The 60,948-nt window shown below is 53.9% G+C and overlaps 3 protein-coding genes across 22 annotated transcripts; 1 reads left to right on the plus strand and 2 right to left on the minus strand.

Annotated features, from left to right (window-relative positions):
* Positions 1-11,007: 11,007 nt before the first annotated feature.
* On the minus strand, positions 11,008-28,306 carry ARRDC2 (arrestin domain containing 2). Of its 9 annotated transcripts, none has more exons than XM_043536027.1 (9): positions 27,837-28,291; positions 27,212-27,376; positions 15,728-15,794; positions 15,365-15,584; positions 14,500-14,602; positions 13,868-14,124; positions 13,226-13,388; positions 12,809-12,960; positions 11,008-12,709 (listed from the first exon to the last, which is right to left on the minus strand). In XM_043536027.1, the coding sequence occupies exons 1-9, from the start codon at positions 28,099-28,101 to the stop codon at positions 12,656-12,658; spliced, it is 1,446 nt and encodes a 481-aa protein (XP_043391962.1). In that variant the 5' UTR covers positions 28,102-28,291; the 3' UTR covers positions 11,008-12,655. The 9 variants fall into 9 exon arrangements, with proteins under 9 accessions (XP_043391962.1, XP_037741664.1, XP_043391965.1 ...); XM_037885736.2 differs by having other exon boundaries at positions 15,365-15,512; positions 27,837-28,289; XM_043536030.1 differs by lacking the exons at positions 27,212-27,376; positions 27,837-28,291 and adding exons at positions 16,706-16,784; positions 16,893-16,997.
* A 3,643-nt stretch (positions 28,307-31,949) lies between these two features.
* On the minus strand, positions 31,950-43,189 carry TEX45 (testis expressed 45). 9 transcript variants are annotated; one of them, XM_043536026.1, is made up of 10 exons: positions 43,068-43,189; positions 41,965-42,070; positions 39,777-40,326; positions 38,520-38,623; positions 37,334-37,428; positions 37,085-37,200; positions 35,145-35,263; positions 34,426-34,627; positions 32,783-32,868; positions 31,950-32,218 (listed from the first exon to the last, which is right to left on the minus strand). In XM_043536026.1, the coding sequence occupies exons 3-10, from the start codon at positions 40,318-40,320 to the stop codon at positions 32,030-32,032; spliced, it is 1,455 nt and encodes a 484-aa protein (XP_043391961.1). In that variant the 5' UTR covers positions 40,321-40,326; positions 41,965-42,070; positions 43,068-43,189; the 3' UTR covers positions 31,950-32,029. The 9 variants fall into 9 exon arrangements, with proteins under 9 accessions (XP_043391961.1, XP_043391959.1, XP_043391960.1 ...); XM_043536024.1 differs by having other exon boundaries at positions 32,783-32,871; positions 42,414-43,090; XM_043536025.1 differs by having other exon boundaries at positions 42,414-43,087.
* A 75-nt stretch (positions 43,190-43,264) lies between these two features.
* Positions 43,265-60,004, plus strand: PEX11G (peroxisomal biogenesis factor 11 gamma). Of its 4 annotated transcripts, XM_027834291.3 has the most exons (5): positions 43,333-43,472; positions 43,612-43,800; positions 45,373-45,551; positions 48,413-48,463; positions 49,274-50,569. In XM_027834291.3, the coding sequence occupies exons 1-5, from the start codon at positions 43,401-43,403 to the stop codon at positions 49,497-49,499; spliced, it is 717 nt and encodes a 238-aa protein (XP_027690092.2). In that variant the 5' UTR covers positions 43,333-43,400; the 3' UTR covers positions 49,500-50,569. The 4 variants fall into 4 exon arrangements, with proteins under 4 accessions (XP_007072095.2, XP_027690092.2, XP_037741659.1 ...); XM_007072033.4 differs by lacking the exons at positions 45,373-45,551; positions 48,413-48,463; positions 49,274-50,569 and adding exons at positions 55,577-57,383; positions 59,231-60,004 and having other exon boundaries at positions 43,265-43,472; XM_037885731.2 differs by lacking the exons at positions 43,333-43,472; positions 43,612-43,800; positions 45,373-45,551; positions 48,413-48,463; positions 49,274-50,569 and adding exons at positions 53,071-53,227; positions 55,577-57,383; positions 59,231-60,004.
* Positions 60,005-60,948: the final 944 nt, after the last annotated feature.

Genomic DNA, 60,948 nt, shown 5'->3' on the forward strand with positions numbered 1-60,948 from the left:
CTGAATGCCAGCTCCATCACGTGAAGTGTCAGAGCACCCGACCGAGACCCACTGCGATGGGTGCCAGGTTTTCAGCCATATTCCGCTTCCATCGAGACAACAGGAGAGAGGGTATTTCACTGCAGCTCTCTGAAATCCTTATCGTTATTTACAGCTACACTACAGATCTTCTCCCTCTCAGCTCCCCGACTTTTCTCCAGAAATGCTATTTCTGGTTCTCCTGCAGGCCAGATTGGTTATTTCTGTGAGTAGAAAGACTTTCTACACAATAAAGTTCTGGGCAGTGTCAGGTTATATTAGCAGCTTGGTTCACAGATTGAAACACATCATGTTGTCTTGGCCTTTCCTAACACTTTGCAAACTTGAGCTAATTTAGCTCACAAGGACCTTGCAGTGTGGGAAGAGCAGAGGGAGGGGAAAGGGATTGAGGAGGGAAGAGAAGCAGAGGAGATGGGGAAGCAGGAGTTCCCCATGTGAAAATCTGCTGGCCAGCAATATGGAGATAAAGTCCCTTGGGGCCCACAGTCGCCCGCACCGAGCTTGCTGCAGACAGCCAAGCTTTGCCCTCACCCATCCTGGTGATCAGCACCTGCGCTCGTGGGCCCAGGCTGTGGTTTCCAAACCAATTGCTTGGATTCCTACAGCTTTGCCTCCTTGTTCAACCCAAGCACCATCATACTCGTGCCAGACGCCCTGGCTTTCTGCAGCAGCCGATTGAATGGGACCAGTGAGCCGAGAAAACTTGCACAAGGCAAATGGAGCCTTCCTTAGTGCCAAGGCCCTCAGGGCTCCCGCAGACACCACGGAGCAGGGCACAGGGACCCAGCAAGCAAGGAGACCGCAGGCGCTTTGGTGAGACTCATTCCCCGCAGCAGACAGAGTGCAGCGTGGCTGAGCCCTTTGCTGTCTCTCTCTGCGGGAGCCTTCACTCTCTCTGAATCCTGCCTCTCCACAGCCCAGCAATGGGAATGGGCGACTGGTGCACATGGATCCCCAGAACTGGGGCAGCTCTGCCAGGAGCATCACCGGGGGATCCTGTAGGGCGAGTGCAAACAGCTTCCAGGGTTATTTGTCCCTGGCCATCCCAGGGTCCAGTTGTACCCTCCTGTGACCCAAGCTCAGATGTCCTGCACACGACGCCCACTGGCAGTTCATTGACCTCAGGCTGGCTCAGTCACCTGTTAATATTTACAGGGCGAGGCACCGCACAAACACAACACGGGTCCCTGCCCCAAACGGCAGAGGGGAGAAGTTCCTTTTCCCATCCCCAGTCCCAGAGCTGCCCAATGTCCAGACATAAAAACACTCGGTGCACTCTGGTTTCCTCCCCGGGAGGATCCGCCCCGCTCTGACATTGTGTGGGGACAGGAGAGATTTATACATCCTCCACTGAGACCGTGTCTATGGCTCTCGCCGGGCCTGGCGGACCTGACTCCAACTGAGCGAAGAGACGCTGGCTCCGTTTGTAGCTGGAGTCGGTGTATTTAGGGGTGGCCTCTGCTAAGGACAAACTGTGGCCCCAAATGGAGGGAACGGTAGCAGCATGCCTGCCCCAGCAAGCGCCAGGGCCTGCACGGTTTGTTATTCTCGAAGCAGCCGCCTTGCTGAGCCCTTGTGTTTATACATAGACATGCTTGTGAGCTGGGCTCAGCCTCACAAACAACTTCTGCTTCAGAAACAACTGGGGCAAGAGTAAGAAGTAGTAAAAATTTTCCATTGTCAGAGGAAGTGACCAATAAACAAGAGCCAGCAGCCTGGGGCAGCCCTGCCATGCAGGCAGCCTGGGGCAGCCCCAGCGAGTCTCTTGAGCAAGTGATGCCAACAACATGTTAGGAACAAGAGGAACCAGAGCAGACAAACAAGGGGCTGTTTTTAACAAAGTGAATAACAAGGCAACGTGCAGGTGGGGTGGGGAGGCAGTGGGCAGAGCGGGGCCTGGGGCATCAACAGGCTGTGTGGCAAACGGCTGTGTGGAAAAGCCCCACGGCTTCTGGGAAAGAGCCTAGAGCCTCCCACGCTTTGTGGCCTTCAGAATCAGAGCCGCAGGACAGAAGGTCTCTCCCTCCAGGGGTGCAACCAGAGGCCCCAGCCCACTGTGCCAGGCTCTGCACAAACGTGACAGGACAGTCTTTGCTCCAAAGCACTTACTGTCCTGGTACAAGACTGAAAACAACAGGTGGTTACAAACAGCCAAGGAGAACGCAAGGAAACAATGGAACGGCGCTGGCCAGGTCAGCACCAGTCACTGCTCACCAGCTGGCCGGCCACTGTCCTGTGATCTGCAGGCATCAGGGCAGAGGAGTGTTTGAGGGATGACAGTGACTTCGCGGATGGTCCAGGGGAGCCCCTCTCTACTCAAGGGGTGACATGACAGAAAGCAACAAGGCACTTGCTGGGAAGTGTTTTAAACACCCAGAGCCTGTTTCTGGTACAGTGCTGCTTTGCACAGATGTAGCTGCTCTGTGCCAAGAGCCTCCCGGCAGCATGCCTCGGTATCACCCCCACCTTACAGAGGGGAGCGGAGACACACAGGTGACAAGTCACAGGCGGAATAGCTGACTGCACCACATTACTTGCCTTCCCCTGCTCTATTTAGACATGGGGTGGCCTGGGAGCGTGCTCCATGCCTGGAGTCTCACCACGCTCCTGCTGCCGAGCCTGTGTGATTAGAATCTATGTTTGAACTGCGAGTCTGGTAACCTGCTGTGGGATTTGCCTTGTGTCCTGGGCAGGCCTGTGCTCCGTGGTCCGGACAGAGTCCTTAATGCATAGGAGATTTGCTCTGGGAAGCACAAGCAGGAGTTTCCCTGGGATGTTAAGCGGGGTTGGGAATAGAAGTTGTTGCTTCAGACCAAACTGCTCCATGCAAGAACGAGGGGGTTCGTGGTGACACGAGGGAGATCCTCATGCCCTGCGGGGCAATCAGTGACACAGCAGTGCACAGGGGACTGCGCCCACACCCATAGATCCAGCAGGGTCCAAATCCAACAACTCAGAAGGAGCAGGGCAGCCTAATCCGCAGGTAAAGAGCCGGGGGGGCTTTCCTTGCTCCTCTGCTCCCTATCACTAGATCTGGTGAATGCAGAGGCCTCTCTCCTTATACTGCGCAGCACTCGCCTGATGGCAGAGGAAAAGCTGATGTTCTTCAAAGGGGAGGAAGCAGGAGGACTAGCCAAGCAGACTTTTACAGCTCCACAGAGCAGCTTGCACAGATGCTGCAGGGAATCGTCCCTCCCTGTGCTGTGCCCATTCACTGAGAGGATCTCAGAGCAGTTTACAGACCCCCCCCCCGTCACCCCCGCCTTCATTACTTACCCCCCAGATGGTTTCCCTGCTCCTCCCACGCTCAGCCAGCATGCCAGGGTGCTGTCACCTTAAGGGAAGCAGGCTACACACACCCATCAGGGCAGGTGCATGGTGGTTCAGCTCCAAGCAGGCCTGGGGGATCAGACAGGGGAGTGTCCAAGCAGGCCCCATGTGGCACGGAACCCGAGTTCCCTTTTGGGAATGGATGAAGTTAAGATTTTGAATGTCACCTTGACAGGGCCACCACCCTCCTCCAGCTCTAAGGAACATGCCCAGGGCTTTCATGCTCTCCACCTGGGGTCACTGTACTTCCCTAGTGGCCTCCCCAGCTGTGCCCCATGGAAGCACAGACAATGTCAATGCAACAAGTCTGCACTGCGGGCAGCTCCCCAGGGCTACCGGACCCCCAAGCCCCATCTCAGCATGCCCCAGGCCCAGGGTAACACTGTGGGTGGGCTCTTCGACAGCTGCCTCTTCTGGGTCAGTCCGGAGTCCTGGTGAGGAATCTCCAGGAGGCTGACCAGACCTACCAGCCCCTCCTTGGCCGTCTGGCAGACACGGGGTGTCACAGCTGTGGTTTGGATACAGATTCCCTGACTCCAGCTTCCTTCGCGTCTCTGGCTCTCTGCCAGTTGGGGTCAGGGGAGCTGCCTCCATCTGCTGCAGCCCCATGGCCACCGCGAGGCGCAGGCACTCCCTGTCACTGGCTGCAGACTTCCCAAGGGCTCACTCCCCACAGGCTCCTGCTTCCTGTTTGTGAAGGCAGTGGCCAGGCCCGAGTGCAGAGGAGAGCCCAGAAATGCTGACCTGGTACTTCCCAGGTTTAGCAGAATCGAAAACACACGTCCCCATGCACACAGCCTCGGCCAGGGAGAAACCACACTGGAGACACCCGGCCCAGCTCAGGGGAAGGGGAGGCCAGGTTATTTCAGCTCAGAGAGCCCCGTGGCCTGCAGGGCTCTCTCCAGCCCCTCCTCTCTGGTAACCCACCCAGCCCATGGCACAGGAAAAGCCTGTCCTGCCTCAGTGCTAGGGTGCCGAATGCCAGCGTGTATTGTGGCGTCCTGCACCTAAGCCCAAGACGGGTGGGTGCGCTCAGTGCTAGGAGGGCAGGGCAGGCACCCACATTGCAAGAGTCACGGCTTGCAGCTGGCACGGCTTATTTCCTTGAGGCCAAGCAGCGAGTAGCTCTGGAGACTGAACTTGCCTCTCCTCCCTCGACAGGGCATGGCCGAGGCCCGCTGGCAGGGCAGACAGCGATCTCCAGCTGCCCACCCCACTTGGCTGTGCAGGGTCAGAGCTCTTTGCTTCTGGCTCCCAGACTGTCCACATGGCTCTGTGCACCAGCAAATGGGCGGGGCCCTGACAGGTCAGTGCAGGGTACCACGGGACATAGGCGATGTATTAATGGTTTCAATCCAAGCTTAGAGATGGCCCAGGCGTCACCTACACCCACTTCTATACATGCAGGGTCTGAACTAACCGTGGCGATGCTGGCTCTGGAAGAGCAGCACAGTTGTGGGTGTGCAGGAAATGTACGCAGGTATGTTTATCTGCAAACAGACCTGTTAAACGTGTCATGTCCCATGAAGTATGCCGTGTAGTCCCCCACTAACCTAGTTAACTTGGCCTAGAAGCCAAATACAGCTGGAGACAGTGTCACATTCTGATCTCAGTTACACTGGCCTAAGTCTGGAGTAATGCCATGGACTTTTGCGGCATCACGCTGGCTTCACAGCGATGCATGTGAGCTCAGGATCCAGCCCAAAGCGAGTTTAGCCCCCGTCAGAAATAGAAGTGAGCGGGGAGCAGCAGCAGCAGCAGCAGCTTTGGCTGCCGGTGCTGGGTGCTGCAGCCTATTTGTAAAAAAGTCACGTGGCATCAAGACTCCTCTGTTGAGCAGCAGTACACGAAACCGCAAAGCCAAGAGGAAACGTCTGAGTACGTGTCCCTGTGAGTGGGAGCCGCGTGCCGAGGAGTTCTGATCTTGCAGAAGGACAAACAGAAAGGGGCAGAGGGGGCTTGGTGGTGGTTTCTCTTAGTCCCCCAACAGTGAACAGTCCTAGCAAGCGTAGCCAAGGAATGGATGTGCGGATGCTGATGTATATTGCCAGGAATGCCAGGCACAAGTCAGAGCAGCATCATTACCGCTCTGACAGCACCGGGCGCAGAGGCTGCCTGGCCTCAGAGAGCCCCCAGTCCCGGTGTCAGGCAAGACACAGCAGGGGGATCAAACCGACAGGGACAGCATGGGTGGGAAGGACAAGAGAACACAACAAACAGAACTATGCATTGGGCTAGGGCCTGGCTGAGCTAGTCCTGGGAGACACGACAGCAGGGCTTGCTCACAAGCCCTCTGCCGGGCAGCAAGGAGCGTCATCCCCTTTAAGACGTCAGGGAAACGAGGACTAGAGGCCATGTGACCCCCCTGGCGTCAGAGGAGGAAGGAGTTGGTGGCAGAGCCCAGCTCTCCTGACTCCCAGCCCCAGGCCTGAGCCACACACTAGTGCGCCCCACAGCAGGGCCGCCAGGCGGAGGTGCCGTGTTGCTGCTCTCTGGCTGAGGCCCTCAAAGGAGGACTCAAGTCACCAGGGAGCAGTTCCCTGGGCCCGGCTGCACCCCTGAAGTCAGACACAGCACCCCATCAGATGCTACCGAGAGCTCCCTGAGCCTGAGGTGAAACAGCCTGTCAGTGCTACTGGCACCAAGAGCACAGCAGCGGGACCAGTCCCACTCGACAAAGCGTCTCTTTCAACCTTGCTCCCCAATGGGGGGTGCCTGAGAACCCTCATTCAGCTGCATGTGACAATGTCTCCAGCCCTCCCGACTGGCCAGCAGTTTGGGGAAGCCCCTCACTTTAGGCCACATTCATTTGGGATCCCTTCAGTTTTAAGGGTGAAGATTATTCACATCAGAAATAGGGAAGCCTGCAAAGGAGGCTGGGGAGAGCGCGATGCGCACCAGACACAGGAACCGCTCCACATTGTAAGTTCCCTGCATGGAGAACGTGCCCGTGTCCCTTGTTTGGGCCCAGGACACTGCACCCTGCTAGCAGGATCAGCAGCACGAGCATCTCCCACCAGCACAGCGCCCGTGTCAGTGTGGACGGGACCCCGGGAGCTAGTGAGGCACCTGCTCTCCTGGCATCCCCACTGGCCCGTTTGCTCAGGAGAAGGGAAAATTGCAAACAAGCCAGAGCAGTGAAGAGGCCACAGTTTAAGAGTCAATCTAATCCCAGGGTTTGGCTGCCCCTTCCTGAGTTCCTTGTGCTGGCACTTCCTGCAGAGGGCGGGGGAGCTGGACCAGCACAGGAGGTACCTGCCGGTTTCAGAGGGTGGATTCTGCGCCAGGTAAAGCTCTGCACAGGTCAAGCCCCAGCTACAGGAGGGTGGTTAGCAAGGCCCCAGTGCTGTCCCTGGGGGCAGGGAGAAACACAGGCAGAGCTTTTTACAGAACAAAGTCAGGACCCCCATATGCCAGCCAGGAACAGCAGCACCTACGTCAAGGGGGGAGGCGCGATCCCTGGGAGAGGGAAGGAGAAACCGGAGTCACGTGCAGGAGTGTTCACACTTAAGTGAAATAAGTGCTACTCAGAAGCACTGCCACCCCCTGCCAACAAGAACCTAAGAATGGCCACACTGGGCCAGACCAGTGGTCCATCTAGCCCCGTATCCAGTCCTCCTACAGCAGCCAATGCCAGGCACTTCAGAGGGAGCAAACACACTGAGTGATCGGTCCTCTGCTCTCCAGTTCCAGGTTCCGGCAGTCAGAGGTTTAGGGTTGTGTCCCTGACCATGCCGGCTAATAGCCATTGCTGGGCCTATCCTCCATTAACTCATCTAATTCTTTTGGAACCCAGTTATACTTTTTGCCTTCACAACGTCCCCTGGCAACGAGTCCCACAGGGTGACTGTGCGTTGTGTGAAGAAATACTGCCTTGTGTCTCTTCTAAACACGCTGCCTGTACATTTTATATTAATAGAAACTCCGAGTGCAGAAGCAGAACCGTACGCAAGAGGCCAGGCGGCTCCCAGCCCGTGCATAGCAGTGTCCTGGCACTCCCAGCACAGGGTGGGGGGAGCTGACGTTAATGGGCTGTTTGTGACAAGCAGTTGCAATGAATGGGCCACCCTCGGGGACACATTCCCCAAACTTTCCACTAGAGGCTCGAGTTGTGTTTGTTTGCAGGAGTTTGTGTTTCACAAGAGGGCGGGAGAGGCTGTTGCTGATTCTTACTCATCACAACACGCCTTTGCTGCCCTATTTTGCACCATCCATGCAAGTTGCACAAGGGGGTCACTCAGGTGCCCCCTGCCAAGGTCCAGGTCCATGGGACGGGCACATAAGGAGAAGGGGAATCACAGGCAGGTTTTGAGGCCTGTGAAGTAGCGAGATGATGTTTATGGGGCTATTTTCAAACAGCCCCAAGGAGCTTCCAGTGTGACCGAAACAGACCAACATGGTGCACTGGGGGGACAGGGTCTGCGTGAGAGCAGAGAGCTTGGAGGAAGCTGTTCTAGGCCCACGGGCAGCGTGAGAGGGCGAAGAGGACAAAAGCAGCAGTGAAGAGCGTAAAGCCAGTCACTACCAGTTCCGCTGGGGCTCCAGGCTCTCTCAACCGCGAGGTCAGCCACAGAGGCATTGGGGACGTAGGAAACACATGCCTAGAACCGCTGTAAGCACATCCATGGCTGCAGCTGTTGGGACAGTCGATAGCGGGTTCCTGTAGGGGACAGTGGTTTTTGTCAGCTGGACACCTGTCCATGGGGCACTAGCCTGAGCCCATGTCACAATGGTAAATCCCTGAGGCCACCAGCCAGCCCACGCAGCCCAGCACTGGCTGCATTTTGCAAGGACTCATTTGTTCGCTCACTGTCAGGTGCTTGAGAGCTCCTTGTGTCCTGGCTGTGACTAAGCAGCCAGCAGCAGCGCACTCCAGCCCTGCCACGCTGCAGCATCTGTCACTAGCAAACAAAGCCAAGCAGCAGGGGCTTGCGCTGGGGGCCTGGGAGCCCTACACCCAGCCAGGGCTCCACAGGGAGCTGGAGAGGGAATGCATGCTGGAGAGACAACTCCTGCTTTTCTATGGGCAGCTGTAAAATACATTTGTGAGCAACACTGAGACATAAAGGCCTGGTCCAATGCCCACTGCCCAATCCAAGGAAGCAGGGGCAAGAGCAACAGGACAATGCCCCGCAACCCCTCAATGACAAATGTTCCGGTTTGTGGTAACTCTTAGCGCCCAGGGTGCGATGTGCTGCATGGCCTCACGGCAAGACAAACAGACACGCTGGGCAAAGGGAAGAGTTATAACTATTATTACAGTGCTGTACTGGTCACTGCACCCGCACCTGGACTCTGATGGTAAATAGCATCACACACAAAACCCCGCTGAATTTATAAACAAAGGAATCGTAAATACACAGGCAGGCCGAGGCACGAGACATTGGAACCTGCGGAGCTAAGCAATTTGTGAGTAAAAAGTTCAAAGCACCTACCACACACGCGAGGTATTCCGATTCTGAAACCTGTTCGCGTGATGTCAGCCTGTCTCCGCTGCATGCAAACACACAATACGTAGGCGTCCTGGGTTTAGACACAGCCCATCTATGTGTAATGCACTATGTACATGGTGAAAGACATTTTCCAGTCCTCCTCTGCTTAGAAACAGACATAGCATGTCTTCCTAATGCACCATCTGGTTTAGCCAAGCGTACGACAGCTTTACAACAACCCCTGGGAGAATTCCTGGAAGAATCTCCGCTCAAAAAAAGTCTTAGTCGCAGGCTGTAGCTTGACATGGTGCCTAGTTGTGTTGGATTCCCTAAGGCGCCAGGCCAGTGCCCAGCTCACACTATTCTCTCCCCCTGCCAGGGGTCATGGGGGGAGAGCGGGGCTGTGGGAGTACTGACATCACACTGGGACATGTTTCCCCATAAACAGCGGGCTGTTTTTTGCACTCACTAGGAAAAAACATGAAAAAGAGCAAGGGCACAGGTGCCAAGTGTAAACACGGGCGCTGGCCCAGGTGCAGCCCCAGCTCACCCCAGAGCAATACACCTCTTTACAGAGGCCTAACACTGTTTGCCAACAGCAGCACGAACGCTGCGAGGTATCTGAGCACAGCCTGCAGCCACCCATGGTGATGGGGCCTGGCCATCAGGTGACATTTTTTAGGGGTCCGCAAATTAAAAATAAGTTTGCAACCCCGCGTTATGGCACAAAGTGCTATAGCTTAAGCCAAGAGTGCAGTCCGTAGCGCTGACAGGGCCCAGCATACGGTGCTCCAATTTGACCCAAGTGGCTCCCTGCTGGGGCCCACCAGGTCCTCGGTATCAGGGCGGCTGCATTTGGCTTCTGGACGACACTCTGGCTGCTGCAGAGACACAGAACCCAAGGGTGGAAAAATACAATACCAAAACCAGGAAATTAATTAAGCGAACCTAGGCCAAGGCAGTGCCCCAGGGCACCACGCAGAGACAGGTAAGAGGAGCATCTGCTGTGGGACCTGATTAACCTGGGCTGGGGGGAGAAGAGGACATGTGCCACAGCCTCTAACGAGCAGCTGACGTGCCTCCTTCTGCACAGGAGCCTGGCCCCTCCTCTGGCCCCAGCCGCACCATCACAGAGCAGGCTGGGCTCTGCTGCACCTGTGTTCAAAGCTGTAAGAGTCCCTGTGCCTGGCCTGGCATGCCACCCTGTGCCCCTCATTGGGGGTGTGGGATTGGGGGCCCTGCTGCCCCTCCCTTACCCAGCACCTCCACGATCATTGCCCCCAAGGCGCTGCCCCCAGCAGGGGGCTCAGTGCTAATGAACTGCGCTGGTCTCTTGGTGCCAGGCGGGGTAACCTACCCCACTCCCCACCAGCCTGAGGCACCCCCCCACAGGGGCTGCTTCCAGGCTTTGGAGGGGCGATCAGGCCCTAGGGACCAGTCCGTCCTGGGCCAGCCAAGTGCAATGCATAGCCATTATGTGCTTACAAGAGCTGTGCACTGCCCAGTCCACAGGTCCTGAAGGAAGCACTGGGGGATAGTTACCTGCCATTGAAGAGGCCTGGGCACCACTAGTGCGCCTGTCACTTCTACCTCGCCTCCTCCCCCAGCTACTGCTGCACAAACAACCCCGACCACCCCACAATGAACCCAGCACGTGCCATTGCTCCAGGGGCCAGCTGGCCTGTTCTCCCTGCAGCAGTGCCCGGATGGGACTGGCAACTTCCACTGCTGAGTAGCCTGGGGTCAGGACTCCAGTTCCATTTCCACCTCCCATGTTGTGTGGCCTTCTGTGCACTTCAGCATCCCTCTGCAGCAGGGGTAGGTGACACCCTCCCCCCCACCTCCCATGGGCTGGGATGAGGCAGCTGAATTCAGGCGAGATCAGGAACCACTTTTGGATCCCCTGGACAGCTGTGCAGAGCAGTCCTGAGCTTCTCAGAAGCCAGGGGGCTGACTCACAGTGACGGGAGAGGGCTGGGTTAGTGTGTCAGGATCTGGGCCCCAAACATAGAAGGGAATGGACAGGTCTCAGCCATCCCTAGCCGGGGACTATGGAAGTCAGTAGTGGGTAGGAACGGACCAGGCAGCCTGCCTGAGAGCTCCCCTAAATACACATCAGCAGTCCTGCAACACCCTCATGCCAACAGGTGGGCCCTGCAGAAGAGGACAGGAGGTAGAGTTTCCAGGACACTATTCAGACACTAACTTCAGTATAACAAGAGTTTATTTCAAAACCTGGAGTTGTACAAAAGCAGAACTAGTCAAAAAACACACCAGTTACAGGTATATTAAAAATTTTTTTAGAAAAGCTTGCGTTTCCAGTCCTTAGTGGAGGAAGCTGACTGCACAGCTAAAGTAAACTGGTTAGGGACCTTTTGCTTTGGCTCTGAGCTGGAATACTGTGGCTGTCAGTGGTTTTAACCACCAAGCTGGGGGTGGCCACTTCAGGTAGTTTTAGCCTCAGATCATGGAATGCATCGTTTACTAATGAACGATCAATGGCCAAGATCTCTTGTCAAGTCTGCACAGGGAGCAGTAAGACCAGCCTGAAGCCAAAGGCAGATGCACCCAAGCAGTCTTCATTACAACCTCTTCTTCCCCTGCTAACAGGATTTACCAGCTTTCAGTGCATACCATCAGCAGCATCTTCCTCACTCTGCTAATGGCAGGCAGACCTGTGGCTCTTCCCACTAGGTGCTGGTGAAGTGTTAACAAGGCAGCAAGTCCAGAGGCAACTCCACATACAGCAGGATTGGATTTAAGGCTCTTACCTACTCAGCCTATAGTGTCTACAGGCCTCATCGCACATACTCTCCAGTGCTGGGCTACGGGACACTGACCATGTCAGCAACTGTACGGCCCTGCGCCTGGCAGCTTTCCCCATTCACCTTTTACTTGGGCAAATATACAGAGAGGGCAATCAAATACTACTGGGACCATTCTAGCAGCCCCAAAGTCACAAGCCCTTTAAAGATTAAGGCACAGCTTTCTGCATCAGTGGAAGGTTCAATAGGTTTTGCAAGTTTGTCTGGTGCCTGGTAGGGACCAAACTAGACGTGGTGACCAAGACAGCACCATAGGTCTTGCTGCGGTTTATAGAACAGGAGTTCTTCCCTGAGCTCACAGCTCTTGCCCCCCTGGCACCTATACAATCCTTGACTCAAGGGAAGAGTCTTCACACATTTAATGTCTCAGAGTGCGTTAGACCAGATGCAATGCACAGCCCCAGCAGCAGGCACCTCGGGGGACAACTTAAGGCTCATGGGTGCTGGACAGCAAGGGCTGGGCCTCAGTCTGGGGAGAACAACCCCATTTAATTCAGAAACTGAAGTCCTGGTGACTTTATAAGAATGCAGTAGCTGGAGGGTGCCCTCAGATTACCATGGTGTTTAAACCCTTACCCAGAGCAAGATTAAAATGCTTTCCAGTAACCCCGAGAAGCACTTCCCAGTCCTGTTTTCTATTGGCAGGAGTTAGGTGGAGCATGACCATGGTAGCTGCAAGATGAAGGAGCTTGGCTTGTTTGAACCCTATACTCCCGCAGAAGAGTTCTTAACCCTACACCCTCCTCTGCCACCCTTGCTCATGTGCTCAGGAGCTGCTCCGACCCCACATGGCAAGTCCAACCCCCTCGTTTCAGCTCTGGGGCAAGAGGAGTCAGTCCATGAGATGCAGCCGCATCAGGTGGTTTCAAGCGGCAGTGAGCAAACAGGTTCTCAGCTCCACACGAGCGCCAGCCCCACAATAGCCTCTCGGACGCCGATCGGATGCCCAGGGCTGACGTCCTGCATGTCTGCAAGCGACTCAGCCCCACCAGATTGGTATTCTAATAACTGCACCCAGTGGTGCTTCCTTCAACAGGTCATGCAGCGTGGCCGGATGCTGTCTGATGTGGGGTTTGGATCCACCTGAAAAGCCAAGTTAAGAGGAGTTTTACCAGACGCCAAAGGGAGAGTTATCCCAGCAAGTGTCCCCAAGCCCGACCCCCCGGGGGATGCTGTACTTACCTCTGAGTACAGTGGAGGAGGACGGTAGCGGAACTCTTGGATGTAAGCAAAGAAAGGGCCTTCCAAGCCATTGCCGAGTTCACCCTGGCAGGGTGGGGAGAGGTTCTGCGCAGACTCTTCACTGGACACAACAGATGAATATTCAGGGGGAGCTGGAAGGAGAACAGAGGCATTGTGTGGTTAGGCAAGAATCTGCTAGCCAGAGACATGCAGGTAGTTATGTCTGCATTCAGCCACATCCCCTCCCATGGATACCTGGTCCCTGCAGCACCAGGGCGCACAAAGCCACATGCTAGGCAGAGTTTGGGGCAGAGGACAAGGCTACCAGTTTGCCCAGACACTCCCTCCAGACCAGCTCTCACTTGGAGCTGCCACCCCATGCGGCTGGATCCCAAAGCACCAAGAACAGATGCTTACCCTCAGGCTCCTCCGGGATCACCATTCTGAGCCAGTCCAGGTTGACGCTGTACTGGCTGCTGATGCTGGACGTGCGGCTCCCGAATGGATGCAGTGGGATCGTCCCAATCACAAGTGGTAATTCCAGGAGCAGCTTGGAGGTCCCAGGAATATCGACACAAACCTTTGAGGGGGAGGACACAGGGGTCACTCCTTAGCATTCCCTCAGCCCATGAGGACAGGCAGCACCCCACTCTCCCAATGGGGGTGGGGTGCAGGCACGGCCTGGCCAGCAACAGGTTCCCTTGATAGGTGGCTAAGCCAGGTGCAGGAGGAAGCTGGCAGACAGCCTCTCCAGCAGGAATACAAGGTTTTACCTGCACAGTAAAATACTTAAGTTTGATGGAGTGGGGAAGGAGGGACTGATATTAGCATAGGGTAAGAACCTAGGAATTCCCCCTGCCACTGGAGATGTGGCATGGCTCTGTGGGGACAGCTCCCACCCACGGGCATGAGAGGCCCCAGCACAGAAAGGGCACTTCAGCAGAGCGACCAAGCCCCACTCAGTCACAGCTATGTATCAGCTAGGCAGCTGCCAGAGAAGCCCATCAGCCTGTTTATTCAAGGCCTTCTGCTGCAGGTCAGATTTGTTCCACTTCCTACCTTTAGGGCGTATTCCACACGGATAATGCGGCACTGCAGGATTGAGGGGCCCACAGGGGGGATCTTCAGCGCTCGGCCATGCCACACTTCCCTCTTCCCAGCTGCAATGGAGTCGCCTGCTATGCTGGCCACCACAGACTTCTTCTGCTTCTTGGCTCCCCGGGCAATGAACGTCTGAGTCTGGATGATGGCAGCTTTCGGCACGACTGTGCGGGTGCTGCAGTTGTCAATTTCAGCAAAGATGGGGATGACCTCACCTGGCAGGAGAGAGACAGGCTTGATTAAAAAACACACTGGCCCAGCCACGTGGTGTGCACTGCACAAGAGAAACCAGGCACGGCTTAGATGCAGAACAGCCTGGGACCGCATTTGTTAAGCTACATCTCGTTCCTGCAATTCCAGCCATCCAGTTATTTGTTTCTGAGAAGCTGCACAGAACAAGGGCATGTCTGAGCAGGGTTCAGGGGCCAGGGCCTCTCTGGAGCGTCACACCAGTATGAAGAGCCCCATCACAACATAGCGCTAGGAGCCTCATTGCCATAAACCCTTCAGCTCCTTTCAAGCCCCACTCTGCATTCCCCAGGGCAGTTACGTTCAGCACCCTTTGAACAGCGCGTGGCCTGTTGAGTTACCTGGCGTGTAGCCTTTTCGGTCGATCTTGGCGGATACAGAGACCTGGCCACGGTTGCAGTACCAGGCGCGGGCGAGCTTCTCCTTCACACCTGCCTGAGGAGCCTAGAGGAAGGGACAGAAGTGAGACAAGTTTCAGCTATTTCTAGGCAAGAGCCACCACCCACCTCTACCTCCCAGGATCACCACACAGCCAGTCCTCTCCCGTTCAAGCAGGTTTTATTGCTCGTCTCCAGCCAGAGTTGTGATCAGAGATTAGGCACCCACTGAGCAGAGGGCAAAAGTCTCAGGGACTGTTCCTTCTGCATCTTTAGGTCACATCTACCCAGCAAGAACAAACCCTGGCAGTGAGTCTCAGGGCCGAGGTCAACCGACCCAAGCTTGCACACAGGGCTAAGAATAGCAGTGTAGACTTGCCAGCTCCAAGATCACTCCCCAGCCTCACTGGGGGCCAGAGCCAGGCTCCAGCCCAAGCCCGGATGTCTAAATGGATATTTTTCACCCTGCAGCACAAGTCCTGTGAGCCCAGGTCAGTTGGCCCGGGCTCAGACTCTCTGCCACTGATCTCTTGTTTTGCTGTGCAGAGCCCCCTGCCAGGACAACAGGTAGGGCGGATGCCGATCTGGCTCCCCATGTTTTCAAGCCAAGGTTTTCACGCAGGATTGAGAGAAGCTCCATTTGGAGCACCTCTGTTTTGGGGAGCCCAGCGGCAGACGTGCTTTGAGAGGGCAGGTGTTTGCCATGTTCTGAACATCCGGATCTTTAAAGGCAGCCCTGCTGTGTCACTAGTCACTCCTGATCAATCTTAGTCCGAGCTAAGGTCAGCTTGAGCACCCTGGCTCAGGTCTTGGCATGTCGCTCACTTACCAGCAAGGCCGGGGTGTTGATGTCAATGGGCTCGATCACTGTGAATTCTTTCTTCGCTTTCTTGACAACTGACCAGGGTCTGTGGAGCCTGGCTTTCACCCAGTAGCGCACATTCCCATGCCGGCCTTCAAAGGAGGTGGCCAGAGTCCTGCCCGGGGAGAAGCGACAATGGTTAGGGGTGGGTTCCTCCACGGGATTCACAGTGAGACACTTTATCCACCTACAGAGCAAACACCCAGAGCCTGTATATTTAAACTGGGCTTCCTCTGGGGAGCTGCTGATGTCCTTAACCAGTTGTACTACCCCCACCCCGTCCTGCAGACTCTTGCAATGGTGCGAACACAACAAACAAACTGAACTTACTCTGGGAGCTGAAACGTGAAGGGGAATTCGTGTTTTCCTGCCTGCAGAACTGTGACTTCACCATTGTCTGGGGGGAAGACAAGAAAAATTTAAGATGAGTATGATCATATCTTTCTTGCAAGACTTCCTTATCGGAAGAGTGCTGTTTGGCTGTCACTTTACAGGAAGTACAATACAGCCAGCCATTAGACGTACTTTCGTTCTGACTCAGTCGTCGCTGAAGCATTTGACACAGAAAAGCAAAATAAAAACCTGAATTCACAACAGTTGTCACATGGTCAGGATGAGGCTTTGCAGGGTGCCGTTTAGACTGAACACAGAAGAGTCCTCATTTGATAGAGCAATATCAGATTTATTTAAGTGAATATATATTGACTATTAAGAACCCAGAGGACATTCCGGTGAGCTCCAGGGTTACCAACAGCTACCAAAACCCACACATGCCAAGATCTTCCTGGCCTGCACTGCAGCTGGCAAAAATCCTGCCACGCAATTTCTGCTCACCAAAGTAGCTGATGTGCAAACAAACTACTGCCCTGCCGCTCGACACACACCCGCAATCCCTCTTCAAACACTGCCCAGGAGAGGCGGGACCAGAGAAGGGAAATGTAAGAAAATTAAAGTCACACCCTGCGGGACGCGCTGCTGCGTTTCGGCGGAGACCCACCAGCCCTCTCCCGCAGGCCTCCCGCGCCTTCCCCGCTCACGCCAGGCGGTGGGGCCGAGACCCGCTCCGGCTGCCGCGCGTCCCCCCTGCCGAGGGCCCGGCCGACGGCTCGCCGAAGCGGGGCAGCCGGCAGCGGAGCCGCGCTCCCGGCCTGTCCCGGCGCCTTCCCGGGGAGGGCCCGAGAGCGCCAGCGGGGAGACGCCTCCCGACACAGCCCAGCGCCGGCCGCCTCCCCGGCCAGCCCCGGGCGAAGCGACCCGGCGCAGGGGCGACAGCCCGTGCCCGGCCCGAGCATCCCGCCCCGGCCCTACCTGGCGGGGCCAGCAGCGTGTCGCGGTGGCTCAGGAACGGCACCTGGTCGCTGTAGCTCTGGGTGTAGGCGGTGCTGGAGCCGGCGCTGCGGGACTCGGTCCAGTGCACCTGGGCGCAGCCCTGGGCGTGCAGCCGCAGGGCGCCGAGACGCGCCTCCCCGGCCAGCTCCAGCACCACGCGGCCGGACACGGCCTCGCCCGAGCTGAAGACGGGCGGCGAGTCCAGCTCGGGGCAGTCGAGCAGGACGCAGAAGCGCCGGAGCCGGTCGAAGAGCATCGCGGGGCGGGCGGAACCGGGCGGGGCAGGGCGAGCAGCGGCCGGGCGGAGCAGCCTGTGGGAAGCCGCGGCCCCGGGGCCCTTTAAATGCCATGTGGCTGGGCCGGGCCGGGCCGCCCCTCGCCCGCCGCCCAATGAGCCGCCGGCCCGGGCCGCCGCCGGCCTATCCCGGGCGGGGGCGGGCGGGGGGCTGCCCCGCTGCCGGGGAGATTGACGGGCCGAGCCGTGCGCACCCAAGCGCTGAGCTGGGTGGGGGGCGGCCCGGGGAGAGCAGCCCCCCAGCCCGGCCCCGGCCCCCTTGTTGGGGCTTTGCCGGCAGAGCCCGGGGGTGCAGCAACCCCCCCCCCCCGGAGATCAACTTTCCCCCACTGGGCAAAGCCGCCGCGATCTCCAGCGCTCCGCTGCCCTGGCGGTCCCCAGCTCCCGGCCTGCCCGGCCCTGCCCTGGGCTTGCTGGGAAGCGGGGCTCTGGCTGCAGGCTGGGCAGGCTCCAGCGGGAATTGCTGTCCGAGGAGAAGGGCAGATTCCCGCAGACACCCAGTACAACCCGCTCTTTCTTTTTAAACGTGACAAGAGAACCACTAGGAAACAGCCCCTTGCATGGCCGGTTATGGCCCCAGCGCTGTGCCCTGATGCTGGGAGCAGAAGCCCATAACAGTGATCCCCCCAGGCGAGGTTGACCCTCCGCTGATCATTTCCTGGGCCCCTAGGTCTAGACAAAGGATGGCCAGAAACCAAACAGGGGGATTCTGAAACCATCTCAATTCTGGACATGCCACATCCTGTCCATGTGTCCCCTGTCCCCAGGCCCAGCTTCAGCCACCTCCTCTGACCCCTCCATCCACTCAGTGCTAGCAAATGCCCCCTGCTCCTCCACCTCCAAATTCCCAACTGTCCGTCCTACGGTCCAGTAACGCACAAGCTACAGTACAGGCCACGCTGAGAAACCCTCCTGCCGCTCTGCATTTGCTCTTCTGCTGCATCCCCACCTGACTTCACAGAGTCAAGTGCAGCTGTCCCACCTGCATTTGATGCCACAGTTTAAATGCACAAATGCTCAAAAGCGAAAAGCACTGGGCCAAGCCCAGAACACTGCAGATCGGCAGCCCGATTGCAGGCAAGAAGTCAGCCCAGTCAGCACTCGCTCTGGTGCGACTGGGCACACAGGAGTGTGTTTGCGGGGCACAAAGAGGAGTTTCAGGATGTAAGTGTTTGATGCTTTCAAAAGAAATAACCCAGCAGCTCCCCATTCCCACTTCAATTTAGCTGAGCCCAGCGTCCCGACAACTTGCACTCGGTACAGTATTGACCAAAATCCATTTTCCCAGAAGCCTAGTTGACAAGATTGGTGCTATGGGGCTTCTCACTAGGGAACTGAGTGGAACAGCTCAGCTTAGCTGCTCCTCATTTTGCTCCTTGGCCCATGTGCTTGTACAGCAGAAGGAGACACCCACTCTTCTCCTAAGAGCAGGGTGCTGATGGTACAACCTTAGGCACTGAACTCAGTACCTACCACAGCCTGATTTACCAAACTGGAGCTGCAGAGAGAACCACTCTGGGAGAAAACCACGTTATACGCTTCCAGGGCTGTAAGGTGGTATGTTTTACCCATAACTCTTGCAATTAATTACTGAGCAATTTGTCTTGCTTGTGTTTTTAACCAGGCCAAGTCCAGTGCTGTACAAGGTTTGTAAGTGGCCTATCACTGTCCTGCGCTTCAAGTCTACAATGCCCAGGAACAATTAAACAATCTCGCGTGTAAATGGAGTGCCCCACTACCCAGGACAAACACGCACCAGTTGTTTATGGTGTTCAGCAAAAGGTAGAACAGTGGGGTGCTGGAGGCTCTGTGCATACCAAGTTGATCCTTGGTGCAGGTACCTCTGTTATTAATCATGCAAAGACACGTGCCTGGCTGTAAAAAGTGACCGAAGGCAGGAAAATGGCCCAGGACTTCTAAGGGATTAAAGCAGCTCCAGCAGCTTTCACTTTAATGATTACTTTTAATTTGTTAAGCATCAAGTGTGCTCTGCCCCCAGGCCTGGAGGTGGTGGTGGGCCAACGAAGACAAGTTCCTCATCATTGGCTGGAGAAAGCATGACTATAATATAGCATCACTTCAGGCCATGCTGTCCAGGACCTGCCCCTCCAGAACTCCTGCTTTGAGTGCGTTATTCTCTCAGCCATTGCAGATCATGTTGGGCTGAAGCCATGTAAGGCTTGGTCAGCTCGGAAAGCTCGATGTTGAATTCCTTCGAAGGTTTCTGCCTGATCCAGCAACAGGGAAAGGGCCTGTTGCTTTGTTACATGTATGTGCAGTGCCCAGCACAGGGGTCTACCCGCAGGCAGGGGTCTACCCACCACCAACATGCAAACAGCAATACAGATTGCACATGGTTCAGCTCCTGCAATGGGAGTTTGCATGTGAATTCCACTAGGAATGGGGTGTGTGCCACAGCATGGGAAGGGTTAATTTGCGACAGCCAGCTCTGGGAGGCTCCTTGTCATCCCTATGGGTACCTCAGGATACAATCATTCCTCACTCCCACAGAGACATACTTGCTGTCCTGTTTTAAGGCCGGAGACACCTCCCAGTGCAGTCAATGCAAAGACTTGCACTGACTTCGGTGGAAGTTCGATTGGGCCCTTGTAAAAGATTGAGAATTTCCCCACTCTGTCTATGGCCCCCATGCCCCTCCATCTGATCCAGACAGTCTTTGAGGGGAGTACTGTCTGCATGTTAGAGATGGGGAACTGAGTCACAGAGAGACTCTAGGTTTGTCTGCAATGCAATCGGGGGCCGGGGGCGTGATCGTAGCACATATGAGGCAGGCCGGAGCTACCTAGTGTGGGTACCAATAGCAGTGAACCCACTTCCCTAAACTCTGAACCATCCTTCCTGTCTGTAGCTCCTTGTATGCTGTCTCTCCAGAGAGCATTCTCTGTCCCATGCATTTCACTGGCCCCTCACAGTGTCTGTGCCTGGGTTCGCAATGGGGGTAGGCACAGATGCATTGAGAGGCAGGGAATTTTCCAAGCTGCATCGCGTCTCAGGGTGGGACTGAGCTCCGCAGCTGAGCCTGTTGTCACTGCCTGTCTGCTGAGGTGAGCATGATGCTGCCAGGGAAGGTGGAGGAACAGTTTTCCCTGCGATGTTATTTCACTAGGCAACGGTCCCATTGACATGAATGGAATGTCGCACATCTGATTTCAGAAGACTTTGCCAATGGGAAAAGCAACATTGTCTTGGTGTGACTCACCACTCTTGCATCCTATGGCAGCCTGGGGCAGCAGTGTTATGACACATCAACTTTGCTAATCGGTCCACTCTGGTTCACCTATAGGACTACAATTCTAGCAGGCTGGGCAATGTGCTCTGCACCTGACTCCTCTGTGAGCCCCCTCAATTTCAAGGGGCTGTGAGAAAGCCACTGTTCTGTGCAGTGCACTGTGGAGTAGGGATCCAAATCTAACTGCAGGAGTTTTGGAGGCCTTTCCTCTTACTGCCCTGATAAGTGTAAAGCAATGCACGTTGGAAAAAATAATCCCAACTATACAAACAAAACACTGGTTCTCAATTACCACCCAAAAAAAGAGATCTTGGAGTCACTGTGGATAGTTCTCTGAAACCTTCTGCTCAATGCACACCAGTGGTCAAAAAGTCTAACAGTAAGTTAGGAACAATTAAGAGATGGATAGAAAATATCATATTGCCACTATATAAATCATAGTGTTGTGTCCAGTTCTGGTCACCCCACCTCAAAAAGGATATTGTGGAACTGCAAAGGGTTCAGAGAAGGGCAACAAAGATGATCAAGGGGATGGAACAGCTTCCATACAAGAAGAGATTAAAAAGATTAAGCTTAGAAAACAGACAACTAAGGGGGGATATGATGGAGGTCCATAAGATCATGAATGGTGTGGAAAAAGTGACTAGAGAAGTGTTATTTACCCTTTCCCACAATATAAAACTGGGGGTCACTCCATGAAATTAATAGGCAGCAGGTTTAATACAAAAAAGAGGAAGTACTTTTTCATACAATGCACAACTAACCTGTGGAACATGTTGTCAGGGGATGTTGTGAAACCAAAAGTATAACTGGGTTCAAAAAATAATTAGATCAGTTCATGGAGGATAGGTCCATCCATGGCTCTTAGCCAAGATGATCAAGGACACACAACCTCATCCTCTGGGTGATCCTAAACTTCTGACTGCCAGAAGCCAGGAGCAGAAGACAGGGATGGATCGCTCCATAATTACCCTGTTGTGTACACCTCCTCCGAAGGTCTGGTGCAGGACACTGTCAGACAGGATACTGGAGAAGATGGACCATGGTTGGAATCAGTCTGGCTATTCTCATGTTCTTATGCCCTTCTGGCCACCACAGATAGCCCATTTCAACCTCTAGGGCATGTAAATCATGTCAGAGATAACCCGTCTGCTTATTAATTAGCATTTGTAAAGCACTTTGAAGAGGAGAGCGTGATATATGTGTTCAGCATTGTGATCTAATGGGCATATTACCTAATTAGGAGCAGTAAATTTGGTGCAGCAGCATCATGTGTAAAAGATTCTTTTAGAAAATCGTTGGAATCTGTATGAGTTGAGGAAAAGGCAGAGACCTTTTAAAGAAAAAATAAGAAAATTTATGACAAAACTAGTTCAGTTAAGGTCCCCACGGAGTTCTCCACCGGGGCTACACCCACCCAAATCTGTGTTGGTCCGTCCGTTAATTCCCTAACACACACACGTTAAATGGGAGTTAAGTGTGTATCAGTAATTTCACGGTACATGGCAGTGCCCCTGTACTTATCCTAAAGACAGGTGCTGACGCAGTCAATTCCTTGAGAAAGTCAAACATAAAAGAAATCGCAACACGTGAAGGATCCAAATGCACAGTGGAGGCCCCCAAAGAGCCCTAGCTGCCCCTCAGAGTGACACAGGCGATTACCATGGGATAAATAGCATTTGCACTCCCATGGTAAAGGAAGCTGGTTTTTGATCTTCTCCCTTTCCTCCCAGTGTCGCAGGTTTCCCCACTCACTGATCACACCTTGTGCAGAGGAAAGAGATTGGCTTTTCTCCCTGTGCTCAGACAGGATCCCAGAGTTCCCTGAGCCTGAGTCCCGTTGGTGGTGACGGTGCCACTGACAGTGAATGTGCTCTCCCCATGTACAAAAGGGAAAAACGTCACTAGCAGGCAGCGCCTCGGCAGTGCCAGGCTTTGCGATTAGTCCCACTGCTCCCACCAGGGCTTCACACAGACCAGGCACTGCCAAAGCACAGGGATTTTCTGTCTAGTGCACAGCGTTAGCATATGCCGCAGCCTGCACCACCGCCCAGCGGGAGCCGCGGGGCAAAGCAAGCCCAGCTTCCCTCTGCTAGCAACACTCGGAGGGAGGAACCAAAAGGTGACTTTGCCTTGGTGTTTCAGGGCAGGGAACCAGAGGCACCTAGTGGCCAAACAGCAGAGTCACACGATTAGAGCAGTGAGCTATCGGCCTCCAGACACAGGTTGGCCCATCGGGGGCCTTGACCAAAGTTTTGTTGACATAACTATAGCAATCAGGGGCGTGAAAAAGCCACACACCACTAGCCAACGCAGCTGTGCCAGCAAAACTCCCAGCGTAGACGCAGCTACGCTGACAGAAGAGGGCTTCTTTCGGCATCACTAATGTCATCTGGGGCAGAGCACCCAGGCCCATCTTTCCTGTGCCCAGGTGCTACCCTGCCCCCTAACCAGGACACACCTGTGCAGGCCGAGGAGGACTGAGACCCTGTGACAAGATGCAATCATGGAAGGTGAGGGAGAGGCCCAGCCACTCAATATGCAGATCCAATGCCGGGCGTGTGCAGCAGTGCCCTCTCCACCCACGCGGCCAGGCCCTTGGAAAGAGCCCACCAGGGTTCTGCCAATTATCAAGGGGCAGCTCTGACTCAAATGCAATGGAGTTTCCTGTAAGAGCCTGCGAGAGGCACCGAGCCCAGCTCCCTCCTGCTTGGCACCTCGGGACACCAATGCAAAGCAGGTACCAAAAGCTGCCACGTCAGAAAGGCAGTGTGCCATGCCCACTTTGCACAGGAGGCCCAATTCTGCATCGCCCTGCCGCTTCTCCAGGCACCTGCACCAGTGCAACACCAGTGGAAAACACCCCCAGCTCACTTCACCCCACACTGCGCTCCCTTTGCATTGGTATAAATGGAAACACAAGGTGCAGGGCAATGGAGAACCAGGCCCAACAGATTAAGTGGCTTCAACCTGAGTGGGAGTCAGGACTCCTGGGTCCTATTCTCGATTCTGCAGGGAGAAGAGGACCTAGTGTCCCTAGCTGGGTTCTTCAACGAAGCTACAGTCCATTTTTGGTGCCTATGTGACTTGCCTGTGGCCATGATCCTGCAGACACCAGGTGAGCAGACCCACTGAAATCACGTGCTCAGCATTACACCCACATGTGAGTGTTTGCACCAGCAAGGCCCTCGTCTCTCTGTGTCACTGGTTCCTTGGCTGTAAAGAGCATATCGTAAAACCCAGACCCAGGGTGACATTGTCAAAACTAACATAGGCACTTAGGGGCCAAAATCCCATTGAAACGCAATTAAATGTGGGCTCCTAAGACACTGAGGTGCTTTTGAAAATGTTACCCTTAGTCTGATCTATTGGGGGCAGGGCCGGCTCTGCTGGAGCTTTGTGCAAGGCCCAGCACGGTGGGGCCTGCCCTCCAGGCACTACCGCAATGCAGCTAATAAACACCTCCAGTGCTACACCCCATGTAAAGTGCTTTGGGATCGCAATGGCAGAGCTGGGAAAGGGCAGCTTTGGGCACAGGCTCTCTCTAAATACCCGGTGTGTTATTTCATGCAGAAGAATCCAAGGAGATTCCTGTTTCTGCCTCTGCCCGCTGAGCCCCCTCTGTCCGTCTGCTTAAGGCAGTTACACAGCAGGAGCTTAACTGCCCCCACACTCAGTCCGAACAAAGGGTTCCCCAAAGGAGGCACACGCCAGACCAGAGCCAACAACCCAGCTGCCTCCTGTGCATTGCCTGCCAGCCAGCCTGCCAGGGGTAAGTGACCCCGGCACAGGGCACCGTGTGGGGAGGAAAGTTGGGGCTCTCAGGCTGGGCTTTCCAGAGGAATTGGTACAACTGTACATCGTCCCCTTAGCACACAGCTTCGCAGGGCTGCCTGAGCAGCCCGGGGGGGGGGGGGGGCGGGGGGAGAGAAATGCTGCTGCTCTGCAGGCTGGAAAGAGGATCGGAAAAGAGAAGGAGAGAGGATGTAAACCCGGAGTTCAGCTGGGCCAGTGCAAACCGGGGGAACCACAGGACACAACCCCCCTGCACGACGGGCTGTGGGTGCAGCCATGCTCCCAGCACAGATCTCCCCAGGCTCAGCTCCCTGGCTGGGAGCCTGGCTGCCCGCGGGAGGAGCTCTAAGGTGCTCAGAGCTCAGCAGGAAGCCCAGCCCCCAGCCCACAAGGGCTCTGCTCTGCATTGTTACCATGGCACCTGCTGCATTCTTTTTTTAAAACCCCGGGCAACCAGTAGATCTCACCAGGAAGCCGCAGCTGCTGCAGGAGAAGCAGGGAGAGGCCACGTGGGTGGTGCACAGAGTGCTGACGACAGGCACTTCTGCACCCCCCGCAGTCCACATGAAGGGACTGGGGCCCCCGCAGCTCTCCTGACAATGGGGTACGAGCGCTGGGTGGGGCCCCACGGCCGCAGTCTTGACTGCACACTGCCTGCTGTAGCATGTCTCTCGCCTCCTCGTGTCCTTCAGGAAGCAGCAATCACACACCCGGTGCCCCAGGGAGAGACAAACCCAGCACAAGGTCATAGCCAATAAAGTCACCAACCCTGGGGTCCGGCAAACCCCACCGCAGCTCCCCACGGGGCCTGGCTAAACCTTCCCGCCCCAGTGGGCGAGGCCAGGGGCCAGCAATGAAATACTCATCTCAGCTCCAAGCTGCACCACAGCAGGGTCCTGCCAGGACAGAGCAACTGATCTTATTGCTCCAGAGTCTGGCTACCTGCTTCCCCCGCGGCTCCAGGGGGCTCTTGCAACATGCGAACCAAGCCACGAAATCTAAACACAGACAGCAGCTCACAGCTTCCCAGGGGAGAATCACAGCGGGTATTAATGGGGAACAAAACTCACCCCATCATCCTCCTAGCTCCTGAAATCACCCTCACCGCTACATGCAAACAGGAGAGCACCGCCCTGTGTGAGCTCATGGTGGCGCCTCTCCCCAACCCCCTTATCCACTCACCCTCCTTTCATTGTAACTTATATAGTGGCAGTGTAGGAGCCAGAGCCCCTGCTCAATGGGGAGGGAAACCAAGGGCTGGATTCACCAGGATGCTGCACAGGGCAGCCAGCGTGAACCAGCAAATCTGGCCCTACGCGCTTACCTGAAAGAAAAACAACTCACCAAAGGATCGAACACGATTCACCCCACCTGGGACAGCGATTCCTTGCATCCCACATCTGATTATTCAGTTTTGTTTAACACATTCTTCTAGCCAGAAATATCACTTGTGTCCTTCTGGGATGAGCAGCTGGTTCCCATGCCAGACATGGCCAGAGATCTGCAAACTACATGCTTGGCAGTCACACGTCTACTCCCAGTTCAACCCCTGCAGCCCCCTGGCCACTGTGTGAATTCACAGGGATTGGCTCCCTCCACCTGGCACCTGGGTCGGCATTTACACTTCAGCAAAATGCCAGCATTCACAGTGCCGGCTGGGGAGAATCAGGTCGACTGCGATACAGAACAGGGCTGCCCTTTGGGCCATCACTGCCATGGGTATCTCCTGGGCAGAGACTCCCTGGGGCGAACGTCTTCATTACACAAGGCAAAGCTAACGGCTTGATCGCTGTTAATGAGCACAGAACCCCTGTGCTATTGGTCCTGTCCATCCTAGCTTGGCTGCATTGTGCTGGGTGGGCGTGAGCAGGCCGGGTCTATTAAGCTGACTAAGGGTGAAGTCCAGGAGGGGTGTATTGGGCCGGAGCCATGGAAGAACAACAAATATTTGCCTGCCAGCTAAGTGCTTCATTCACACCTGAGAAGACTGCGCTGTTTGCCTTCCACTGTACAATCAACGCAAGATCGGGGGCAGCTTTGTGTGTCCCAGGGCCGAGCCCCTGGTACAGAGATTTGGCCCAAAGAGGCCTCCTGCCGGGCAGCAGAGAGCACTCCCTCGAGGGGATGCCAGCGTGGGAGCAGGTGAGTCAGAGGCCTTTGGCTTTCAGTCGGAAATGGGGCTTAAGTCCAGTAAAGCCAAGGGCACTTGTACTCATAGGTCAGTTAAGCATTTTGAACCCCCGCCCCACCATCTCACAGGGCAAACCTGCCCTTACAGGAGCTGTGGTCATGAGCACTCCAGGGCTGGAGCTCGCTAGCAGCATCTTTGTGAAAGGCCTGAAGCCGAAGAGCCCCCCTGGAGTGACCCCTGTGAAATCCCCTCTGGTGCCCTGGGTCATGCCCTGGCCTCTCCCAGCTCCACAGAGCCAGGGGTCTTTTCTCACAGAGCTCTTGTGAGAGAGCTTTCATTGCTGCTCCCTGCCAGGTGCGGGAGAGGCACCATGACAGGGGGTGGGGGGTCATGCTGGCCCTGCTCTGAGGTTTGGCATCTCCTGTCTCCAGGGCCTGGCAGAGGAAGGTTTCCTGGGAAGTGCTATCAGCACGACACCTTGCCCACCTGCATTAGCCAGTGCCGGACGAGGCTCCATGGCTGATTTAGAGTTTGGAACTGCCCAGAGCTAGAGCACCGCCAGTGCTGCCCTGAGCATGAGCCAGGCATCCTCTGCCCCCCTGTGAGAGCCCAATGCCTGGCTCTCCTTGGCGAGGGTTTATTTCTGTAAGAGGCCTGTGGGCAGGGAGAGGCCAACGAACCGTTGCAGGGTTTAATACTGAGCTAATGTCACTCCCCCTCCACATGGGGCAGGGAACAGCCCCTGAAAGGGCCAATTCAAGCTACTGGAAAACAGGGCTCAGGAAGGATCCCCAGCCCTGCACGTCTGGCACCACCATACTCTAGCTGGAGTCACATCTAGACTCCCCACAGCTGGAGGGTCTGACTGCATTTGACCCAGACACCCTATTTCAGAGAAGTAAAATCCTCAGCCCTGTGACAGGCTAGTCCAGGCAAAACTCATGTTGCTCGATCCTGCCTTCCCGCCCATGCAGAGATAGTGGGAAATCTTTCATGAAGCGGGCAAGCTCTTACCTGTCTGCAGAAATGGAAAAATGCTGATTGCCTTGGGCAGATCACACCTCCACAAGTGCCATTGCACTGGAGGTAAGGAGCTACACCAGAGACGTGTGCAGGCACCATCCCCTTCCCAGCTAGAGCCTGGCGCAGGACATCGAGATCCCCGTTCGCCTCCCGGTTCTGGAGACCAGAGTAAATGACTTGGGCAGTGAAAGGGGAGAGCCACGGCTTTCCAAAGTTAGCCCCTGGGGCGTGTTCACCCAACAGCGGCTCCCGTGGGGCTGCGCAGAGCAGACACTGCACCAAGATCCCTCAGGGTCACCGGGCACTGCTCCTCTCTCAGCCCCATCACACACCGCAAGGAGCACAAGATCCTCCCCGGGGAACAGAACCAGGCTGGACAAACCTGGCCCTTCCCCTCCACAGCAGGCCACGTACCACGTACAAGCAGCTAAGGGGGGAAGACGTGAGGGAAACGCCCTGCTCAGGTGCCAGGACAGCCTCCCGCAGACTGGCAGGGCTGGGCACGGGGACACAGACAGCGAAGGGGGGACGATGTGGCCCCGGGGGCGCAAGGACTCGCTCCCATGGGCGGGCAGGGCTGGGCACCGGGAGCGGCTCTGCCCGGCCAGGGACTCACCGCGGATGAGCTGGTAGCGCGACCTGAGGTAAGGCTCGTAGGCGGTGTAGTCGCTGTAGACCGTGTTCATGCCCACGCTCCTGCTCTCCAGCCAGTGCGCCGTGGCCAAACCCCGGGCGCAGACCTCCAGCGCTCGCACCTTCAGCACCTTGCTGAGCTCCAGCACCACCTGGCCGGAGAGCAGCTCCCCGCCGCGGTACACCCCCTGCGCCGGGCCGCCGGCCAGCTCCAGCGCGAAGCTGCGGATCTTGCCCAGGTGCTGCATGGCCGGCGCCGGGCCTGGCAAGCTCCTGTCCCCCGGGGCCGGCTCTCCCCGGCGGGGCTAGGGCTCCGGAGAGCGAGCTCGGCCCCGCGGAGTCCCGGCTCGGGCGCAGGGCGGCTCAGCTTCTCGCTGCGCCCCAAGCTCCGCACCAGGCGGCCCCGGGAGGGACGCGCGCCGCCGGCCACACCTCCCCGCCGCGCCGCGCAGGGACCTCCCGAAAAGCGCAGCAGCCCCGCCCCGCGGCTGGCCCCGGCTCCCTGCTCTCCCGGCGCTAATGCCATTTAAGGCCTTTTCCTCTCTCCGCTTTGCCTGAGCCCGGGTCCGCTTCCTGTCTCCTCTGCCTTCCAGGGCGGCAGCCCAGGAGCGAACCCAGCACGGCGCAGCCCTGGTCAGCGGTACAGCTCAGAGCACTGTACATGGCTCCCATTTTACACATGGGAAACTGAGGCACTGGGTGGGGACGCGCCTTTGCCCAAGATCACCCAGGCCAGTGGCACCAGTGGGAATGGAATCCAGTTGGCCTGATGCTGGGTCCAGAGCCCTGCCCAGGGAGCAGGCCGCTGTCCTGGTGTTGCTGTTGTGTGTTGTTCACAAGAACCAGGCTGGGCACAGAATCCTGGCCTGGCCCAGGATGTGTGTAAACGTGTAGGGAGAACACAGTGCCAGTAGCCCTGCTGAACGAGGCAAGAGGCAGGTTTCTGGAGGATTTTTTCAGAAGCCCCTCTAATCTAGGCTGGCTCTTAAAAGGGCCCGTCACTGTGGTATCTGAGCACTTTCCAGCACTGAACGCCCTGGCCTGGGTTTCTGCGTGACTTCAGTCATGTCTGAGTGAAGTCAGCCGGGGAACACCCAGAGCACATTACTTATTTTTAATCTCAACTCGCCCTAACGCAGCTCCCCTTATCTCTGCAGCACAGAAGCAGCTGGCGCGTAGCTGCTACGTGCCGACTGCTCCAGCACAGGGGAGGGGGCGGTGCATTGGCTGCACAACACATTTTGCTTTTGCAGATTGAAAGTCACCGCTGGAATCAAACCAGGATTGTGGCCAGCCTTTCCTCCGCCACGCACAGGCCACGCCTGCACGTGCTCTTGGGGAGCAGAACATGGAAGAACTTCGGGGGGTGGCTCCAAGGCAGAACCCATTCCCTCAAGAGCCAAGTGTCATTTCACAGTCTGAAATTAGGTCCAAATCCAGCTGGGAAAGACGGCAGCATGTAAGAAGCCCCAGTGGGTTAGCAACCACCACCAGCCACAGTCAGGTGTACCCCCCGGACACGGCTTCCGCAGACACCAGCCTCACCCAGCTCCATGGAGACATGTTCTGGATGCTAGCAAATCTCTCCAGCTCAGCCCCTCACTCACAATAGGCCCTGCACCGATCTCCAGCCCAGCTGGGCCAGATTGGTGGGGGTGGGAGGGGAGGTGATTAGTTATTATTTGGTAGGAGTATTTATTGCTACAGCAGCGCAGTTGGGGATGCTACTTCACAGTCAGGTAAAATACATAGGCCAGCTCCTCAGGTGGTATAAATGATTTATATCAGCTGGGGATTTGGCCCACATTCCCTACCTCAGGGACTATACAATCCAGACAGACTGGAGTATTGTATCTCATGTTAAAAATGAGGCTAAGTTAACGAACCAGGAAAGAGCAACCCTTGGCGCTCTCTCCTTCTGTGTAAGCAGGTAAATATCCCTAGAGAATGTTCCTACATAGCCCGTTGTCCCCATGAATCCTCAGGACAGCTGGTCTTAGCTTTTCCTCACAAATCTAGGTTCTGGCTGTTTCACACCACCAGCCCTGTCCTGTCCCATGAGATGCAGGATTCCTAAGGAATTCACATCTTCAGGCATAAAACCAGAGCTTTCCTAGGGGTCTGTAGCTGGTGATGGGAACAGAGCAGCCTCAAAATCTCCCAGAGCTTTAACATGTTTAATGTGGAGGGTCTTGTCCACATGAGAGTTGCAGTAGGTTGAAATGGTTTAGTAAACCACAGTCTGTTTACTCTGTGTGGTTGCTTTTATACATCCATGGAAGAGCATGAGAAGGGGGAGCTGGCATGGCAGCACCCGACCCCTTACTCTGCTTCCACGCACCAGGGAGCAGACTAAAAGTACAGCACTGAATCAGCATTAAAATCCTCATGCTGAGAAGGTTTAGTGCAAACTCAGCATCCAGGCGAAAACAGTGAGCTACAAACTCAGTAGAAAAGACACTGCCCTGGAGAACAGCCCTGCCACCTCCTTAGCCTTGGGTTCCTCTTTGCACTAGTATTCACCGACCTTGTGTGAAGCCCTTGTGCTGAAATGCAGCCAGTGCTCATTGAGGGGAGAGACTCCAAGCCACACTTGGAGCTTACAGTATCTCTCATGGTGCCTTTGATCTCTGTGTAAACCCAGCGGAGAGGTGACACATCCCTTTGTCCCTGCCAACTCACAGCCTGGGGAAGAGGCGCTTGGAGGCATGGGCCCAGGCTCTCTAGTGGTTCCTGTGATTCTGGCAAAGGGCATCGCCCTACAGCTTCGTGCTGTTTTCCCAGTGTTTGTTCTCAGTCACATGGGTTCCCACCACCTGCTCCTGCACAACAAAGGAGCAAAGAACACAGGCCCTTGTTCTGCGCAGCAGAAGTTTTGCACTGCACAGCCAGCGAAGAAGGGTGGGTTATTGGCATGAAGTACCACAGGCTAAACTGCTCCCCCGTGTGCATGCCGGTGAGCAGATACTCATGCAGACGCAGGGTGAGTAACTGCTCAGCAGGGTGGGAAACTCTTCCCTAGGGTTCTCATGGTACTACCCACTGTGTCATAGCACACCCCTGGCCAGCAGGGGATTACAGCCCCTCACAACTGGGAGCCCCAGCAGAGGAGCCCCTCCTAGCCTTGCTAGTGTTTCCCTGCACTCACACTCAGAGATGGGAATGGAGGCTGAGGGAATTGTGTGATTAGCCCCATTAGTGCAGCATCCCCCCCACTTTCACTCACGCTCAGCCCCCCACTCCCCAGGTTACTGCAGAGAGTGGCTGCCACCAGGGGCTGAGAGCTACAGGCCTGCAGCCCACATGCTCTGCACCCAACTTTTTGTTGCTTTTTAGGCTGGCAGTGAGGAAGGTGGCTCAAGTATTTTATGGGGGTGTCATTTCCCAGCCAGGCTGTGAGAAGGCTGTGCAGCAGATGCAGGGTGGGACCAGTGGACAGGACCCTGACCTGGGACTGAGGAGACCTGGGCTCTTTTCTAACAAGGTACCTGTCTGGTCTCCTTCTGGTCATGCCCAACAAGTCACAATCAATTAATTTTAGCCACACGGGTAGGAAGTATCATCCCCCTGTTCACAGGGCAGATTCAGTGATTTACCCCAGGTCACATAATGAGGCTGCAACAGAGCTGGGAACTGAACCCGGGTCTCCCAAGACCCTACTTGCTCGGCCGCCCCTTTTCCCTAGCCAGTCCATAGCTCTGCCACTGACTTGCTGCATGCCTCTGGGCAAGCCACTTCATCTCTGTGCCTGTCCCCTTCTTCACTCACTGTCTGTCTTGTCAGTTCAGACAGGGCAGGGACAGTCTCATTCCCAGTGAGTGAGCAGCGCTCAGCACAAGGGGGCTCTGATCCCAGCTGGGATTTGGTACCTGCCTCCATCAAGGGGAAACGGAGCTAGGTTGTGACTCCTCCTCTGCGAATGGGAGTTCAGGAGGAGCACAGAGGGCAGCTGGACACTGACCTGGAGGCAGGTTTGTCGCCAGCTAGCCCAGTTCATCCCTGCTATGACTGTGCCCAATTCCTGAGAGGAGTTTGGCACAGAGACCTCAGCCAGGTGCTGCCGAACCCATGGAGGGCAAAGCACAGGGAGCATCTCCACAGAAGCCAGGTACCGGTGTTTATTTGCTGGCAGCCCCTGAGGGGTGCCATTGAGAGCCACCACAGGAAGGGGGCACGTTATGTTGCAAAGACCATCCGCCGCTGGGGGTTGTACTTCTTCAGGGTGCCCAGGGGGATGCTGCTCACTTGGAAGTTCCCCCCGGAGATAGTCACAGGGCCGCTGTACTTGGGGGTGAACTCATCCTGATGCTCAGTCCCGAAGAAGCGCTGCCCCTGCCACGGCGGGACCAGGTGAGAGTATTTAATCTGGGGAGACAGGAAAGGCCATTGGTGGTGGTGGTGGTGGGGATTCAGTCGTTAACCTCACTGCCCCTAGAAGTCAACCCACCTCTCAGCTCTCTGGCTGCTGAGCACTAGCCTGTAGGGAGCAGGATTCGAGTTTATGCAAGCCAGCAGCTCTGAGCTGCCTGCCCCCTCGCTTGCTCTGACCCTGAGTACCCTCTGGGAGAAAAGCAGAGGCTTCCCTGCTGAGAAGGGAAGAGGCAGATCCCCATGGCAGCTGGGGTGGTTCTGGCCTCACCCAATAATGCCCACACCCTTTCACTGCCAGTCTGTTCACTGGACAGCCTTCGGTATCTAAACAGGCCCACTGGGGGGCAACACATTGTATACTGGGCTACTAACTGGGCCAAGTTCAGAGGTGGGCAGCCCCCGACCCTTCCCTGCTCCCTCCAAAGAGGCCTACTTGCGAGGTCCACTTGCAGTGTCCTTTCCCCTCCCAGCTGCTGGGTGGCATGAAGACTTGCTCAGCTATCCGTCTCACTAGGCCTTTGTCCTGAACCTGGCCACATACACCAGTTATTGCTGTACCTGCTGCAGTGACTCTTCCGAGGGCCGGAGCGTCTGCTGTCTGTGTGGGACGAGCATAGCTTGTGTGGTCGTGACAGCTCCTTTACCTGCTCACAAATGGAATAAAGAGCAAAGTCAAGGCATGAAATGAGCAGGCAACAGACAGTGTGGCTCAATCACAGACCTGTCTGGGGTCTGCACTGACTGAGAGAAGAGACACAGGCCTCACAATTGGCAGCCCGATGCACAGCTGCAGGCAGAAAAACTGCCACAGTGCATAAGGAATGGGATGAAGAATGATATGGAAAACACTGTAATGCCATTCTGTACATAAATGGTGCACCTCATCTGGAATGCTGCGTGCAGGACTGGTCATCCCATCTCAGAGGGCACAAGAGGATTAGAGGGAGTTCCGAGACGGGGAGGAGAATGATGAGAGTTCTGGAAAAACTTCTCTATAAAAGGAAAATGTTGAAGACTGACTGTTTATTTCAGAGGAGGTGCATGAGAGGACATGACAGCAATATACAGAATCATGAATGGCACGGAGAAGGCAGATTGGTCACTTTTCACCCTGTCCCATACAGGTGGACACAAAGGGCAACAAGTTTAAGAATGATCAAAGGAGGATTTTTCCTCACCCAATGCATAACTAACCTGTGGAACTCACAGCGTAAGACCGGATGGATGTTTCTTTGTGTGTTTGCTTTTGGGAACTTTATTTATTTAATAAAAACCCAGACCCCGAGAAGGGCACTGATTGAGCAGGAATGTGTGGACTGCTGCTGAAGGTGCCCGGAAGAGGGGGAAACAAAGGCAGGGCACTGCAGCAGCACGCTGGGCCACGAGGGGGTGCTCGGGTGGGGGTCACACTGCTACAGCGAGCAGGATACATTCAGTCAGTGATAATGCAAACAACAAGGAATGGAGAGATACCCTGCTCCCCCACCACCGAGGAGTAAGTGGATTCCAGAGCAAAGGACCAAGAGATGAGAGGGGATTTTTTTAGCCTCTTCCACACGAAGCCCCATATAAATCCCTGCCTGGGGCTGCACAAACAAAGCTTATAATTCAAACGCTCCACTACCTCTTCCAACCCAGCGAGAGAAGGCCTTTGCTTCTGGAAGTCAGCTGAGGAAATTCCAGCAAGAGGAAGAGAAGAGCGAGTGTCTGGCTCCAGTGTCCAACGGCATATGCTACAAGCCACCCACAAGATGGCAGTGCAACCCTGAGGCTCACACAGGTGGCATGTTTCTGGTCGCTGAGCACTTTGACACTGCCCCTCTGGGGGGGTGACCAGCCTTCCAGATTAACATCTACCTGCCAGCCCCTGGGAGTGCTGACCAGCACTGCCAGGTGCTGTGTTGAGCACAAGTTCCCTGCCTGGCTTTTGGGGGTCACTGTCCCATTCTTGTAGACAAACACAACCCCCATCCCAGTGCAGCAAATGCCTGCAGCCTCCCATCCCAACACACCCATCACTTCAATACCCAGCTCACCCCGCTGCAGGCAGAGTGACTAGCAGGGGCAGAGCACCAGGATCCCATGCAAAGGAGCAGCCGAGAGCGCCCGGCACAGCAGCCTGAAGCTGCTCCTGGGACGTGTCCCAGGGTTGGGAGCCGCGGCTGTGGAGCTGCGCTAGGATCGGAGGGACTTCGCCTTACTGGGATAATTAAAGGGCATGTGGCTCTCATGGTGGCTCTTGCTGCTGGACGTCTCCCTCTGGCTCTCGGGTGGCGGCTGATAGTCCGAGTGTTGCGTCGTGCTGAAGAAACAGGCGTTTAAATGTTTGTCACCCAGGGGCACTTTGCTTTGTTGTCTCCACGGTGGCACATCTGGCTGAGGTGGATGTTCCCCCAGGTCAAGCTGGAGTAAACAAGAGCAGAAGTTAACGGGCAGGTGCTGTAGCCAAATGCTCCACTCAGCTTCCAGCCGTAAGTGTGAGCAGCCCACTCAGACAACACAAAGAGGGCCCAGGTCCCCATTGGTAGCTGCAGGATGCTGTGTATTTCTCTGGCATCCTGCATTGCTTCTGCCTAGGAATGATGCCCCCAATGATCCCAAGATTCTTGCCAGATGGCCTTTAGAGGCTGCAAGCCTCTCTGAGGCTGCGAGCCTGTGTCTGGAGGCTCTCTGCAAGCCCTGGCGAAGGGTGCACTGTGGCAGTCGGAACAGGAGACAGGCCTCCCAGGGTATGTGGTCAAAGACTGGGACAGGAGACTGGCTGTGCGTGAATGTTACGAATGAGCAAGGACACAGTGTCCTTTAGAGACCCCCGCCTGCAGCAGGAGGCAGCTCTGATCCTGAGACACACTCAGTAATCTTTAGAACACAGCGCTGCTCTGTGATAGCAGCTTCTGAAAGGTGAAAGCAGGGCACAGACCTGGGTGTGGAAGAATCGGTTAGTGGTGGTGGTCGCACGCTCCCGACCCCTCTCAAGGTTTTCGTCGCCTTTGGGGATGGATGAAGTCTGTTTGCTTAGACACGTAACTTTCATGGGCGCTGGTAAAGGCAAGAAGCGAATCCTGTCAGTGTTCCCAATTCTGAACAGGTTGTAGCTACCGCAGCATTCCCAGGTGGGATGGCCAGCTGGAAGGGCCCTTCCAGCTGCTTCTACAGCACCTGGAGAAAGGCTGGTCTTGTGGTTAAGGCACTGGGGGGGAGGGGAGAGGGGCAAGAGATTTGGGTTCATTTCCCAGTTCCGCTACAGGCTCCCTGTGTTGGGCAAGTCATGAAGGGTCCTGAGCTTAGGTGGGGGCTCTTCACCATTCCCAGTCAGAGATGCTGGGTGCTGAGCATTTTTGAAGATCTGGCCACTGATTTTGGTGCCTAAGCAGGAGCTGAGCTCCTGACAATCTACGCCTTAGTTTCTCTGAGTCTCAGTCCCCTGTTGGTAAAATGGGAACAATAATCCTTCCTTTCTCCCGCCTCTCTGAGCTCTTCAGGACAGAGACTGTCTCCTGCTACGTGCGTGTGCAGCACCCAGCACAGTGGGACACGTGGCCGTGGTTAGGGCCTCTTGTTGCTACTGTAATACAAACACCGAGGGGCAGGGTACAGGGTTGAGTAGCTGTGGCTCCCAGTTATGTCTGAGCTGAGGCAGAATGCTGGCAGCTGAGCTTTCTGGACACAGGTTCTGCCGCCTCTGGGACAAAGCAAGGATGGGAATAACACTGGGGTGGGAACAGGACAGATATCCACATGGAGACTATATCTTCACTAACTATGGGCAAATGCAGAACTGGTGTAAGCAGGCGTCACCCCCGCTGAAGCCAACTGATTTACATCTACTTACATCAGACATTTATCTGGCCCAGCATGGTCTCTGAGACTTAGCAATGGGGGAGAAATTTATCTGAGCACAATGGAATTCTGGATAAAACTGGCCCCAGATTTGATCCCCCAAGCAGTGGCTTAGGTTTTGCAAAAACAAAGTCACCCAAGTTTTGCACTAGCCCAGTCTGAACAATAACAGTGAGATCTCACAGCATGCTCGTAACGGGGAGACCAAACTTCCCCAGCCTACGCACTAGAGGAAGAGTCAAGCCAAGGAAATTAACAGGTGTGGTGCTCAAAGCACACATCTGTCTGCCCCTTGAAATCGGGTGGGAATATCTTCAGAAAGTAGAAAACAGTGCGAGCAGGGAACATGGGACAGGAAAGGTCAGTTGTAAATGCTACTCTTACCCCTGGGGGAATTCTGCACACAAATAAAATTCTGCGCACAATATTTTAAAATGTTGTATATTTTATTTGTCAAAATAACACAATATAATCATACCAGTTGCAATTATTTTGGTAATTTATTTCAAAATACCTGTCAGCAAGTATGTCTGTAACAATACAGACAACAAAACAGATTCAGGAAATGTTTTTTTGACAAATACTAGGCATATTAATACAGAACTCTGAGTAATCATTTAACTACAATACAAAACCACATTTCCTGCACCCCTCAGAAGCAGTGCAAAGGCTTGGTGGAGTCAGGGATAATGGAGGAGCTGCGGGTGAGGGAAGTAATTGCTGGGAAGGAGCCTGGGTGTGAACTTGGAGGGGTTTTGGGTATGGGTGGGAAAAGTATGGAACAGGGTTTTTTTGGGGGGGAGGGGGCAGTGGAAGGGATTGTTAGGGAGACCCATGAAGACCCGGCTGACCCCTAGCTTCTTCCATTCATTAAAACATTGAAAATATGTGCAACACATGAATTATGCACGCACTTAGTGGCACAGAATTCCCCCAGGAGTATATTCTCCTGCCAATAGGAAGGCAAAACAGTACTATGTATGTGATCTCTCGCTGTGTCAGGTCACTGTCCCTCCATACCTAGCTCCCGCTGTGGGAACGACTCCAATGTCACAGTAAAGAATCTGGTGCAACCATCCCCTGGCATGATGTTCGTCTTGTGTATTTGGAAGGCAGCACATTCTTTGTTATAGACTCTGCAAGGCATAAGATGTGAGTTGCTGAGATAAGGTAGTGAGCTGTGAGAGAAGTGCTCAAAGACAACTTGCCTTTAGTGAGCACCACAGAGCCTGGGACAGCAACAGCCCATCAGATGTACTTCTTGGCTACCTGCGGTTCCTCGTGTCCTGGAGAGTGTAGGCATGTTTCTCCTCGCTGGTGCTGACACTGCTCCTGGGGTCTCCAAACACAATGGAAGACTTGCTCTAAAGAGAAACCACCTCTGAGTGATGCTGTCTGCTAACCAGCTAATTACAGGGGAAATAAGGACTTTGCTGACTGTCTCCACAAACACCCAGGCTTCCCCAGCACATACTCCATTCTGTGGTGCAGAAGCCATGAGGATGAAGGGCAGACATCACCCCTGCATTGCCTTCTGGAGCTCCCAGTTCCAAGAGACTAGTCCTTCATTCTGGAAAGCAAACAATGCTGCTGGATAGGCCACTCCATGGATCAAGAGGTGTTTTATTGGAAATCCAAGTGTGAATCTCTAGGTGGGGTGCACAGATTGGGATAGTTCTGACTAGCAGAGTCTAGATGAACCCAGAGATGTCATAATTCTTTGCACTCATAGCACCTTAGCACATAGACTCAAAGGGTCTAAAACCTTAATTAATCCTCACAACACCCCTGTGAAGTGGAGACATTGGCCAAAATTTTCAAAATTGAGCATCTAAAGCCATAGATGTCTGGCCTGAGCACCCACATCTCCCACTGAAGGGAATGGGGACCACTGGTGCCAAGGAGCTCAGAGAATAAGGTCTTACTTACTTTGGCATCTGAATATGGATTTAGATACCCATCTATGCACCCACATTTGCCAACAGTCTCACAGAAAGTCAGAGCTGGGATTAGAACCTGGCAATTGTGACACCCAGTCAAGATTCATGATATTCACTGCCACAGATACTGAGGCCAAGGGCTTGGAAGGGGCCAAGCAAGGACTGGATATTTATATGGACAATGAGAACAGCCAGCATTACAAATTGGATAAAACATATACACGAGCTACAGATCCTCCTGCTTCAGGGCACAAGCCAACCACCAGCTGATGATGTTAGAAAGCAGCTTCCCTTATAGATAGGTCATTACAGAGTAACCTGCACCTTCTTCTGAAGCAGGTGTTCAGAGACAAGACCACAGGACTGGCAATTCCTATGCTCCCCTCCCCATAGCTAACCACTAGACTCCACTCCCATCAGGCTGCCTGAGTGGGCAGCAGTGTTTTAGAAGACTTAGTCCCATCATAATATGAATTGGAAGCAGCATGGCTGAATTTGTAGGACTATGATGTTACCTTTCCACAGGACTTCACAGGAGGGATCCAGCCACCCTCAAACTGTGCTTGATAAGACGTGCCAAAGTAGGAGCATCTATCACCTTTAATTGTGGGAATTCCTCCTGCCAAACAACAAAGGGAGGGAATGATCTGAGTTACTCCTTTGCAGTTCTCAATTACAGTTCTTAGGAAGTGTCAGAAACTGACATGGGAAGTAAGGTTCCAAGGCAGCTGCTCTCTGCCCAGTCTCACACTGACCCGGAGTACCTACCCACTAAAACTAAAGGAAAAGGCTATTCAGCCTTGGCTACATCATCCCTGACAACCCTTCAGCCTGGGGCGCTGTCTGCCTAGAACAAACGGATTTTGTGCTGCCCATCCCCCAGTCACTGGGTTTAGGAGACCATGATGGCTCTCAGGCTGGGCAAATATCCAGAGCTAAGAAATCAGGATCTGATAGCAAGGGCACAAAGTGGCCTTTTCCACAGATCAAAGATCACTCTCTCCTGGCTGAAAAGCAAACAGACCACCGCTGAAGGAGCAAATTCCTCTGGACCGACTCTGGAACTGAGGCCCCAGTTCAGCAAAGCCCTTAAGCATAGGCTTTGTGAGTGGGAACTGACTTCTTTAACAATATTGCATCTTGGCTCTCCTGTAATTGCCTAGTGTGATGAGGTCCCTGGCTGGGATGGCAAGTAAATGCATTCACTAGCCTTTCAACTCTGGAGGTCTGGGTCCAAATTCTGCACTAGGTCACTAATGTGCACAGATGGGGTCTACTGACACACACACAACACAAAACCGCCACACAGTTTTGCACAACTGGCAGCCTGTGCTAAAGAGAAGTGCGGACTGTAACAGAAACCAGGGATATTGAGACTGCTGCAAGGCAGGATTGTGTACACCAGCCAAGCTATGGAGCGGGGGCCAAGACTAGCATATCAGAGGGTGCTGCAGGTAAAGAGGAAGATCCACTGGCAGAGCTGCATAGTGAAAACTTGTATCATGTGTACCGCCAGCCACTGCTATAAGCCTCTCACTATCATGAGCATCAAATTCACACATGAAAATATAAAAGGGAAACCAGTGATATTTAAATATTTCTAGATTCTAGAAGTCAGCACTTTGATGATGGACTCCACTCACTACAGCAAACACAGACTTAAACTGGCTGTAATGGGAACCTAAACCAAGCCAATGAAAACCCCAGTGCCTGTGAATGCCACCTGCCCTGAGAATTGTGAGGCCTGACAGAGAGAGCCCAAAACAACTCACCCAGATGTACACATGGCGCTTTGGCAATGGGCTCGAGTATCTCATATGCTGGGTATGAAAAATGATAGACAGAAGGCAGGAACTTTAGTTTGTCTTTGTCTCCACAAGGAAAATGATCTTCCTCCTTACTGTAATCAGCTCTGGTGGAGGCTGGTCTCTGCAGAATCACGTCTGGCCAGGGGTAGCTCTCCCTTGCAGTTGAGGTGAAAATTTTGGTCTGGGAATCTGCATGCATTCGGAGGTGAGACTCTGGTGGACAGACTTTGGGCTTTGGTTCCAGGGATCTCACTGGAAATGCCAGGTGGGTTTCTGACCAGGTTTCCTTGGCTTTATCCATATCCTGATTCAAAACATCCTTAGAGTTTGGAAGCAGAATTGGGTCTCGTTTGTAACTGCCCCATAAAGGAGGGAAATCAGTGCGGAAAGGAGATTCAACAACGTTTCCCTGTGGTCTGTGGTCAAACCCTATCTGAAAATGTGAGGCCTTTAGGAAGGGAATCCCTGTGAGCGGGGCTGGGATTAACGACTGGCCAGCGGCTGCCATTTTCCCCTGTAAAGGAAGAGACATAATATCAGACTCAGGGGCATTGCTGCTTTGGTCCCTTCCCAAAGGGCAAACAGCAAGAGGCTCCAAGAGATGAGGAGGAACAGGAGATAAGGATCTTTATTCTCTGACTGTTCCTCACAAGATGTCCAATTAAGGCCCAGAAGCAGCCACCTGTGAATTGCACACATTTGCACTCACTACAATGAAATGAGCTCCCAACATTCCCAGAACTGCAGGTACATCCCCCCCATGGAGCTGTCCTGCTGTCCCCCTAGATCAGTGGTTCTCAAACTTTTGTACTAGAGACCCCTTTCACATAGCAAGCCTCTGTGTGCAACTCCCCTTATAAATTAAGAACACTTTTTAACCCCCAGTCTGAGAACCCCTGCCCGAGATGCCGCCATGATAAGGGCTGCCCAGAAGCAACTGGGACTTTGTCCTGCCTCAGATACAAATTCATTTCTGCTGTCAATCCATGCACATTGAAGGGTTACTACTGGGAAGAATCTGGGCCACAGAATCTCAGTGATTTATGGGAGTTTAGCATGCAGGAAGTTGGCCTTTTGGCCACTTGCTAATCACCCCGTGCCAGGCTCTAGGATATTTCTAACAGGATTATTGGAATTGGAACCAAAAGGGCAATATTTTAAAACATGGCCAAATGGGGTCAGATGCTAGAGGGACGTTAGCCAATATCCCCCACACAGGATTGGATATGCCATGTGTATAGTCAGCGCCTATTACCACAGCTGAGACTCAAACTGGGCCTCGAGTAGTTCAGATAGCAGTTTTATAGCATGAACCAAAAGCTGCCTGCCCTAAAAGCAAATCAATAGGACCCACGCTGAGCTAAGCTGGGCTGGGAGTCACTTCCCCTCTGGCTAAGTGAGTAAGAACCACACTGTCCTAGTCTCAGCTGGGACTCACTTCCCATGGCCAAGCTGGTCAAAAGGAGTGGTGCTAAACTGGTCTTGGCTGGGAGAGGCACTTCCCATATCTCACAGGAAAGCCTAAATGGGTTCTCTTATATAAATGGCCATGCACATAAATCATGAGTTTGGGTAGAGCCCCATGCCAGCAGGCGTCTGTGGACACTAGCCCAGAGCACACCGCAGTGGGCTGGCTTTGCTCCTCAATGGTCCAAATTAATGCAAAGCATTTAAGTGTGTTTAATAAACAGCTGCATGTGTATCAGAGATGGTCTTTCCTATAAACATTAAGAGATTAAATTATCTTTCTAAGGTGACTGACTTTGATCAATGTATTATTATTATTCCTTGCACCCCAATCAGCCATCATTGTGCTGGTACACACTTACAATGAAATAACAGGCCCAAGAATTTACAACCTAAATAGCCATAAATTGGCCAGACGCATCAAACACAAGACACCAGACAAGAAAAGGAATTATTTAGATTTAGAAAAGAAGAACTGAAGACAACCTAAACCCAGTGAGTAACAGCCAATGGGGCAAATCCTAAAAAAGGAGCTGGCTCAGCAGGAGTTCACACACTAACTAGCATCTGACAACAGAACTGTGGCCTCACACAATAATGCTAATCAATGTTTCTCTTCCTTTGAGCCCTCAAAGGGTACCCCTCATCCATTCATTGTCCCGGAGACAAGTCGACTGTAACTCACCTCCACCCAAAGCTAAACAATGAACTTTAGAATTTTCAGTGATGTTATCATAAAATCATCATGTCATAATGGAATCTCAGCAACGGAGAGGTGAGGAAGATGATGTCTGGAGTAACAAATATGGAGAAAGTGAGAACAAGAAACAGATAAATTACTGGGCAGCAAGAGAGCTAAAGAGAAGGAGAACATGCACATGAGAGGGTAAGTTACAGGTGCTAGTGACACAAGATTTCAGAGAAGTAGCAGTGCTACTTCTGCTTAAGCACTGGTAGCCTAAGCCTAGCATAGGCAAGATCACTACCATCCCCACCAAACCCGGTCTCCTGCCCCACAACAGCTCATGGTTGGGTGGCGACATTGTGGGATTGTGACATCAAAGGCAAATCAGCCAGTCAACACCCCTCTACCCCAGCCCAGGGAGCACAGCTACCATACCCTCATTCGCAAACCTGAGGCCTGACTCGGCAAAGCTGCTGAGCAGGAGGTACACGCAGAACAGGTACGGAACGGAACGTGCAATTTGTGAATGAGAGTTCGGTCGCCCTGCTCCCTCGGCTGGCAGGGGCTGAAAGAGTAACGTGGGAGAAGGGGATATGAGGTCAGCTCAGAGGAGAAGCACCACACATCCCATGTACACAACCTAGCGGTTTCTCACACACTCTCAAGAAGTTGCTAGTTCGTGTCTCACTCCCCCTGTTTTCACAGACTGGGAAAAGGATATGGAGACTTTCAGGCCCAGGTGACCAGGTCAACAGGGAGGACAAATCCTCAGCCGCCAGCGCCGCTGCCCATGCCAGGGCGCTGCCAGCCAGTCTCGGCAGTAACACCGAGGAAGGATGTGCGCTCCTTCGCGGGATGCAGGCTGGCAGAGCGGGCACTGCGGCCGGCCGGGAAGGACTTCGCTCTGCCCTGGGGCTGCAGCGAGCACAGCGGCCCCCGCCCACGCCGCCTGCCCCCCGGCTGTGAACAAGACCCCTCCTGACGAAGGGGGGAGCGACGCCCTTAAGACAGGCCGGGGCACCAGCAGCACCGGGACGCTGGTAACAGCTCGGGGCGCCCGCCCCAGCGGCGTCTCGAGCGGAACCACCACAGGGGCCACCCGCCTGCTGAGGGGACACGGGTGTCACACGGGGGCCGGGGACCCACAGCCCGCGGGCCAGGCCCTGCCCGCCCAGGCTCCGCCCGCCCAGGCTCCAGCCATTCCCAGCTGCCTCCCAGGCGCTCCTGGCAGGGGAGCTGCGGCCTAGCCAGAGACAGAGCCCGCCCCATCGCACACAGGGACGGGGCACGGTCGCCATAGCGACAGCGATCCCCCAGCAGGCACCGCGCCATCCCGGGGACGCCCGGAGCGCTAGAGTGTCGCACGCTGGGCGCCCAAACGTCATCACGCTGCTAACGTACGGCCAGGTGGCGGCTAGTAACCCGGAAGTGTTGCCATGGCGGCAGCTGCGGACCCGCTCGGCAGGCTGGTCTCGGTGCTGGAGTCGTACCGCGGCCGCGACCGAGTGGTGCGTGACGGGGTCCGGGCCCCGCTCACCGGGGCGGCAGGGTTTACGGGGGACGGTCGGGTTACCGAGGGGAGACGTGGGGCACACCATACACTGGGCCGTACCGGGGCTGCGCTCTCTAACCCCCCTTCCCCCCCAGATCCGGACCCTGTGCTATGGCTGCCAGCTGGCCGGGGGGGTCCTGGCCCGGAAAAGCCCCGCGGAGTCCGAGATGGGCAGGAGGCTCCTGACTGTGTCAGCCCAGCTGAGCCACTGCCGGACGGTGCTGCGCCTCTTCGATGATCTCGCCATGCTCGCCTACAGCCGCCAGTATGGGCTGGGGGCCAAGGTAACCAGCCCCTTTCTGCCCCAGGCATGGGCGAGGGGGTCCCTGCCCCCCTTCTCCCCTGCGATCAGGGACAGACCGGGCGCTCTGTGCAGCGCGACATCCAAAGGCCCAATCCTGCAAAATGCTGCCCTCTCCCCACGCTGCTGACTGAGGAGGTGCCTGCGGGGGCTGGAGGCCAGCTCGATACCTAGGCAGCTGGTCCCCGTGTAGGCTTGGGCCTGCTGTGCAGCATTAGATAAGTTCTAATGACCTCTCCTGTGCTCAGAGGCCTCAGCTACCACATATTCCTCTGAAGCATTTGTATTCTTTATTTGAATTGTGGTGTCCCCCATTGGGAACAGACCCTGTGCACCAAGTGCTGTACAGACGCCCAGGAAGACAGGAGCCCTGTTGCCCTTGGCAGCTCACATGCTAAGAAATCTTTACGGTTTTCCATGGCTGTGCTAAGATACAGTGGAGTTTCAAAGTGAATGTTACAGACAAGCTAGTCCTTAGGCTCACTTTCTCAAACTTGCAAACTACTCTGTTCACTAAAATGTATTTTGGACTAAGCACATTCTAAGAAATGGTATTGATAAACTTCACCGTTCTTTGTATTTCAAGACAAATACAGGCTTCTCCTGTAACTGCTATAGAAGTGCAAGCAACTTCAGAAGTGTGGGTCCCTGGCCTAGCTGCCTGAGGGGATTGTTAAAGGGCTGTGGAGGTCTCTGGTTCCAATCCAGCCTTCACTTCCAAGGCCTATCTCTACCCTACCCATCATGTCTCAGTAGCAAAAGGTTGACTTCTACCTCCCATTGGCTTATAATGCCAGCCTTCCTCACCCACTTGTTACATTTTCAAACAAACACCTTCCTGTTTTCTCCCATGTTGCCCCTCACATGGAAGAAACTCTCTGTAAACTTAAAGCTACCTCATTCTCCACCTTCAAATCTCCCCTTAAAACTCTTCTCTGACATGATGCCTACAAAAAACTTGACAGCAGTTAGATCACTGGTGTGCTGAGACCACGGTCTATCATATTGACCAATAGCGTCTCATTATTTCCTTTTACTCCACTTCTGTCTCTATCCATTGTCTCTTTTCATATTCTTAGATCGTAAGCTCCTTTGGGCAAGGTCCATACTTTTCTTCTGTCTGTACAGCGCCTAGCACTGTGGGCTCCATAATGTAAATAATAACAGAATGGCAGCCTCCAGGGCTCTCGCTCCCTCACTTTTCATCATCATGAAATGTATTTTTTTAAACAACAAAATAGGGTGAGAGCAAAAACCTTGCTGGCTTTTGTGGAGATTCCTGCAGAGATGTCCCTTGCTGGCTCAGCTGAGAGTCCCTGCTTGATGGATATTCATCAGAAACTGCAAGTTCATTGCCGTATGCTGGATATAAAATACAGGCTATGTTAGTGATGTGTCTTGTTTTCATTCTCCGTTCTCAGAAAGAAGCTAAGCTTGTTCTTAGGGCTGCAAGGAAGCTGGATTAGCAATGCTGCTGCAAGGTGCAGTGTACAGACTAACCTGTGGTGTCTAGAAAGCAGCCACTATTAAGTTCTTGCCTGTCTCTGTGCTACAGGAAGAAGATGCCATTGTCCGCTGGCTCTCTGTCCTCAGTAACCTGGCTGATCAGCTCTACTACCCCTGTGAGCACATAGCATGGGCTGCCGATGCTGATGTTATTCGCACAAACTCACACAAGTGGTGGACATTAAGCACAGCTTTCTGGGGGCTCTCCCTAGTCCTGGGCATTGTACGGTAATGTTCACTAGATGCAGCTCTTAAAAGGGTATGAGGGGAATGCTATCTCCGCTTCTGGGGCCTAGCAGAAAGGCTTACTGGCCACAGATCTTAGGAGGGGCTCTGGCTGTTCCTGGGGGCTGGGCAATGGTAACACTGTGGTTTTGGATTATCTACTAACCTTGTTGTTACTCTTCTGAAGTTTTAACTCCTCAGAATCAGAAGCCTTGGCGTCCATCTTCAGAAGGAAGCTGTGCTATTTGTAACAGACACTCTGGAAACTAAGAGGATTCTGAGTGATCCTAAAATATAGTGCTAGAAATCCTCCTAGCCTGTAGGGTATTGGTAAATCCTTAGCGGTGACTATTACCATCTTGCTAACTAATCATGAGACATTTCTAGTCCAGAGACAGTCTCCTGAGCCACCCACTAGGATGAAAAAATAAATGTCTTCCTCACCTCTCAATGTATTCCTTGCTGTAGGGGAAGAGGCAAATAAAAATTTCCCAGTCTGAGCTAAAGTTCTGCCTTAAAGGGGGCCTGCAAAAGTATGCGGGGAAGGAGATGGGACTGATGCACTTTTTTTTGACTGCCATATGATGAGTGGAGGCCTGGAAGATTTTAAGTTTTCTTCACCTTCTGTTTTACACTAGAGATTCAGTTCTTGTATATGCTATTTTGAGGAAGACTGAGCTGGCACATCTGCTGTTTCCAAAGTAAAAACATAACCAGAAATGCATCTCTTCTTCTTCTGACAATACAAACCCTTTCAAATGGTTTTCTTTTTTTCTGACACCTAAAGGACACACATTCTTCCAGCCCCACCCAGTTTGTAGGTCACCTTTATGTGAGCTGTTTCCTCGTTACATTGTTTATCCCATCTAGTGAAACAGCAAACGGGAAAAAATAGTTCAGTTTCCAACACAAGCAAATGAAGCCAAGTGGGAAAACATGGGAACCCTGAAGTTAGAGCCCCTCCCTTCTGTTAGCCAGATGTTTAGCTGGTAAATATGATTCAATTGTAAACTGAATTGGACTCTTACTATAAAATTATCTCAAGATAGTTTTGCCCCATTTCCTTTTTTCTTGCTGCAGTAAGTGAATCCTCTAGTCTTCACATTAAGAGTTAACTTTCTGCTGTTACCACTTAAGAAAGTGTTCTTGGAGTCATTGTGGATAATTCTCTGAAAACATCTGCTTTAATGTGTGGCAGCAGTCAAAAAGACTAACAGAATGTTAGGAACCATTAGGAAAGGGATAGATAATAAGACATAAAACATCATAAGGCCACTGAATAAATCCATAGTATGGCTGCACCTTGAATACTGTATGCAGATCTGGCCACCTCATCTCCAAAAATATATATTAGAATTAGAAAAAGTTCAGAGATGGGCAACAGAAATGATGAAGGGTATGGAACAGCTTCCATATGAGAAGAGATTAAAAAGACAGACTGTTCAGCTTGGAAAAGAGACAACAAAGGGAGGATATGATAGAGGTCTATAAAATCATGAATGGTGTAGAAAAAGTGAATAAGGAAGTGTTATTTACTGCTTCACATAACACACAAAACAGGGTCACCTTCAGTGAAATTAATAAGCTGCTGGTTTAAAACAAACAGCCTAAAGTACTTCTTCCTGCAATGCTAGGGTTGCCAATTTTGGTTGGACATATTCCTGGAAGTTTCATCACATGACAATTTTTAATTAAAGATTAATCTTTAATTCCTGGAGACTCCAGGACAATCCTGGAGGGCTGGCGAGCCTACGCAATGCACAGTCAACCTGTGGAATGTGTTGCCAGGGGATGTTGTGAAGGCCAAAAGTATAACTAGGTTCAAAAAATAATTAGATAAAATCATGGAGTATGGTCCATTAGTGGCTATTAGCCAAGATGGTCAGGGATACACCCCATGCTCTGAGTGTCCCTAAACCTCTGACTGCTAGAAGCTGGGCGTGGCTGACAGGGATGAATCACTTGATAAATTGCCTTTTTCCATTCACTCCTGGAGTGTCCAGCACCAAGCCACTGGCAAAGGACAGAATACTGGGCAAGACGGCCCATTGATCTGACGTAGTATGGCCATAATTATGTTCTTATGCATTAGTAAAATCAAACTTTCCACATTATTCTCCTTCCCACATGGAGAAGGAAGAATTCTGTGAGTTATAGTTAGGGGCTGAAGCCCTATTACTTACCCAGCAGTAAACCCTGATCTAAGATGGGAGCTACATTAATCCATACGATTTTAAAAGGGCATTTTTTACTCCAGCTAGATTGAGTAGCTTGAACGTTACTCCAGCTGCTTGCTCCATGTAGAAGCCTTGGTGGCAGATTCAGACAAACTTCCTCTGCAAAATTAGCTGCAAGCAATGTTACAGCTATGAAGGACATCAGAACCTTCTCTCCCCAATAGGGCGCCAGCAATTGTTTTTGCTGCATGATAGATGGTATTTTAAAAAAATCTTCACGAAGGACAGTTTATTGTCCCTGGCCTTTTTATTCCATATTCCTTACATTATTTAGAAGCCCAAAGTTCAGGTAAATCTAGAAAAATTTGTACCAAGCTTAGAATTTAGTTTTGATCAGACTGGCAAGAAAGAAATTGAGCTCTTGAGAGGGAGAGCACCTTGTTGCTTTTGATCTAGCCCAAGGCTAAACCCCTGTAGCTTATCATGGTTGTAGAACAGTGCTTTTCCATGCCTGTAGGCAATAAAGCTTGTTATAACAAGGATGCTTCTACCCATGGCAAAGACTAGTGCCAGCATTTGGTGGTTCTTATTAAGCTGGACCCTTAGCATTCAGGGGATGATGGTGTCAGAGTCTCTCTTGGTCACAGACAGCTTGGACTCTTATTGTCATCTCTCTCTTGTTTTCAGGTCTCTCAGAATTCTGTTTCAGCTAAGAAGGAAGCTGAGAAATTGCACTGGGTATGATATGTGTCCTATGTAATATAGTCATTTTAACACATACTCCTTATCGCCTGATGTAGCTCACCCAAGGTGACACTAATTATTACTTATCAATCTCAAATGAGGACGCCTATACACAGAAACTTGGTTACTGATAATTGATCAGTTAACATTTCCTGAGAAGATGCTTCTCAGCCTCTGTGTCTACTTTATAATTTTGCACAATACACATTAGTGTTTCCTAAATCCTTCTTCTATTATCTGGTCTCACTGGCTTCCCAAATGTAAATGTGGATCAGGAGAAGGGGCACAGCTATTGCTGTAGATACCAAATGAGCTGGAATTAATCCCCTTGTGACATATCTGATGCTCTGTTAAGTAATGCTCTGCCTTTGAGGTTAGTAAGATATAGGACCAAAAGCAGGTGTCCTTGCTATGAAAGAGAGGGTGCTCACCTTCCAGAGGTGAGGTGGGGGAAGGGTAATGGATATCATTGTGATTCAGTGGTACAGGCAGGAGAATACTACTCCAAGCAGATGTCGAATTTTCAGAGAAAAGAACAGGCCATTTGAACTGCTGTTCAGCAGAGAACTTCTAGGATTTGTTGCAATAATTTTGAGTCTATTGGGCAGATGGTGCAAGGAATAGCCACTGATAGATTTACAGATGTAAATACATCCTCCTGTCCATGCTTGAATCATTTGTTCTGATACTTTTCCTCTCTGAAAGTCACTGCACACATCATGGGTATTTCAGCCATGTGACTCTGCCAGGGTCCCTAGTGGCAGACTGGAGGATGGATACATTTCTGCCTTTTTCTCCCCACAGTGAATCCTTGGAGCAGAGTCAAAAGGAAATGGACACCCAAGTGAAATCTGAAGTCTTGAGCATCCTCAGCAGTATGGCAGATCTCTCCAATGCTGTCCACTGGCTGCCTCCAGGATTTCTTTGGGCTGGACAGTTTCCTCCATGGCTAGTGGGTCTCATGGGGACCATATCTTCCCTGATTAGTGTCTACCAAACATCTGTAGGGGCAGGTTCTGGGGCTGTGTGAATCATGGGGTCAGCTTCAGGAGACTAAGTTTTTTGCGGGTAAAGTATGAATGCTTCCAGTTACGGATCAGTGCAGCATGTAATTAGAATGTGATCAGAAAGTCTCTGTAATGTTATTAGTTAGGGTTAATGTGTTTTTAGCTCTTCCTCATCAGGGCAGGAATCTTTTAACTGCGTCCTCTGTATAGGGAGAAATCTCAGCTCTGATCGATATGCTCTGTGGTATGAGGGCAAATGAAATGGTGATTATCATTAGGAGAGACTGACTTTGAGGATTTCCAAAAGATGGGAGAAATTAAATCAGGGACAGCAAGTGACTTCTTTCATTTTGTCCCCACAGCCCCAAAAGGTGGGGATGTCACCTCCCTTGTTGTCTTGAACATGAGACAAGTCTGGGAACTCATTGTGGAGTGGGGAAATGGACACAATTATGACTTGTGAAACTCAGAGGAGAGTACTCCACAAACTCATCCTCTTGCTCTGATCTTATTTAAGCATTCCTGAGAGATGCCAGGAGCTGTAAAAGAACATGCCAAGTACCTGTCAGTTTCCAAATTGCCTTGGCCAGTGCAGCCACAGCCAGGGACATCTGATCTGAAGTGGGTTTTGCTTGTCTTCGGTCTATGGAGATGTTGTTTCTCCTGTCAAATATCCTGGCTCTAGGCCCCCAGGTCAGAGCTGCTCGCTACAAAACAGGAGCAGATGTTTAAAGGGTCTGTTTTCGTGGCAGTCTCTATTGTTCAGGCCACGTGATATGGTGAAGAGCTAGTTATCAGTATCTTAGGTAGCCCTTTATGTTAGCAATGGAAACCTTTTGCCTGTACTGGTCAAGTCCAGTGTACAGATGCTGTCACCTGGAACATCAGCCACGCTATGGAGTTCTCCAGTGGGTGCTCTTCTGTCAGGCTCCACCCCAATCAACAAACTTTCTTAAAAAAATAATCAAATACATATTTCATATCCTTGTAATGGATCAGTTGACTGAATGCTAAGATCAGAGTTTGCACCAAAGGTCATATTTACAATTATTTCTCTGGCAGTGCCAGTAATAAAGGAAGTGAACACTACAAAGCATAGCCTGAGGATTTGATCATTACTGTTCAGAGCTAGAGAGAAACTCTTATCTGGCTTTTGCTGGTTCCAAGCTGCTCTGAAACAGCAGAATATATTATGGCCGAAGCTGTACTGTGTTAGCTAAACCTGCCCAAGGACAGGCACAGACTATCCCTTACCTAACCTTCCATCACAGGGGATTTTTTCGTGGCCTCCATGCTGATGTCTTGGAGATACATTGCTTGGGCTATGCTGCTCACCTGCTTGTTCCGAGAGGTGCTTAATCTCCCACGTAGAACATTAACATACAGTATCAATAAAGCACACATTAAATGTACTAAGAACTGGCTGACAGATCTCAGAGTAGTTGTCAGTGAGGAATCATCATCAACTGGGGGTGTTTTTAGTGGGAAACAGCAGGGATTGGCGCTAAGCCCAAAGCTATTCAACAGTTGTTATATTTACTTCCAGATGAAGATAAATCACTGCTGACAAAATTTGCAGATGACCCAAAGATTGGCAGACTGATTAATAATGATGAGAACAGGGCAGTCACATGGAGTGATCTGGCTGGATCGCTTGGTAAATTTGGCTTAGCCACACAAAATGCATTTTAATATAGCCCAATGCAAAGTTCTGCATCTCCAAAAAAGGAAGGCAGGTCATACTCGCAGAATGGACTGCTTTCTGGAGAAAATGCTCAAGAAAATTATAGAGAAAGACTTAAAGAATTCAATTTGTTTAGCTTATCAAGATGAAGATTGAGAGGTGACTTGATTACAGCGTCTAAGTATTTCACCGGGAGAAAATACCAGACACTAAAGTGTCCCTAGTGGAGCAAGTCAGAACAAGAACCAATGGTTAGAAGCTGAGCCCAGACAAATTAAAACTGGAATAAGGAACAAATTTTTAACAGTGAGCATGATTAACCATTGGAACAAGCTACCAAGGGCAGAGGTGGGTTCTCCAGCTCTAGTTCTCTTCAAATCAACACTGGCTGCCTTTCTGAAAGTTATGATTTAGCCAAACAAGTTACAGCTCAGTACAGGGTAACTAGGTGAAATTAATGGGCTGAAATTAAAGGTGAGCTGTCTAATGGTTCTTTCTGGACTTAAACTCTATGAACATGCAGATGCCACTATCACATATCAGCCTTCTGGGAAGTTCGCCTCTGAGTTCACCTTATTTTCTGCATGATTGCTTGCCTGGCTCATCCTGCTGCCATGTGGGGATTGGCATGGAGGAAGCATGTTGCTGGACTTGGCTCAGCACTTGCTGTCACTGACTGACAGGAAACAAAGCATCTGGTCAAGACACCAAACTGCCGAGCATCAGCAAGAGAAGCACAAGAGCCTTGTCTGGACAAGGCTTTTCTTTCTTCCCTGCCTGCATCACTGGTCTCAGACCTTCCAGTGCACTCCAACTGGATGGATGACCTGAGTAACCCTGCTTCTGGGCCAGTGTTGTTCCCTTGAAGTGGGTGGGTAAGTGGCATCCCCTGTACTTGGCTGCAGTAAGCATGCTTAAACACATCAGCACTTTACTGCTACTATCAGATTGGCCACTTTTCACCACATGAGAATGTTTTACTGCTGCTTTCTTGTACACATGCTTGTTGTGTCCAGCAGTGGGCAACAGCACAGATACTATAGCACTGAGCCAAGGGGAAAGAGGTGCATTATCTTAATGCAGATTAAGCATGGTTTAAACCAGTTTAGGTGTCTGTAACTGGAGTCCTAATATAATGGACCAGTTCTGAAATGGTAAAGGCTACTTTCTGAATTAGTTCTGGCCCCAGCTATGACCCCTTTCTAGAATGGTTAGAATTTACCATAAAGTAATGCTTCCTTTAACTATTTATCACTTACTGGTTAGGCAGCTGTTGCTTGCTGCAGAGATTGTCCAGCCCTGCACTTGCTCCAGCTCAGCTGCTCTTATTTGCACACCGAATGTCCCCACAAGTGATTTGAAGGCAGAGTCACTGACTGGTGAACGTCTCTCTCCACCATAGAACGAGCCTGAGAAAGAGTAATACATTTTCCCCTTCTGCAGCAGCCACTGGGCCTTTGGTCCCATTCTGTCCCTGTTCTACCACATTATAGGAAAGCATGTTTGCTGTGCAATGGGAGTTTTAACTGATTCGTTGGCCACGGCCCTGCTGTCAGCGAGCTATGAGCTGGAAGGGCTCCAGTCAGCCACTCTGAGCTTTATATTGTGTGACTGATAGTGATGGCTCAGACCCATGGCTCCTGTGTTTACAGCCCTTTATCAGTGAGACCCAGTGAACATCTCTGCTCGCTGAGGGCCAGCTCTATCAACAACACTCCCCACATAGGAAACATAACAACAGCCTGCTCTGAAACGGCAAGTGGAGAGGTTCAGAGGCCAGGCAGCTTTCAGATACGGTCTTCAAGGCCAGGGTTGGTGAGCCCTGATGTGGCAAATGCCCTTCCCCTTCTCTGTTAGTACTGTGGAGACGCAGTGCTTTCCAACGGTGGAACTCAAAGCACTTCCCAAAGGGGAGGGGAGTGTAATGAGGCCCCCGCCCGCTCTGTCCAGGCGCGGAGCCGGTTATGAGTTTGTTCCTTCGGACATAGGGCAGCTTTGCATTTCCAAACGGGCTGGGCTGGTGCAGTTTCGCACCAGGGCTGCCTGTCCCGACTCCGCCTATTACAGGTACGCTCCGGTAGCAGCAAAGCGCCCGCGTCAGGCCTGCTGGCAGACTCCGCTCTTCGGGCACATGGACAAGGCGAAGGGGGGAGCTCAGCAGCAGCGCCCCAGCGCCTGGGTCTATGGACGTGGCTCAGGCTACGGCAGGAACGGACAGGCGTGTAGACGCTGCAGCTTGGGCTCCTTCTAAAGTGCTCAACCCCCGTCTCCAGCACCCCCTCCCTGGTCTCCAGCGCTCAACCCCCCCCCCCCCCCCCCAGCACCTCCCTCCCTGGTCCCCGACGCTCAACCCCCCCCCCTCCCGGCACCCCCCTCCCTGGTCTCCGGCGCTCAACCCCCCCCCCCCCCCAGCACCTCCCTCCCTGGTCCCCGACGCTCAACCCCCGCCCCGCCCCCGCCCCCCCCCGGAACCCCCCTCCCTGGTCCCCGGAGCTCAAACCCCGCCCCCGCCCCCCCCCGGCACCCCCCTCCCTGGTCCCCGGCGCTCAAGCCCCGCCCCCGCCCCCCCCGGCACCCCCCCTCCCTGGTCCCCGGCGCTCAAACCCCGCCCCGCCCCCCCCCCGGCACCCCCCTCCCTGGTCCCCGGCGCTCAAACCCCGCCCCGCCCCCCTCCCGGCACCCCCCTCCCTGGTCCCCGGCGCTCAAACCCCGCCACCCCGGCACCCCCCTCCCTGGCCCCCGGCGCTCAAACCCCGCCCCGCCCCCCTCCCGGCACCCCCCTCCCTGGTCCCCGGCGCTCAAACCCCGCCCCCCCGGCACCCCCCTCCCTGGCCCCCGGCGCTCAAACCCCGCCCCGCCCCCCCCGGCACCCCCCTCCCTGGTCCCCGGCGCTCAAACCCCGCCCTGGTCCCCGGCGCTCAAACCCCGCCCCGCCCCCCCGGCACCCCCCTCCCTGGTCCCCGGCGCTCAACCCCGCTCGGGGAGCAAGGGCGGGGCCCCCCAGACAGGCCCGCAGGGGGGCGGGGGGGGCCGCTGACGGGCGGGGGGCCCGGGCCGGGCGCTCTGCTCCCGGCGCCCCAGGGCAGCCCTGCCCCACAGGCGCCAGGCCGCCGGGGTCCGCGCCGAGGCTGGGGGCGCCGGACGCCTGGGTTCTCTGCTGGGCCGGGCCCTGCGCGCAGCCCCGCCCGCGCCGGCCCTGGGAGCGCGCATGCGCTGCGGCGAGGCCACGCAGGGTGTCGGGCGCCGATTGGCTCAGGGCGCTGCATCTCAATGAGGGGGCGGGGCGGGCGGCTGGGGAAGGACGCGAGGCGGGCGGCGGCGGCCCAGAGTCGCGGAGCGCGGGTGAGGGGCGCAGCGGGCGCGTCCCGGGCCGCCGGTGAGTGCGCGGGGAGGGGGGAGCAGGGCCCTGCGCGGGTCACGGGACTCCCGTGTCGGGCCCCCGGCAGGGACCTGGCTCCGTCCGCTGCCCCACGGCGGGGCCGGCCGCTGCGCCCGCTCAAAGGGCAGAACCGGCCCCGGCGCCCGCCCCACGAGCCGCCCCCTGCCGGCTGCGGGCCCGCCCGGCCTCTGCCCCGCCGCGCCCGCCCGGCCTCTGCCCCGCCGCGCCGCGCAGCCCGGGGCCCTGCACGAAATGCGCCGTGCGGAAGGGTCCGGTTGCTTTGACTGCTCCAGCCGGCCCCCCCCCTTTAGCGGCGCCGGGCCCCCCCGGTCTCTCGGGGGCTGCCCCCCGGCTGGGGCAGGACGCGGCTCTGCCCGGCAAGGGGCAGGGGCGCCCCGGGGCGTGACTCGCCAGGGAGAGGCGGCTTCGCTTCGTGCCTCGCTGGGGCGTGAAACAGGCCTGGGGCCACTGAAGTAGGGCAGCCCCTGCAAACCCCCCCTTAGCCCCCCACGCCCGTCTCCCGGGAGGCCCGGAGTTACTGGGGGGGGGGCTTTTTCTGTTCTAGTTTTGAGGGGGAAGGAGGAGACTGGACCGGGACAGCCTGCTGCCCGCCGTGGGTGGGGCGCGAGAGGGGCTCGGCCTGGGGTTGTGTAGTTTTCCTCTCAGGGCCTTTTCTCGAGTTGCTCATTGCGTAGCTGGAACTTTACCAACACAACCTTCGGGCCCTGCAGCCCCTTGTCGAGTTCATGCTAAACTCAGCCCTTGAGCCCTTTGCCAGCTCGCACATTACAGTTTTCCTGTCACCCCCCCGATTCACTTTCTTCTCATCTTGGGACACGGGCTACTTCACTGCACCCAACTTCTCAACACAGCCTAGCGGTTTCGCTCTCTCCTGTGTTCTCCAGGAGCTGACATGGGTGGAGTGGCACTTAGTTGCAGGAGTGTGAGCCCGCTGGAGAGCCACCTGGGGGAGGCAGGAGAGAAACAGGTGGGGATTTTCTTACGAGAGCCCAGGGTCACGGCTGTTTTCCTTTCAGACTAGCTTTGTGACCATGTCCGTCAGCAATCACGAGAACCGGAAGTCCCGCTCCAGCTCTGGCTCCATGAACATCCAGCTCTTCCACAAGCCGGGCCATGCCGACAGCCTCCTGACCCAGCTCAATCTGCTGCGTAAGCGGCATCTCTTCACTGACGTGGTGCTGCGGGCGGGGAACCAAGCCTTCCACTGCCACCGGGCTGTGCTGGCCTCCTGCAGTCGGTACTTCGATGCCATGTTCAACGGGGGGCTGAAGGAAAGCAAAGATACGGAAGTCAACTTCCACAATTCCCTGCACCCGGAGGTGCTGGAGCTGCTGCTGGACTACATCTACTCGGCCCGGGTGCTGATCAACGAGGAGAACGCGGAGTCCCTGCTGGAGGCTGGGGACATGCTGCAGTTCCAGGACATCCGCGAAGCCTCGGCCGACTTTCTGGAGAAGAACCTGCACCCAGCCAACTGCCTGAACATGCTGCTGCTGTCCTACGCCCACTGCTGCGAGAGGCTCCTGGAGCTGTCCTGGAGGATGGCGCTGGCCAACTTCACGTCTCTCTACCAGACCGACGACTTCCTGCAGCTGCCCAAAGACAAGCTGCTGGAGCTGGTGGAGAGCGAGGAGCTGGAGGTGGAGGACGAGAGCCTGGTGTATGAGGCTGTCATCGGCTGGATCCGGTATGACTTGCCGCAGCGGCACGGGGACTTGCCAGAGCTGTTGCGCTCAGTCCGTCTGGCCCTCCTGCCGGAATCTTACCTGCGGAACCAGGTGGCCGCCGAGGAGCTGGTGACCAGCCACAAGCTGGGAGGGGAGATCGTGGCCGACGCCGTGCGCTGCAAGATGAAGATCCTTCAGAATGATGGGCTGGTGACAGGTTTCTGTGCCCAGCCTCGGAAGGTCAGCCAGGCCCTGCTGCTGCTCGGGGGCCAGACGTTTGTGTGTGACAAAATCTACGTGGTTGACCGTCAAACCAGTGAGATAATCCCCCGCACCGACATCCCAAGCCCGCGCAAGGAGTGCAGTGCCTGTGCCCTCGGCTGCAAAGTGTACGTCACTGGCGGTAAGGGCTCCGAGAACAGCGCCTCCAAAGACGTCTGGGTTTACGACACTCTCCACGATGAGTGGGCAAAAGCCACGCCCATGCTGGTGGCCCGGTTTGGCCATGGCTCTGCTGAGCTGGACCACTGTCTCTATGTGGTCGGAGGCCACACAGCAGTGAGTGGCTCCTTCCCAGCTTCGCCCTCCGTCTCTCTCAAGCAGGTTGAACACTATGACCCCCAGTCGGACAAGTGGTCCCTGGTAGCCCCTCTCCGGGAGGGCGTGAGCAACGCTGCTGTGGTGGGGGCCAAAATGAAGCTGTTTGTCTTTGGTGGCACCAGCGTGAACCAGGAGAAGCTGCCCAAAGTGCAGTGCTTCGACCCTGGCCAGAACCGCTGGACGGTGCCTGCCAGCTGTCCCCAGCCCTGGCGCTACACGGCTGCCGCCGTAGTGGGCAACCACGTGATCGTGATCGGGGGAGACACAGAGTTCTCGGCCAGCTCCGCGTACCGCTTCCACAGTGACACCTACCAGTGGTCCAAATTCGGTGACGTGACTGCTAAACGCATCAGCTGTCGCGCTGTCACATCTGGAAACAGGCTCTATGTGGTAGGGGGCTATTGCGGGGCCCAGCGCTGCAAAACTCTGGACTGCTACGACCCCTCCTCCGACACCTGGAGCAGCGTCACTACAGTGCCCTACTCCCTCATCCCCACCGCCTTCGTCAGCACTTGGAAATACCTGTCTGCCTGATCCTCGCTCCGGGACTGGAACGGTAAGTCCTTACCCTTCACACTAACCCCCTGGGACCTCCCTGCTCCAGCAGGGCACAGAAGCAGACAGGTTAACCTTCCAGGCTGAGAGATGTTGGCATGGCTTCTCTAGCGAGGGCTGCCTGCTGGGAGAGGGAGCTCTGTCCTGGCTCAAGTTCTCTACCCAGCAGCCTCGCAGTCAAACCCCAGCTTTCAGACTGCATTTGCAGGTGACATGGAAGACCCCAACCAGTGAAGGAGGAAGAGTCCCTCTAGGCCGTAGGGTATTAGAGAGAGGAGGGCTGTATACATAACTGGATGGGGAGAATGCTCCATCTGGCATCTCAGCACTTCCCCAGAGTCCTATCCTATGTGAAACCTTTGGGGAATGCTGTTGGCAGATGGGATTTGATGTCCACGGTATGGGACAGCCCGGCTTGCTGATCACTACATTATCATGGGGCAACTCCAAGTCTGCCTGCAACAAACGGCAGGAGCCCAAAGATAGAGCTGGTTGCCATAAATAACAGAGTGATTTGTTTTAGCACAGACTCCTCACGGTGCCAGGGTCAGTCTGCCAGGGACACTCAAATAGCAGTCACTTGTGGGGATAGGAGAGCCGGTGCCAGACGAAGATTACAGCTGGGATTTAGTCCCAGTATGGCTTGTAATTGCATTTGTAAGACAAGCCCTGTCTACATATAAACACAGGGTCTCTTCCTTCTAATTATCCGCTGGTCCCATTCATGCCACTTACCTCCTGCTGCAGGAGCTATTAATTTAAAAAAAGTTGTAACAGGAATTAACCCTCTCTGGACTCTCTCTCAGTGGAGTTGGTGCCAAAGTGGGACAAATCGTGAGGCCTTTCATTCTGCTTCTCTTACCCATGATCCTGTGTCTGGATGAGTTTGTTAAATACAGCCAAATATTCCCTGTACATAAGAATGGCCATACTGGGTCAGACCAAACATCTATCAAGCCCAGTATCCTGTCCTCTGACAGTGGCCAATGGCAGATGCCCCAAAGGGAATGAACAGGCAGGTTATCATCAAGTGATCCATGCCCTGTCACCGAATCCCAGCTTCTGGCAAACAGAAGCTAGGGACACCATCCCTGCCCATCCTGGCTAATAGCCATTGATGGACCTATCCTCCATGAATCTATCTAGCTCCCTTTTGAACCCTGTTATAGTACTGGCCTTCACAACACCCTCTGGCAAGGAGTTCCAGAGGTTGACAGTGCATTGCATGAAAATATACTTTCTTGTGTTTGTTTTAAACCTGCTACCTATTAATTTCATTTGGTGGCCCCTTGTTCTTGTATTATGAGAAGGAGTAAATAACAACACTTCCTTATTTACTTTCTCTATACCATTTATGATTTTATAGACCTTTGTCATATCCCCCCTTAGTCGGCTCTTTTCCAAGCTGAAAAGTCCCAAGTTTTATTAATCTCTTCTCATACGGAAGCCATTCTATACCCCTAATCATTTTTGTTGCCCTTTTCTGAACCTTCTCCAATTCCAATCTATCTTTTTTGAGAAGGGGCGACCGCATCTGCACGCAGATGTAAAATCCTGCGCCTTACAGGACATACCTTTTTGGATGCAGGCAGGCTTGCTGCAGAAGGCCAGGTTGAGGGGCGTGGACTCACCTTTCCCAGTGCTTAATTTGTAATGAAAGAGGTGCTGGAGCTTAAGCAATGTTTTTTTTACATTCATAACTGATGCAGCAAGCCCTGAGGTGCTGGGGCTCAGCCCTGGCAAGCCCTGGCACAAATTAAGCCCTGACCTTGCCTCAGTTTCTGTTCCCAGCAAATGGTTCTGGTTTCATTGCTTAGCATTCTCACGACAACCCCTTCTGCGTTACAGGTTTCACCAGAAGCAACAAGTTTCATGTTCCACTTCACCAGCTTCTCACTTCACCAAGAATCCGCACGCAAGACCTGGGCAGTAGAGCACAACCTGTCAATCATTGGGGTGCCCCACAATCCAATGGACATGGAACCCATCAGCACCAGGTGTGCAGGGCAGGACAGTTCCCTGTGGTGTCAAATAACTGGCTGCAAAGTCACAACGGATTTGGAGGGCTTAGGATAGATTCTAAAGGGAGCTTGGTGGGCAAAGCTCCAGCCAGGCTGGCTGCCCGGCTCTCCCTTGAGATGCTGATGTGGAAGGACAGATTTTCCATTCTTGCCCTTACATGCAAGGGATCTCCCAGCAGAAGCTGCGGGGATGTAGTCTGTTTCCTTTACAGACATTGTCACTTTTTTCAGTGCAGGCATCAGCCGAAGAAGCGAGGACCCCTTCGTGTTTCCCACAGTTGCCCCTGCACTGCCAGTAACGCGTGCCGTCACCAGGATCTGCAGCACTTTGGGAGGCAGTGGCTGTTTCACAGCTGCGAGTGAGCAAACCAGTATTTCTGATGGAACTATTGTTCACTGCCAGGGACAGAGCAAGATTCCTAACCAGGAGCAGCTGGCCTCTGGGTTCTGTTGCAGCACCAGTGACAAGTGCATGTAATGTCTTAACACTTTGTCAAGGGCCCGTGAGCTGGTTTTGTACAATGTTTTTTATACGGCAGCCTGGAGCTGCTTCAATAAACCGTAATAAAACCCACCACCTCTTGAGGTTGTTGCTCAAATAGCTACACGCCTGATTAGGGTTCTTCTCTCACACTCGCCAGCTGGCCCCACAGATGGTGTTTAGCAGCAGCAGAGGGGAAGGGTGTTCTTAGAGCAATTGCACAGTCCAAACCTTGTGCTGATGGGACTGGCACCCACAGCATGTCCTGGCATAGACAGGTCACACATTCATCTTCCTTCTCTGATGGACTCAGGGGAAAGCTCTCTCCCTCCTACATGCGAGAGAAGCTATTACCTGCCTTTCACACAGAGTGCCTCGCATGGTCCTTTTCCTGCTGGCTGGGCAGAGGGGAGGGAGGAGACGTGCTAAGAGCTAATGCTTCTCTATTGCAGTGCCACACTCCTGGGCACTGGAAGGAAATACAGCATTTAGGAGCTGTGCGAACATGGCTGCTCAGTGCCCTGCCAAAATCGCTTCTGGTTCCTTTTAAAATGTCTGTTTGCATTCAAGACGAGTGATTGCCTTGAATGGGCTTCATATGATCTCAGGCCATTTCTGTATCACGGGTGCCCCTGGGGCACTCCAGTTGGCCTGCAGTGGAGGAGGGAACAAAAGGCTGCCCTGGCTGCAAGAGGTGGCACCAGCTGGGAGGCTCTTTCCAGGGACAGCCGGCCCTCGGCTACACCGTGGACCTGACCAGGGTCCAAACCACCATTGCAGACAGCTGTAGGAATGCTCGAGCCCAACCCCTGGCATGGAATGCGAGCAAAACATTAACCAACTGTGGGCAGCAGGTACCAGTGCTTGTGACAAAGCCTTTCTCCCAAGAACAAGCACCTCTGCGGCAGGGCCTCGTTCAATGTCAGAGCACCGAAGTAGCAGGGGTAGAACCCCACCGCGCAGGGCTGCCCCTTTCCACAGGCTGGGCTTTCCATCCCAGCTGCACAGCCTGGAGCTGGGTGGAGCTCCGACAGCTCCTGTTAAAACCCAGCTCCTTGCAGGAC

This window comes from Chelonia mydas, chromosome 25 (assembly GCF_015237465.2).
Source record: "Chelonia mydas isolate rCheMyd1 chromosome 25, rCheMyd1.pri.v2, whole genome shotgun sequence".
NCBI lineage: Eukaryota > Metazoa > Chordata > Testudines > Cheloniidae > Chelonia > Chelonia mydas.

Excerpts from the sequence above, each read along its gene's own strand:
- PEX11G (XM_007072033.4), top strand. The coding sequence starts at position 43,401 with ATGGCGGCAGCTGCGGACCCGCTCGGCAGGCTGGTCTCGGTGCTGGAG. Across the intron at positions 43,473-43,611 it reads ACCGCGGCCGCGACCGAGTG|ATCCGGACCCTGTGCTATGG; the intron begins GTGCGTGACGGG and ends CTTCCCCCCCAG. Across the intron at positions 43,801-55,576 it reads AGTATGGGCTGGGGGCCAAG|ACTAGCTTTGTGACCATGTC; the intron begins GTAACCAGCCCC and ends TTTTCCTTTCAG.
- ARRDC2 (XM_043536027.1), bottom strand. The coding sequence starts at position 28,101 with ATGCAGCACCTGGGCAAGATCCGCAGCTTCGCGCTGGAGCTGGCCGGC. Across the intron at positions 15,585-15,727 it reads TTCACGTTTCAGCTCCCAGA|GTGGATAAAGTGTCTCACTG; the intron begins GTAAGTTCAGTT and ends TTTGCTCTGTAG. Across the intron at positions 14,125-14,499 it reads CCGAAAAGGCTACACGCCAG|GTGAGGTCATCCCCATCTTT; the intron begins GTAACTCAACAG and ends CTCTCCTGCCAG.
- TEX45 (XM_043536020.1), bottom strand. The coding sequence starts at position 40,320 with ATGGCAGCCGCTGGCCAGTCGTTAATCCCAGCCCCGCTCACAGGGATT. Across the intron at positions 37,201-37,333 it reads CAGGACACGAGGAACCGCAG|AGTCTATAACAAAGAATGTG; the intron begins GTAGCCAAGAAG and ends TATGCCTTGCAG. Across the intron at positions 34,628-35,144 it reads ACCGATTCTTCCACACCCAG|CTTGACCTGGGGGAACATCC; the intron begins GTCTGTGCCCTG and ends TGTTTACTCCAG.